The following is a 72,089-nucleotide window of genomic DNA, read 5'->3' on the forward strand; positions in this document are numbered from 1 at the left end:
ACCCCACTTCCGACCATGCCCTCCCCCCAAAAAAAAGTAAGAAAGAAAAAGAAAAATCTACTGGGATTTTTAAAAGTACTTTCTTCCTTAAAAATTACTATGGAGAGTACACCCGAAAAATCTAATTCACTTTTTATGTATATATATTTTAGAAACCGCTCTCCATGATTTCAAGCTGTACAGTTATAATTCAACATACAAATATGTTGATCATTTGTGCACGTAGTTCGTGACATTGTAAAATGGCCACACTATTCTTTTACCACAAGTTTCCATAAGGATAAATGTGCAGTCTCCATTTGGCTTTTATAAGTCTCCTGAATTTTATCCCAGCTCACCACTGCAAGTAGTGAGGAAGTGTGGTGTTTGAACATTGGCTTGAGCATTTGGCAAGTTTCCCGTTTCTGGCAAGGATTGGTCCTGTTAGCAATGCTTAAGAGAAGGTGAGAAGAGAGGGGAGTTTGCCAGCTTGGGTTCAGAGCTCAGTGCCTTGCTGTAGAGAGGAAGTGGGCCACTGAGGGAGGGACTTGGTATGGGAAGGGCAAGAAGTGTGTCATCTGGTTTCAGGAAGGGAGTCCAGACTCTGAATGAGCAGTTCAACAACTTACTCTAAAAACTGAGAACATTAAGTAAAGATTTCATACGGTTTGTACTCATGCAGCTGAAGGAGAAAACACACGCACACACACAAACCACAAACACCAAGTATTGTTAGTAAGCAAAAATTGATCTACTTTTTGATTAGTAGTTTATGCCTTTACAGCTCTGTTAAATCTACACAATTATAATAATACAGTTATAATAATTGTAAGTAAGTAGGTGAAGCAAAGATGGCCACAATTATTCAATTTCTAGAACTCTTATTTAGAAAGCACTGTAGCTGCAAGGGGTTCAAAGAGTAAGCCACTGAACCTGGCTCTGAAGTCTCATAACCTAAAAGAGGAATACAACAGCTACACAAATCCAAGCAGGTTTAGCATCAGTGTCATAAAGCTGGTACAGAGTATGACTGGAATTTGTGGGAAGGAGCAATCACACCTAGTTGAAGGGCTGGTGCGGAAGAAAGACCTCCCAAGAGAAGTAGCATTTTCGGCAAGGTTTGAAGCCTGGGCTCAGTTTCAGTGACCAGAAGTGGGGCAGCGATTGCGCAAGGGGAGTATGAAGAATGGCGCAATGACTTTGTTCGGAGAGACTAAGTATTTCTGAGGGTTACTCGTCCTCCAAACGAAGATCTCATCAAAGGGACCTTGCGTATAAAAGGCAATTCAGTCCATTCGAGATAAAAAAAAAATGTTGAACACAGATTTATATATAAGTGATTTGGGACGCCTGGGTGGCTCAGTCGGTTAAGCATCTGCCTTGGACTCAGGTCATGGTCCCAGGGTCCTGGGATAGACCAGGAGTTGGGCTACCTGCTTAGCGGGGAGCCTGCTTCTGCCTCTGGCCCTCTCTCCACTCATGCTGGCTCTCTCACTCTCAAATAAAATATCTTTTAAAAAATAAAGTCATTTAAAATGTGGCTACATCTTTATTAGGGCTAACTAAGAAAAGCCTGTGGTGGAAGACAGGAAAGTAGAGGAGAGTAAAAGAATATAGAGAGGGCACCTGGGTGGCTCAGTGGGTTAAGGCCTCTGCCTTTGGCTCAGGTCATGATCTCGGGGTCCTGGAATAGAGCTCTCTACTCGGCGGGGGTCTTGCTTCCCTTCCTCTCTCTCTCTGCCTGCCTCCCTGCCTACTTGTGATATCCCTATCAAGTAAGTAAATAAATTCTTAAGAAAAATAAAAAATAATAATAAAAAAAAGAAAATAGAGAAAGACAAGGAGGAAGAAAGATTTAATCACACACAGAAACGGGTTTTCAGGGAGCACCCTTGTACTCCTGTGTCTCAGGATGTCATCTCTGGCGATGTCTAAAGCTCATTCCATAACTGTGGATACAGGTAAAGTTATCAGTTCTTCATATTTGCCTCAAGCCCTAATGAAACAAAGCTGAAGGCTATTTTAGAATCTCAGTATGGTGGTATAATTATCAATCTGAAATTCTGCAGTAGAACAGTATATCATTTACTTTTTTTTTCCTGTTTTCTTATTACTCTTTTGTGGCTAATTATTACTATTAGTAGAAAACGTGTATGAACCCAGGAATAGAATAAATCATTCTGACTGGGAGAATTTCTTTCATATATATATATTACTAAGTAACTGTTACTTTGGTCTTGGTGCAGTTTTTTTCAATGAATATTACTTTTATTGTAAAATATAGTTTATTTGAAATAAATGATTCTCATAGTTACAGGGAAGTTTAATGGGAGAAAATAAAGCATGGGATGTTATAAGAATCTGAAACACGAGTAAAAAATGACTGAAAAAAACATTTTCCAAATAGGAAAATACTGTTATGTGTTTGATCCTTTCTCCCCCAGTGAGCAAGAGAAACAAAAATGAGACTCTGATTTCAAGTAGACAGGACAGCACTATCTGTCCCCATCTGACCTGAAACCAGGAGATTTCGCACAGCTGTTTTCCCTCAATAAAACCAGCTTATTGGCAGTATATAGGGAAACAATGAGGTGCCCTTACCCAAAAGCAAAAAAAAGGGGGAAAATAAAGTTGCCCTCTAGAAGTTGGACCAATAAACTCTACACACATTAACTAGCCATCTGTGGGTGTAAAATCAAGATATAGTCTTTAAAAGCTCCCAGAATTCAAATCAAGGTCACCTCAGATGAATCTCTAGGATGCAAAACTGGAATGTGGGGGCTGATAGGTAACCAAAGCTTCATGAAGTATATTCGTGGAATAGAACAGGGATGATCAAACAATCTCAGAAAAGAGAAATAGTGTACAGGACATTCTAGGAAGCAAGGCTTTCCATTCCAAAACCCAAACTTGCCAGTCACAGTGGGGCAGGAATTGTTTCCCAAGCTTCCCAAGGTCTGGGGGAATATCTGTCCCCCATGCTGGCTTCCTGTGCTCTGATTCCTTCCCTGACTGGTTTCATTTTCCATCTGAAAAATTAATGATACCTCAAAAAAAACTTAATGGTATGATCTTTCTACTTCCCCACACCCGTCAATTAAAAGACAAAAGAGAAAGGAAATGAAACGAAGATATTCTGGAAGATAGAACTGGTAGATCTCAAATCTTCTTTCTGTGAGTAAGCTGGGGTTCTTTAAGCCACCACTGACATGTAGCCCCAACAATCCCCATCAGCTGAGGCAAAGAGAAAAATTCCTCTCTTCCTCACAGCTATGTGGGAATTCTCCAGTGGGCTTGGTTAGCCAGCAAAGCTTTAGAAGCAGTTGTCTAGTTGCCAAATTAGCTTTAACTTCCCAGAATGAAAACCTGTTGATTGCACTAACTAGCTTTATGAAATACGGGTTTGCCTGTTCACAAACATGTATCAAGCACCAGGCTCTATCCTAGGCACCCTTTCACCCATTCCATTCTCACCACTATCCTACACAGGTATACTGTCTTCATTTTCTTTGAGCAAACAGGCTTCAGAGACTTGCTCCAAAGAGCTGAGTCTTGAATCCCAATCTGCTTCTACATTTGTTTTCCCTATACCTGCTTTAGTGGAAGTGAAGAGGATTCAGGCCAGTTCTCCTCGCATCAGCAGGAGGCAGGCTTCATAGCACTCGCCATTTCTTAGACACTAGTGATGTGAGAGATTCACAAGGAATGACTGTAGTGAATTCAGAAAGAAAGGCAGAGGCAGAAGGCTCCCCCATGGTCTCCAGAAGATCCGTAGGAGATGAGAATTGTATGCTCATTCTCCTTTTCTTGGATAGCCACCCTCTCCTCATTTCCCATATGCTCTGTATGGTACAAGTGGCTTGGATAGGACCAGCTGCCCTGGGCCCCTTGCTCCAGGGTGGTCAGAGTCCTCAAGGGACTCTGCTAGAGCATCAGCCCAGGTGCCCTCTTGTTTGGGGACTGCAATCTGGAAGGCCCTGTGAGCCATCTGTCCCATCATACACAGATAGCACCTGACTGAGGGCCTTGCACACAACAGGCATCCTTGACACCCTCCTTGGAGACACCAGATCCAACTGTGCCCAGAAGAGATCTACCACCCTCTCCCTGATTTCTCAGGTGGGTGAGTCACACATTCTTTCATTTTCCTTTACGAAGCGGCTTTTACTCGGTGAATGAATCACCGCTTGAGGTGAGGTCTTCGTCTTGTAGATTCAGAGAGTCCTCCTTACTAGAATGTTAGAGCCCCATTTATGAGAATACCTGCCCAAAGGAATGGGCACTTCCAATTAAATGATTACTTCACAATAAGAGGGAGAACTCTCTAAGTATCAAACATTTCCACTGACCTTACCAGCCTATTTTGTCCCTGTGGACACTGAAAACTAAACTCTCAGAACTTTGCCTGGTGAGCAGGGCCCAGTCCTCCTGTCTGCCATAGATCCCTTTAACCCTTGATTGGGCGTGTGCATGTAACAGTTTCCAGCCTGAGTCTAGAGCTATAAACAGGGCTGGGATTGTGGCTGCAGTCCCCCAAGCCTAACACAGAGCTGGCCCACAGTGACACAAATGTCAAAACCAATTTCTGTTTCAGTTAGCAAAATGAAGAATCCAGTCCCTACTACTGAGATACAAACCACAAAGCAACTTCTTGCTTAAGTGGAAACTTTCCCTGCAATGGCAAAACATGACTTTGACATTAGACAAATGAACTTCCAGTAGCTATATGAATTCCTGAGCCCACTGTCCACTGAGGGAGACTTATTATAGAACAGTTGGCTTCAGCACTTCCCTCTACAGTCCTCTGGGACACTAGGCAGTTGCCCCAGTCCCCAGGAGCTCTGTGGACCATTGCCTCCACTCCACCCTCCATGGGCGCTGAAACCCCGCACCAGCCATGGGGCACAGGACACAGGGACTTCATATAAATTCCCTTGTAACAAATAGGAGAAGAGGTGTATATGGATTAAGTAGCTTGCAAGTTCATATCATGATGCCTTCTAAATTGCCTAAAATAGCTCTTCCAAGGCTTGTTTTTCATTTTATTTTGAGAGCACCAACTTTTCGTTTAACTTGAGAAGTGTTTAGGAAGGAGTTTCACATTAGGAATTTTTTTAAGTGAGCTCTATGCCTAACATGGGATTTGAACTCAGGACCCTGAAGCAAGAGTCACGTGCTCTGCCAGTGGAGCCAGCCAGGCACCCCTTTAGGATTTTTATCTTGGATATTTCCCTTAAATCCTGAAACTTACACTCCCTATTTGAAATTACAATACTACTAACTGGGTTCAACATTTGCCTGGGATAGTGTTCATGTTACATAGCTTTGCAAACTTATTTGGTGGCATTCATTTGCATGCTTTAAAGTCTTGCCCAAAGATTTTTATTTCTTTTTTAAAGTATTTGAATTAATAAATGAATGAAGATAATAATAAAAATAATACTAATATCTGAACACACCTTATTTTCAGTTGACCCTCTCCACGACTATTGGTCTAGATGGCTCAGTGATGGGTCATCGGAGATGAGTCAAGTGGCGCACCCAGAGACACTGCTGGCCAGTGGCCAGGAGAATTCTGGTTTTCCCAATTTGGAGGCCAGCTTCTCTCTGCCTACCTGCCTGGTCTCTTCCCACACACGCTCTGATAGCCGCCACAGTTAGGTCCAGAAATATCACACTGCTGTATTCCATCAACACCAGAATTTCGTGAGACTGAAGTTCACTTGTGGTGATCCCCAGTTGTTGAGTTCCTATGTGTGGAAGCCAGCAGGCAAGGAGCTGTGGGGGGTGCCAAGACAAGCTGACAAAAATGGGAGCCTCTCTGCCTGGGCACCAACTCCAGTGTCCTTCGTCCACTGAGGCATAATTTCAAGTGGACACTCTTTGGGATACAGTCTGATAAGCACACAGTTGTGTTAACTATCACTGCAGCCGAGATACTGGTCTCATCACCTCAAAGAAATGCCCTCATGTTCTTCGACAGTCAACCAGTTAGGTTGGGGGTAGACCCCTCCAGTTCCACCTTTTCCAAAATATCATATAAATGGAGTTGTACAGAAGACAGCTGGCTGAGTCAGGCTTCTTTCACTTTGCACAATGCCTTTAGGATTCACCCACATTGTTCCACTGCCAGTCGTCTGTTCCTTTTCGTTGCTAAGTAGTCTTCCAGTATAGCTCTGTTAGTCATTCTGATCACTTGAAGACTTGTGGGTTGTTTCTAGACTTGGGGATTATGAACCAACTCTCTGAACATTTATGAACAGGTTTTTTTGTGAATAAATACATAGGAATGAGTATGTGGGATTCACGATGCTTTTTTATGCCCTCAAAGGTCTTCTGCCCTTTTAAGGACTGATTATATCATGTTTTTGTTTTTTCCTAGTAGGCAAATAATTAGTCAGCATAGAACTCACAGTAGATTACATGGTTTTCCAGCAAAGGGAGTTACACCTGGAAAGTCCCAGGACCGGGTGTGCTACTTCTAGCAGAGCTTTTCCTCCTTCCCTGCCTTCCCACATTGTCCCTCAGCCCACGACTGATGTCTGGTCTCCTCTACCCTGAAATCACTTTCCCCATTACAAGAACCAGCTCAAGTTCCATTCCCCAGGAATTCCATTGGCCACCTCACAGCACAGAACCTTCCCTCTTTCCATGCCACTTTGTATCTTGGATGACTGCCTGTGATGACTTTAGATTGGCCGCTGACTTCTACTATAAACAGTCTCTGAAATCTCCGTGGGGTTGATCTCCATTTTACAGATATGGAAACTGAGGCACAGGGAAACTATGTAACTAAGAATAAGGTAAAATTTCTGGTCACACACCACCATACAAGTGAAGGTCCCCATCAACACTTCATTGTCCCCTCTTCTTCAAAAGAGAAACTACTTGGCTGCATCACACAGCTGGGAATGAGAACTTGGCTTTATGTGTGTGGGGGGCCAGGCTGGGCTCCCAGTGCTATGCTGCACAACGCTATACTGCATGCAGCAGGTCTTAGAACGGAGGGGCCTGGCCCTGTGCACCCAGGCAGCACAGCCAGTAGGCTTTCTGGCTAACTCCTGACCTGTGCTCTCGGGCCTTCCAGGCCAGAGAGTGAACAAAGGCTAAGTGATGTTCTAGGGATGGGCAGGGGGTGCCCAGTGGTGATTGCTAGGTGTAGGAGGCAGCCTCCTGTCACCCCTGGCCTTCCCTTTCTCATGTGCCCATGGACCGGGCTTCCAGAGGAACAAAGGGGTAGCCTGGGAACCTCAGCATATTGGGAGGGTGGTGAAGGCTCCTGGGACAGGATACCCACTGGAAACAGGAAGGTTGACTCTCAACTCAGTGAGGCCTTGGGTGTGTCACTGAATTATTGCTATTTTACTTCTAATCCTTTTTAAAGATCCACAGTTCTCCCTAGACTAAGAATCAGTATTTTGCCACAAAATCACCTTAACTTCATGGAGGCCTGAGGCTATTGTCAGGCCAGTGAGAAGAGTGCACGGGTTTCCACTGTCCATGCAAGTCTTCTCAGCATTAAAGCAGGCTCTGAAGTCTGAGGAGCGCAGGCACTGACATACACCCTGATGAAAGCGGGCCACCAGCAAGGCGTTCTGTGCAAGACAGACCTACTCGGAATCAAACTATCCTCCCTTCCCCAGTGAAAGGAATAATGTTAATAATTGTAATTTATTGAGCATTTACTACATGCCAGGCATTACACAGAGATCCTCATGTAGCTTCTCAATTCTCATAAAAATCTCCATTTTATACATAAAAAAAAAAGACAATTTACAGAAGTTCAATAAGCCCATGGCCACCCAGCAGTAAACAATGCAATCAAGATTCAAACCAGGCCTTGGGCTCTATGCCCACAAATTTAGCCAAGCACTGTACCCTCTCAGCTAAGCCTACACACCACAGCATCAGAGGGCAAACCAGCAGCAGCAAAGGGTCTCCAGAAAATGCCCTAGCCTGTGTGAAGCAATATTATATGGAAAAACAGTACTGTAGACATCTAATGTCCCAGATTGACCCAGATCTGAGTTTTGACCAAGCCTGTGTCTTACTACTTGACCTTGGGGAATTCACCCAAACCTCTTACCTCTGTGTCAGATATGTCTATCTCATTTATTAGGTGAGAACAAAGGATGGCCTGAAGAAATAGCTGAATTCTAAACTGAGATCTTAATATATCTCAGAAAACCTTCTTTAAGATGAGAAATTTGTCAGTGAGCAGTAGAGTTTATTATTAGTGAAGATTCACTATGGAAATCTTTTAAGGGAAAACAAAAATTCCAGGAAGAAGAACAAGCAAAAAGTAAAAGATCATTTCTTTGCACCCAGCACATTGTTTTCCTAGCAGGCGTTCTTACCTGGGACTCTCCAGCCTCAGGAGACAAGACAGAGATGGTGGACAGGACCTGTCTCAAATGGCGCTGATGTTGCCAGTGCCACTAACAAAAAAAGTAGAGAGACAGGACATACACAAAACTTGCCTCTGTCTTGGGCTAGGAGGGCCTGGTGGGACATAGGCAAATTATGTGAATGGGTGATTCCCAAAGTCACCTGTGGGATGAAGAAAATCCACTCTTAGCCACTGAACTCTCACTGTCTCCCTTCTCTTCAAAACTTACTACATAATCAAGATTACTACATAATCAAGGTGATACTGTATTGGCATAATGATAGACACTTCATCAATGAGATAGAATTTCCCATAAAACTATGGACAATTTATTTTCAACAAGTGTGCCCATACAATTAAGTGGGGAAAGAAGCCTTTTCAACAGATGGTACTGGGACAACTGGATATTCACATGCAAAAGAATAGTATTTGACTCCTACCTCATGCCATCTGCAAAAAGCAACTCAAATATAGGCCAAAGATTTAAACATAACAGAGCCCAAACTATAAAACCCTTAAAAGGAAACATGGGTGTAGGGCGCCTGGGTGGCTCAGTGGGTTAAAGCCTCTGCCTTTGGCTCAGGTCATGATCCCAGGGTCCTGGGATGGAGCCGAACATCAGGTTCTCTGCTCAGCGGGGAGCCTGCTTCCCTTTCTCTCTCTCTCTCTGCCTGCCTCTCTGCCTACTTGTGATCTCTGTCTGTCAAATAAATAAATAAAATCTTTAAAAAAAAAAAAAAAGGAAACATAGGTGTAATGTTTATGACCTTTGATTAGGCAATGGTCTCTTAGGTAAGACAGCTAAAGCACAAACAACAAAAGAAAAATAAGGGACAACTGCCTGGCTCAGTGGTAGAGCATGTAACTCTTGATCTTGGGGTGGTGAGTTCAAGCCCCACGCTGGGTATAGAGCTTACTTAAAAAAAAAAAAAAAGTAAGTTGCAGTTCATCAAAATTTAAAATCGTTGTGCTCCAAAGAAAGTAAGAAAAGTGAAATGGCAACCCAGATTTCCAGTTTCTGGTCTGACACAAAAGGCACCTGGAACTCATCACTCTTGCACTAACAACAAGAAACTGAAAACTACGTTTCTTAGATCCAAGAGAGAACTGTGGTCACAGGGCAGGCTGCCACCGCATACACTGATGAGACCAACACGTGAGTACAGAGAATCGCCACATACCAAAGACGAAGCCCAAGCATGGAAGCTCTGCAGAAAGCAGCACCAGAGCAGAGAAACTGAAACTGTGATGGATGAATTGCTGGAGGCTTAGTGTGGGCAAATTTGAGACTAAAACACCAGGTGTCCATTCTTAGGGAAGACCTCAAACTTTTGTGAGTTTTACCTCCAAGAGCCCTACCAGGAAGATCAGAGGAAAATCCCACCATACTTCCAGAACTGGGAGGGGTGTTGGGGGAAGTCATTGAGATATGACCACCAATCAACCTAAAGTGGAACTGGGCACTTGAAGACTCCCCACCCCTCCCCTGTCCTTTGGAATATGTGTTCCACTTGCTTTCTGTGTTCCCAGAAGCTGCCCCAAGGAAGGATATAGCCCAGAGAAAGAAATGCACTGTTGAGACTATCTGGATGGTATGCACGACTGCACCCAGTTAAGGCATCTGTAAAAACTTTAAGATTCTGGTAGAGCAAGTGCAGAAATCTACTCATTTTGTGGCTGCCCAAGACAAGCCCTGTAAGTAGGTTTTCTTGCATATGAAACCTGCCACCTACCAATCTGCAGGGCTCTGCCTCTCACTTTGCTCTTTCTCTGCCCCCCATGTGTTGAGGGCTGGTTTCAGATTTCACCCAGAAAGCTCCCAAAGAAGTTGCAGATTAACAAAGGGAAATACGTTAGAACACCCACTTTTTAATAAGACCAGCTTTAAAAAAAAAAAAATCTATTTTACCAGAGCCTACATAGATGAGGTTTTACAGGAGCCTAGCCAACCTGAGGGAAGGGGAATACTCAACTGCAGCCCACTCTATGCTTCCTGTCCCACCTAAGGGGACAGTGGATCTGAGAAGCACTTGAAACAGTCACAGCACAGGCTCACTGAAAGACTGAGACCTAATCATGAGTTGAGAGAATGTTCCCCTTCCCACACATCTTACAAGGACATCAGTAGGGCTCCTGTGTGATAAAGGGAGGCAAAACCAAAAAAAAAAAAAAAAAAATCAGGGGAAGTTTAGCCTCTGACACAGCTACAACAAACATTGAACAAAGTCTAACTCTTAGGTAAACATAAAGCCTCACGCTAATGGCCTATTTTGCTCAGTTCCTTTTACCCACTACATCATGTCAGGCTTTCAACAGAAAATCACAAGGAAATCCAAAAAGACAAAAAACACTTTCAAGAGACAGAGCAAACATCAAAGCAGTCTCAGGTATGGCAGAGATGTGGGAATTATCAGACTATGAATTTTAAATAACTATGATTAATATGCTACGGGATGTAATGGCAAAAAGTAGACAACATGAAAGAATAGATGAGCAATGTAAGCAGAGAGATGGAGATTCTAAAAAAGAATTGGAAGCTGGGGCAACTGGGCGGCTCAGTCATTAAGCATCTGTCTTCAGCTCAGGTCATGATCCCAGGGTCCTGGGATCGAGCCCCACATCGGGCTCCCTGCTCAGCAGGAAGCCTGCTTCTTGCTCTCCCACTCCCCCTGCTTGTGTTCCCTCTCTCACTGTGTCTCTGTGAAATAAATAAGTAAAATATTTTTTTAAAGTAAAATTGGAAGTTAATGCTAGAAGTAAAAAACACTGTAAAGAATTGAAGAATGTCAGGCTTATCAACAGACTGATCACAGCGCAGGAAAGAATCAGTGAGTTTAAAGAAATGTCAATAGACACTTCTAAAACTGAAATACAAAGAGAAATACAGGTGATGAAAAGAACAGAATATCTAAGAACGGTGGAACAATTTTAAAAGGTGTAATATACACATAATGGAAATACAAGACAAAAATAAAGGAAAGAAGAAATATTTGAAGTAATAATGACTGAGAATTTTCCAAAATTAATGACAACTAACTAATTCCCATTAGTGACCAAACTACTGATCTGAAAACATTAAGCTCAGATAGAATCAAGGCTCAGAAAACATCACACAAAAATAAATACCAAAAAAAAAAAAAAATCTATACCTAGACATATCTTATTCAAACTGCTAAAAATCAAAGACAAAGAGAGAATCTTGAAGGAGATACAGGGAAAAAACACTTTACTTATATAAGAGAAAGATGAAGTATTATACTGGACTTCTCTTCAATCTTGGGATCGAGCCCCGCATCGGGCTCTCTGCTCAGCAGGGAGCCTGCTTCCTCCTCTCTCTCTGCCTGCCTCTCTGCCTACCTGTGATCTCTGTCTGTCAAATAAATAAATAAAATCTTTAAAAAAACACACACATTATTTTGTGGCTATTGACAAACTGATTCTAAAGTTTATATGGAGATGCAAAAGACCCAGAATAGCCAATAAAACAGAAAAGAACAAAGTTGGAGGACTGACACTACCCAACTTCAAGACCTACATAAAGCTACAATAATGAAGACAATGTGATATTGGTGAAAGAATAAACAAGTATTTTGATGAAACAGAATAGAGAGCCCAGAAATAGATCCTCACAATATCCACTGACCTTTGATAAAGGAGCAAAGGGAATATGATGGAGAAAGTCTTTCAACAAATGGTGCTAGAACATAAGAATAAGAAATTGTTAATAACAATTTTTTAAAAGGCCCCTCCATCTGGAAATTAAATAACCTTCTATCAAATTCCTTGAGCATGGTATCTGGGTGGCTCAGTAGGCTAAGCCTCTGCCTTCAGCTCAGGTCCTGATGGGATTGAGCCCTGTGTCGGGCCCCCTGCTCAGCAGAGAGTCTGCTTCTCCCTCTCCCTCTGCCAGCTGCTCTGCCTACTTGTGTTCTCTCTCTCTCTCTCTCTTTCTGTGAAATAAAATCTTAAAAAAAAAAAAACCTCCTTGAGCAAACAGGAAAATGCAAACCAAAATTATGAAATTTCTAAGAAAAAGTAATAATGAAAACTAATAGTATAATCCATCAAATTCACTTAAAGTAGTGATCAGAAGAAACTTGAACATTTTTATCAATAAAATGAAAGACCTTCAGTTCTCAGCTCAAAGAGAAATTAATACAGCAAAGAATCAAGAAACAATAGATTCAATTAGTAAATTGAAATCCAGGTTTCTTGGGGAAAAAATGAACAAAACAGACAAACTGCTACTTACATTTACTCAAGAAAAAAAGGGAGAAAGTATAAATATGCAAAATAGGAAATATTAAGTGGGGAAATAATCATTGAAACAGAAGATATTTTTAAAATCCTAAAGGATGTTTTCTCAGGCCTCTATGAAAATACTGAAAACCTATATGAAGTGGATAACTTCTTATGAAAATACAGTTTGTCAAAACTGATCCCATTAGAGATGTAGACAGTTTAAACAGACTAATTTCCTAGAAGTAGAAAAAATTATCAAGGAACTTCTACATTATAAAAGAACCAAGTCTTCAAGTTTTCACAGGATTATTCTACCAAATATTTAAAGACTAGAGAGTCACAGTGCTTTACACCTTTTTCCAGAACATTGAAAATGAAGGAAAATTTCTTAACTCTTTTTTTAAACTCTTTTTATAAAAGAGGAACACTACCAAAATCTGATTAAGACAGTAAAAAAAGGATTATAAATATCATTTATGAATATTCATGAAAACATTCTAAAGAAAATACTAGTGAATAGAATCCAACATGACATTATAAAAATGATACAACATAACCAAGTGGGATTTATTCCAGGAATACAAGGTTGATTAAATATTAATAAATGAATACAACATATTTATAGATTTAAGAAGAAGAATTAAATTTATTTCCACAAATGCTGAAAAAGCTTTTGACAAAATTTATCACCCAAAACTCATTAAAAACACCCAAGAAAATAGAAACTGGTGGATACTTTCTTAATATGTAAATAGACACGTGTGCATGGCAAACACACACACACAAACTTTTGTGCTACAACCAGCATCTCATTTAATGGGGAAACACTAGGAACTTTCCACTAAGATCAGGAACAAGGCAAGTTTGCCCACCATCTCCACTGCTATTCAACATTATACTGGCAACACTAGCCAGCAAAGACAAGAGACTCAATTACAGACATGAAATTTGTTAAAGAAAAGTAAAACTATCTCTACTTTGTAGATAATATGAATGTATCTAGAAACCCCTAGGGAATTAGCAATAAAACTACCACTTCAAAAATTAGCAGGCTAACAAATTAGCATATAGAAATCTTCAGCCAGTGGGGCACCTGGCTGGCTCATTCCTTAAGTGTCTGTCTTTGGCTTTGGTCACCATCTCAAGGTCCTGGGATCAAGCCCTACATCCAGCTCCCTGCTCAGTAGAGAGCTTGCTTCTCCCTCTCCCTCTGCCTGCGCTCCCCCTGCTTATGTGCTTGCTCTCTGTCTCTCTCTCTCTGTCAAATAAATAAATAAAAATCTTAAAAAAAAAAAAGAAATCAATAGCTTCCAACTTATACAAACAATAAGCAGTAAGAACATATAATACAGAAAATCCCACTTATATGACAAGAAAATAAATGACTTAGGAGTAAACATAATAAATATTTAAAAACTACATGAGGAAATTTTTAAAAATATAAAAGTAGACTTGAACAAATGGAGAAACATTTTTGTTCTTGAATATAATGACTCAGTATTATAAAAATGTCAGGTCTCCCTAAATTAGTTTATAAATTTAATACAAGCCCAAGAAAGACACTAACAAGTTTTTTTTAATGGAATATACAAGTTGATGCTGAATTTCATATGGAAAAATAAACGTGTAAATCAAGAATACCAAAGAAAACATTAAAAGAAAATGATATAAGGAGATTAGCCCTATAAATCATTAAAGCATGCTATAAAATTTCTATAATTAGTAAGTGTGGTGCTAACACAGCAATAGACAAGCAAGTCTATCATTGCTTGTCAAGTCTAGCATGGAAAAACCAGAAATAATTTCAAGTACATATTAAGCTTTAGTATATGTTATAGGTAGCAACTCAAATCATTAGGGCAGAAATTGACTTTTTAATAAATGATGTTGGAACAAATGGTTAGCCATTTGGGAAAAAGATAATATTGAGATTTACCCCAAACTATTCAGGAATAAACTCCACACCCTAATGTTTATAGCAGCAATGTCCACAATAGCCAAACTATGGAAAGAACCTAGATGTCCATCAACAGATGAATGGATAAAGAAGATGTGGTATATATATATATATAACGGAATACATTGCCCTCAAAAAAAAAATAACAACAACAATGAAATCTTGCCATTTGCAACAACATGAATGGAACTACAGGGTATTATGCTAAGCAAAACAAGTCAGAGAAAGACAATTATCATATGATGTCTCTGATATGAGGAATTTGAGAAGCAGGGCAGGAGGTCATGGAGGGTAGGGAGGGAAAAAATGAAACAAGATTGGATCGAGAGGGAGACAAACCATAAAAGACTCTTAATCTCAGGAAACAAACTGAGGGTTGCTGGGGGATGGATGGAGAGGGATGGGGTGGCTGGGTTATGGACATTGGGGAGGATATGTGCTATGGTGAGTGTTGTGAACTGTATAAAACTGATGATTCACAGACCTGTATCCCTGAAGTAAATAATACATTATATGTTAATTAAAAATAAATAAATAAAATTTAAAAAAGAATAAACTCCAATTTTAGTATATGTGCTGCCGAAGCGAGCACAATAAAGTTTTAAGAAAGAATAAACTCCAAATGATCAGGATCTAAATATAACCTGAATCCATATAAGTATTAGGAGAAAACTAGATGAATAGCCTGCATATAAAAAATCTTTCTAAATATGATTCGAAATCCAGATTCACTAAATGCACTAAACGATTGATATATTTGATTAAAGCAAAAACTGTGGTTTTGCATGGCAAATATCACCATAAACAAAGTCATAAGACCATCAACACCCTGGGAGAAAATATTTGCAACATATATTACAGAGCAAGGACCAATATGCCAATGTATAGTAACTTAAAATTGAGGGGAAAGAAGGAGGGGGAAAAAAATAAGGAAAAACTGGCAGAAGATGGGAACTGGTAATTTAAAATTTTTATGTGGGGACGCCTGGGTGGCTGTGTGGGTTGGGCCTCTGCCTTCGGCTCAGGTCATGATCTCAGGGTCCTGGGATCAAGCCCCGCATCAGGCTCTCTGCTCGGCGGGAAGCCTGCTTCCCGCTCTCTCTCTGCCTGCCTCTCTGCCTACTTGACATCTCTCTCTCTCTCTCTCTCTCTGTGTCAAATAAAACATAAATAAATAAAAAATAAATAAAATTTTTATTGGAAAATTTATACGTGAAAAGATTTTCAACCCTACTCATAAGAGAAAAGCAAATTAAAACTTCATTAAAATTCCATATCTCACCTACCACATTGGCAAAATTTTAAAATTATAATACATCCTGATGACAAGGCAGTGGATAAACAAGCATCTCATACTTGTTGGAGGAGGAGGAGGAGGAGGAGGGGGAGGGGGAGAAGGAGAAGGAGAAGAAGAAGAAGGAGAAGGAGAAGGAGAAGAAGAAGAAGGAGAAGAAGAAAAACAGAGGATGATTTCCATGAATTGATATGATTTTTCAGAATTTATTAAGTTAAAAAAAAAAAATCAGGGGTGCCTGGCTGACTCAGTCAATAGAGCATATGATTCTTTTTTTTTTTTTTTAGAGCATATGATTCTTGATCTCAGGGTTGTGACTTCAAGCCTCACATTGGGTGTAGAGTTACTTAAATAAAAATTTTAAAAAGCAAAATGCAAAGGATGATCTACAGTATACTACTACTGTGTAATAAAGAAGAAATAATAAGAAAGAAGGAAAAATAAGAAAATATACATGTATTTACTCATTTGAGAAGGAAGCACATGCAAGATAAACTAAGTTTAGATGGATGGCTAGTGGGCATGTCAGGAAATGGATGGAAAAGACAAAGGAAATTAAGGGGGCAGGGGAGTGAGAAAGACACTTCTCAGAATGTAATTTTTTACAAAGCCCAGGCTTTTGGAATTATGTTAGTGTTTCACATATCAAAAAAAGAAAATAAGTAAAATCTACAAAGAGGGGGAAAATTTAATACAAATTAAAACTTAACAGCACTAATAAAAAAAACTCCAAATGAGCCAAACTGCATATCCAATGAATAACATAACCACACGGAAGGGAGATTAGGGAAAGAACCCAAAATATGCTTGAACACAGTATTAAGATGTATACCCTCAGGTTAAAGCCTTCAAATATCCCTAAACAAACACTGAATAATAATAATAATAGGCTTCTCTTCTACAGAGGTAAAAATTAACATCTCTGAAACTAACTTATGTACATTCTAGGACTGAGAAAGTGGGAAAATAAATTATGTAAGATGGGAATCAGTTTTCTCACTGTTAGAGAAGGGAGTTGTAAATATGAAAGCTAAAATAAGCCCTGTGTGTTGAACTGGAATTATATAGGTATTAATGTGAATTCATAGGGAGATAAGTAGGTAGATGGAAGGAAGGAAGGAAAGAACGAAAGGAAGGAAGAAGGAGGGGAAGAGGGGAAGAGGAAAGAGGGAGGAAGGAAAGGGGAGAGATAGATATTAGACACCACTGAAACGGATATAGATGTATAAGGGTGTATATACACTCATATAATGCTATTTTATCATGAATCAGGTTCTCCATGATGAGTTTAGTTTTAACTAGGTTGTCTGTTCCATTACATTGGTGTATTTTTCCATTCCTGTGCCTACAGCATTCTTCTTGCAAATTATCTTTAATATTTTGTTTCTTTATTCTTTGACATTTCACAATTAGTTTGTAAACTTCCATGGAAGTCCTGGTTAAGAACAAGTTTTCAGTTTTGCTGTTTTTCTGCATTGTTTCTCATCTCATTGGTTTTCTGCCTTTTTTCTTTAAGATTTTATTTATATATTTGACTGAGAGAGACACAGCGAGAGAGGGAACACAAGGAGGGGGAGTAGGAGGGGGAGAAGCAGGCCTCCTGTTGAGCAGGGATCCCAATGTGGGATCTATCCCAGGACCCGGGGATCATGACCTGAGCCAAAGGCAGATGCCTAACGACCAAGCTGCCCAGGTACCCCTCTGCTTTGAAAAAAAAAAAAAAAAAAAAAATTCTTTTGCTTCCTTTGTGTTTTGTTTGCTCTTTCTTTTCCAGTTTCTTAAAATGGAAGCTGAGTTCATTGATTTAAGATCTTTCTTCATTTCTATTATAGTTCAATGATATACATTTCCCTCTAAGAACTGGATTGGCTGTATGTCCCAATTTTTGATATGCTGGGTTCAGTTATGTCATGGTCAGCCAGGTATAGCTACAAGAGAAGACATAGGAGAGGTTTATTATACTCACAGGTCATAGAAATGCAAGGCATGGTACACCATGCCACACAGGACCCCCTGGGGAAGCCTCAGGGTGATCACCAGACAGATAGCAGGAGTTGTGGGGTGGGGCTGGGGCTAGAATCTTTACTGGAGTTTCTGTGAAACAGGCAAGGCAAGGCAAGATAAACACTTCAGGGCTGGCTAATTTGAATAATTCAGCGGGCTCTAAATTAGAGAGATGGTCCCTAGTTTTCCACATCTGGCTCTGGTATGATTAATATTACCTCTTCAGGTGTCTGGGCCAGATAGAGGAGGGATGGTTCTGGATTTGTTAGTCAGCAGATCAAATACATGCTCCTGGCCGGACCCTTTGCTGTCCCAAGAACTTACTCACCCCAGGAGGACCAGTCACTTCCCAGCCAGAAAGGTTAAGATACCAAACATTGTAATATACAGAAATACAAAAATATAAACAACATGGTTTTCATTTTCACTCAGTTCAAAAATAATAAACTCCCTTTTGAGGTTTTTAATTTATAATCACACTATTGGTTTTCAAATATTTGGGGGGTTTCCCAGAGATCTTTTATTGATTTTTAATTTAACTCCAATGTGATCACAGAACATAGTATGACTTGAATCCTTTTGAGTTTATTGAGAACTGCTGTATGGCCCAGATGAAATCTGTCTTAGCAAATGATCTGTCTTAACTTGAGAAGAATATATATTCTGCTGTTAGTGGGTGGCATTCTGGAAGTGTTGATTAGGTCAAGTTGGTGAATAGTGTTGTCTTCTGTGTCTCAACTGATTTTTGGTCTACTTTACCAATTATTGAAAGAAAGGTATTAAAATCTCTGAATATAAATGTAAACTTGTCCTATTCCTTCTTGCAGGACTACCAACTTTTGTTCATGTATTTTTGAACTGTTATTGGGGACAAAAATATTTAGAGTTATTCCCTCTTTATGAATTGAATTATTTATCATTATAAAATGATGCTCTTTATCTGGGTAATAGTCTATGCTCTGAAGTCTACTTCACCCAGTATTAGTATAGCCACCCCAGCTTGCTTTTGCTTAGTGTTAAGGCAGTATATGTTTTTCCATCCTTTTACTTCAAACCTATTTGCATCCTAATATTTCATCTTGTAGGCAGTATAATTTGGTTCTCGTTCTCAGAATCGGACACTCTCTGCCTTTTAATTGAGGCTGTTCAGACCATTTCCTATTTATTCTTGATTTTTTTTGCATCTGCCTCTTATTTCCCTTGTTCACCTTTTTAGGGTTCACTATTTTTCATGAATCCATTGTAGCTCCTACGTTGGCTTATCAGCCATAATTCTTTGCTGTGCTATTTTAGTGGCTACTTCAGAGATTGCTTTAACTTATCACAGACTACTTCCAAGTAATATTGTGCTGCTTTATATGTAATACAAGAACTTTACAATAGTATACTTCCATTTCCATCCCCTTGGCTTTTGTGCTATTGTTATATATTTTACCTTTATAAACTCCACATTATTGTTGCTTTAAAGTTATTTTTTATTACAATGAAATATATGTAACATAAAACTTGCCATTTTAACCACTTTTTTTCTTTTTAAAGATTTTACTTATTTATTTGAGAGCGATAATGAGTGGTGGGGAGGGGCAGAGGAGAGGGAGAAGTAGACTTCCTGCTGAGCAGGGAGCCCAATGCCGGGCTCTATCTCAAGACCCTGAGATCAAGACCTGAGCTGAAGGTAGATGCTTAACCAACTGAGCCACCCAGGTGCCCCTTGAACCACTTTTAAGTGCACAGTTCAGTGGCATTAATTATAGTCACATTGTTGCACAACAATGACCACTATCTATCTCTCCAGAACTCTGCAATAAATTCTTTAGAGATGTAAAGAATAAGAAAATCTTTCATATTCACTAATGTTGTTTGCAGTGCTCTTCCTTCTTCTGCACAGACACAGATTTCAAACTAATATTATTTTCCTTTCTTTGGAAGAACTTCCTTAAACACAACTTGTAGTGCAGGTTTGCTAGTGATGAATTCTTTCTGCAGTCATCTTTATCTGTGTTCCCCGTAAATAATAACATATTCTCTTTCTGGCTTCTTTCGAAGATTTTTTTATTACTGGTTTTAAGTAATTTGATTTTGATGTATTCTGGGTGTTGTTTCCTTTTGTATCCTGGGTGCTTGGAGTTCATTTTGTTTCTTGTTACTGGGGGCTTACGTTTTGTATCAAGTTTAGAAAAACTTCAGTCATTATATATTCAAGAACCCTTTTTTCTGTCTTCTCTTCTCCCTCTGCCAGGATTCTGAATAGATGTACCTGAAGTCGCCCCATGGCTCATGGATGCTCTGCTCATTTGTTTCAGTCTTTTTCCTGTTTCATTTTGGGCACTTAAGTTGGTGTATTTTCAAGTTCACAAATCTTTCCTTCACAATATCTGATCTCCAATAACCACACTGTTTCAGCTATCAGTTGCTGTTGGGAGAGGCTGAGAACTTTTTAAACCATCAAGAAATGGCTCCTCTTTAACAGTTCTGTCCTCCGTTTGCATCTTACTACTTAAGGAACAAGAGCTAATGAGGTGGCACCTTGAACGCTGTTTGCAAATCTTGCAAGCCTAGATCACAAATTCATTAAAATGTTCTTCTTTCCACAGAACCACAGACAATAGCGCCAGTAAGTTTTTTGCCACTGTGTAAGAGATCCCCATTGTTTCCAATACCATGTCCCTTGCTTTTTTTTTTTTAATATTTTATTTATTTGTCAGAGAGAGTGAGCACATGCAGACAGAGTGGCAGGCAGAGGCAGAGGGAAAAGCAGGCTCCCCGCCGAGCAAGGAGCCCAATGTGGGACTCGATCCCAGGACGCTGGGATGGTGACCCGAGCCAAAGGCAGCCACTTAACCAACCGAACCACCCAGGTGTCCCTCTCACTTTCTTTTGAGCACTCACTGGTATAGTCCACATTTCTACTAATAGTCTGTTGAAGGCAATTTAGGTGTGCTCTAACATGTACCTTCGAAGCCCAGCAGCCTCTACCCACTTCCTAGTTTCAAAGCCACATCCACCGCTCCTGGGTATCTGCTACAGCAGCATCTCACCCTCTCTACCACCCTTGGTAATCCGTTCCATTGCCATGTTGCCCTGTTAACTACACGCAGCCAGGACCACTATCCATCCCCAGAACGTAGCAATTAATTCTGCTTTAAAAAAAAAAAAAAAGACATAAATAATAGGAAAGTTTTTAAATTTAAAATTCAGTGGCTTAAAATGACATTTACTATCTCATAGTTTCTGTGCCTCAGGAATCCAGGAGTCTAGGGCCTCACCTGGATTCTCTGCCTCAGGGTTTCTCACAGGCTGTAATCAGGGCTAGGTTAGGGGTACAACCATCTTAAGGCTCAACTGGGGATGATCCGTTTCCAAGCTTGCTCATGGGGCCGTTGGCAGGATTCAGTCCCTCCTGGGCTGTCAGGCTAGCCCCACCACCACGCCCACTCCGTTCCTTCTTGTGTGGGACTCTCCACAGAGCAGCGTGCTTGATCAAAGCAAGCAAAGGAGAAGTGTCAGAGAGATTACAGAAACAAGACAGAAGTCAAAGTCTTTTGTAACCCGATCTTGGAAGGGATAGCCATCTCTTCTGATAGATTTTATCCATTAGAAGCAAGTCTGTACTTCTAGCTCACCTTTAAGGGAGATTATACCAGAACCTGAATGCCAGAGGTGGGATAATTGGGAGCCATTTCAGAAGCTGCCCAAGATACCCATAAAGTAGATTTTTCATTTTAGACATTGTAGTTTTAATCTCTAGAAGTCTGACATGGGTTTTCTTATCTTCTGTGTCAACTTGTTGAATTTTTCTGGCTTTGTAAGCATCTGGAACACGGTTACAACTTTTAATAGCCTGTGTACTAATTGTATCAACTGGGTTATTTCTGGATCCATTTTATTTCCATATTATTCTCTTTATGGGTTGTGTTTTATTGGCTCTTTGTTTGCCTGGTAATTTTTTTTTTTTTTTTAAGAGAGAGCAAGCATACATGAGCAGGCAGAGGGGAGGAGAAAACGAGGGGCAGAGAGAAAGGGAAAGACTCATAAGTAGCCTCCACACCCAGCACGAAGCAGCACATTGCCTGATACAGTCTCCATCTCACCACCCTGAGATCATGACCTGAACTGAAATCAAGAGTTGGATGCTTCATCGATTGAGCCAACAGGCTCCCCAACTGCCTGGTGATTTCTGATTGGATGTCAGACATCAGGAATTTTACCTTATTGGTTGCAGGATATTTTCTTATTGCAGCAGTTAGCTTTGTTCTGGGACACAGTAAGTTACATGCAAACAGTTTGGTCCTTTTGGGTCTGGCTTTTAAACTTTGTTAAGACTGAGGCAGCCTTACTTTAGTTCTCACTTCACACACTGTTGACACAGAGCCTTGCTGCACGTTCTACTAGATGCCCTGTGAATGATGAGGTTTCTCACTCTGGCTGACAGGAACAGAACCAACCAGGGCCCGGGTAAGCTCCCCCAATCCTTTCATGTGGCTTTATTTTTTTTAAGATTTTATGTATTCATTTGACAGACAGAGAGATCACAAGTAGGCGGAGAGGCAGGCAGAGAGAGAAGAGGAAGCAGTCTCCCTGCTGAGCAGAGAGCATGATAAGAGGTTTGATCTCAGGACCCTGGGATCACAACCTGAGCCGAAGGCAGAGGCTTTAACCCACTGAGCCACCCAGGTGCCCCTCACGTGGCTTCTTCTATGCCCGTGCTGACCAGTGCTTGGTGCGAGATTCAGGGGACCATAAGGAAATCTCTGTAGTTCTTCATGCAACTCTCCTCTTTGGTACTTTATCCTGCTGATGCCCTTTGTCATGGGTGTGAGGGCTGGCTCAGGGCCAAGGCAGGAGGAAGGAATAGTGGGGTGGATGGTTACCAGTAGGGGTTTCACTCAATAAGCAGACGGGGTCATAGTGCTCCTTTTAAGTCCACAAACTTTACGTTTTTAAAAAGTGTTTAAAGATTTTTCTTTAACTTTTCTTAAGTCCATAAACTCTTTTAAGAATCCAATTCAACAGTCACTAGGCACCTACTATACACCAGCTCCTAAGGTACAGACAGAACTCAGACTAATAGATATAAATATAAAAAACGAAGAAAACCAACACCATAAAGAACATGGCACAGCAGAGGCAAAAAATGGGAACATGGAAGATCTGTGTCTGGCCTTGTCACAGGCAAACAAAGGGGGCATCCTCAAGTCTTGTCCAAGTCATATGTGGGAAGGTTGCTCTCTACAGTAAGCACTTTTCCAGAACACAAAAAATGGAGGATTTCTTTAACAGTCCCCATTTTCTAGATCACAGGGCTTGGGTAAAAGTCCACATTATCAGTAGACAGATTACAGAACAAGAAAACAGTGAGAACCAAGGGCAGAAATGTGAAGATACAAGAAGTATTTGGTATTGAGTATCTCAAGCAGAAAGGTGTAACAGGAGATAAGAATCTGGAAATAATACCGGTTGTGATCAAGTCTAAGACATTTGGGTGCCAGCCCATCAGGGTGAGTAATGAGCAGCCCTACAGGCCTTAGTGCATACATGCCTGAGCGCAGGCCTCAGATCCGGCTGCTCCGGGCCATTTCTGGGGTTTGCACAGAGCAGCTAGCTGCTGGCCAGACTATGAGTGTTTGGCCCCAAAAGTCCCCTCAGAGAAGTGGAATTCGGGTAAGGTGGCTCTTGCTCAAAGCACTCCTGATCAAATAGGTACTGTCTTCCCATGCCTGGTCTGCAGCTGCTTCACAGAACAGCCGTAGAGGTGTGTCTGATGACAGGAAACAGAATGCTGCTGCTGCTGCTGCTGCTGCTGCTGCTGCTGCTGCGGAGCCCCAGGGGGGTGGTGGGAGGGTAGGCAGGTACTCCAAATTTAGAGGCCTTATTTATTTAGCACAGGCTTTCAACACTCCCCAGGTGCAAGTACCATGGCCTATTAGAATAAGCCTCCTCCTCAAAATAACAAGTTATTCTTTGTGACCTATATATGCCTTGTGTGTCTCTCTTTTATGAAACATTCCTGCCTTTTCTTTCCCTCTTTTCTTTCATGCTCAGAACAAGAGAGAAAAAGACATGTCTCAGAATAAAGGAACTAGCTATTACAGACCCAAGAACATTACACTGCTATTTGAAAAGGAACCCAGCCTCCCAACAATATAAAAAATGAATCTGGGGAAGAAGTAAGAGCTCACTCTCTCGGTGAAGCCCAACTGTAGGGCCTGTGTGCACGGTGGCTTCCTAGGCGTGGATGGCCTTCAGGTGACCTAGAGGACCTGCACACAGGGGTGCCTAGCATGGAAGGCACAGAGGCTAAACGGTGAATAGGCAGCTCTAGCTCTTCCCTCTCTCTGAGCCTTGGCCCTGTCCATGCCTCAACACCAAGAAGCAAGTCTTCTTTATCTTGGGGTGTGTCTCCCCAGTAGAGCTCCTCAGAGATGGGCCCCATCTTACTCCTCAGTCCCTGCTACAAAAAGGGCCTGTGACAAGGCAGAACACCTGTAATCAAGAGTGGTCAAATTCTCCACTTCTGTTTATTCAGAATACTAAGATAAATACATCTTAAATATTACAAATATTTATGTACAGGAATGACCACTGCCCATGTTTGAAAAGGGGCCTGGGGGAAAAAAACCCAAAAAATAGAGTCTCCCAACTTTCTTTAAGCCCTGGATGACCCATGAAGACAGAACCAAGCTCTTGATCCACTCCTCAACACAGTTAACAAACATTGCCTCTAGATCAGTTTGGCCAATGCTAGAGCAAAGAATAAGGATGTGGAAAATCCCTATCTGATGTTGGTGCCGAGGACCCAGCCCTCACCCACGTGACCCTACGGATGTCATTTCCTGAAGCGCTTGAAAAGCGGGTGCACATGCTTCGTGGAAGCCTTGTTCCGAGCCGAATGGTACTCCATGTACACGGTGTCGTCAGCCCCAGACATGGAGCTCATGGTGCCAAAGCGCCGAGATACCTGCAGGGGAACCCAGCCCATGGTTAGTTTCCAAGGGAAAAGACACTCCTTTTATAACATTTATAATCCTAATAAGTTTTGTAATGTTTTTAAGTTTAATAAATACTAATTTTTTAAGAACATTTATTGACCCCTTATTGTGTCTCAGGCATTGTATACATATTCACATGTGTTAACTCATCCAATCCTCACAATTACTGTAATCCCCAGGAAACTGAGGCACAGAGAGATGAAGTAACTTGTCCAAGATCACACAGCTCTTTAAGAGATGAGACTTGAACCCAGGCAGCTGGCTTCAGATTCCCTATTCTTTTTTTTTTTTTTTTTTTATAATTCTTTACCATTTTGGCCACCTTGGAGTACTTTATTCAGCAATAATGTCAGTTTTGGTCTCTCAGGTGGTCATTTTGACTTTCTAGCTCCCGTATTTGGGAGCAACGCAGTTGTGTCTATGTGGGCCAATCTATAAAAAGAATTGGAGTGTCAAAAACAGTAGCAGCTTTCATTGAAGTTAAAAACCAGTATGAAAATCCAGACTCTTCCTTTGAAGCCTGCAAAATACGGCCAGTTCTTTTGCTTAACGGTGGACACTGAGCTACCTGATGATTTTTCAAACAGAGATACATTCCATGCGTGATTATCTGAGCCAGTGGCAGAAAGCAGAATATACACAATAACGCTTAATTCTGGAAAACATTAATGTGTGTGTCCTTGCTCTCTCCCTGCCCCTCCCCAGCTGGAATCCTAGCACTGGGGACTGACTCCAGCTTCTGGGTCTGCTGGCTTGTGAGCAGCCTGCTTTAGCTGAGAGGCTGAGGTGGCTTTCAGTAGTTTATCAGAGCAGATTATACTTTACCTGGAAGGTGGGGGGAATCCAAGCTGGGGACCCATACGGGTTGGAGATTCACATTTATTTAATCTGCCAGTCTAAGGTTCACCAAAGCCAGCCAGCCAGGCTAAGGAAGGGCCAACCTAAGAGAAATCCCAGTTTTCAGCCTCCCATTTTCTTTCATTTGCTATGTCATCATGGAGCCCTCTGATAGTGGGGGATGCTCCATAAGGCTTTTAGCGAGGTCGTTATTTTTACAGGCAAATGCTTGCCTTCACCTGGCTTTTGGAAAGGATAGCAGAAATGAAACAGATTCCCTATTCTTAACCATAATGCTACTCTGCCTCTCTTAATGCCAATTTATAAAAAGAATTTTTCAACGAGGGCAGCAGTCCCCCAACACCTTAAGGCTCTACCATTAGGCTCTGAATCAAGTGGAAATCCAGAAAGCCCTGGGCATGAATCTTGGCTCTATCTCTCGCTGGATGACTTTGGACAAATACTGAATGTCTGAGCCTCAATGAACTCATCTGTAAGATGGGGATAGCCTCACCCATCTTGATATAAGTGGTGTGAACAGATATCGCACAGGCAACAGTCTGACCCAGAGCCTCGAACACTACTTGTACCAGATTACAAGCCAAGTATGCTGACAGGCACCGAGCAATTCCTTCAACAGCCTGACATTAGGTGACTCACTGGTTGGTAGGAATGGCCTTAGCACACAGAGGCAAGAAATTTCCCTGAAGCATCCATCCATGGAAGGTGCCCAGAGGGGGATCCAGCCCCCACATTTGGGAGAATGGCCTCCGGCTGGAAGAAGAGCAGTATTTCCCCAGGGCACACTGATTTTCTTTCCTTGTCCCAACCATTGCTCACCTTTTGGCTCTAATATCAATTTAATTTGTTTCCAAAGAACTGACTAAACTGTAGTTTTCTCTTGGAAGGGCTAATCAGAACTCCCCATAATGGAACTTTCATTAATTATACCACATCATATTGGCCTGGCACATGGTAGGCATTCAGTAAGTATTTGCAGAATAAATGGATAATTCACTATCTTCAGAGAACTCTAAATGTTTCAAGATAAACAGTCAAACTACAATGTGAGCTCATTCTTAGACTCACCTTACAGGCTGGAAGGCTCAGCTCTATAACAGGGAGCTAGAGATGAAGTGACCTGCCCAAGGCCCCAGATGGCGGGCCCAGGCTGCAACACCTCCTCCCACAGACACCCTGGTGTAAGCCTGGGTCCACCTGTGATATTCTGGGTTGCAACCTCAAGGAACTAACAAAACTTAGACCAGACTGTGAGGGGAACGGAGCAGGAGGCCAGCTACAGCCACCGTGGACTTGGCCATGAGAAACAATATGTAAGGAAGGAAGGATTCACACCAAAAGGCTAATGGGGGCTGTTTCTGTTACTCTCTTCTCTGCAGCTTCCTGGGTTTTCCAAGTTTTTACAAAGGTCACACAGGTGCACCTGCACACACACACAACTAAGTACATGTGTGTACATAAGACTCCTATCCTTTGGGAGAACTGACACCTGCAACCTCACCCATTCACTCACCTGGCTAGATCTGGAGCCAAATTCTCCTGCCACCACCTCTTCCTCAGCATCCAGGTCAGTGGCCGCCAGGACTTTCTGTAAGAGCTGCTGCTGCTCTTCTCTCGTGGAAAATGCCAGCTCTTCATCCTCCATGCCGGCAAGCTTTGTGATCACCTGTAGAGCCGAAAGCCACAGGCCCCATGTCCCCTTTTGTTTTCCCTCTGTTAGGCCCAGCTGAGCAGGTGACTAACAATGGAGAGCTCCTCCCTGGCACTCCAGAGACCAGCTTCGGAGCCATCTGAGACAATGAGCTTAACTATTAACTGTAGGGCAGGAGAGGTGAAGGAAATTCCAGAGAAAACTACTCTTCAAACAGCAGATACATGATCACTTACAACAGATCAACAGGAGCCTCAGCAACTCTAAAATGTCCCTTCTGGCAGTTTTCCATCTTGCACCAGATAAAGGAAGGGAACAAAGACTGACAGGCACAGCCTGCTGCCCTTGGGCAGGGTCTTCTGCCTCCTGGGCTTGGCAGCCAGGGCTTCCAGTGGGAGGGAACACTTAGAAATGGGAGCCTGTTGAGGTGGATTTACAAGATTTTTTCTAAGAGAGCAAGAGAACAGCATGGTGGAGATTTGGTTTACCTTTCTTGGGGGTTACTTACTACACTGCCTACTCCCTGAAGAAAGCCTGGACTGATTGGTGTAGAGGAATTATTTTCCCCCCTTAAGTTCTTCTCATCATTTTAATTAAAAGAAAAGTCCCAGAAGTAGGGATGTGGCTGAGCCCTTCAAGTGGCTGCAGACCTGGAGTACAGATACCTGCCATGTCTGCCCTGGCCCAGTCACTCCTCTGGGAACTGCAGGGTCCTGATTCTAGGAACTCTAACCTGGCTGCTCTCGGTGGGCAGTGTTGAAGGCAAGGAAGGCAAGGGCAGCCCAAACCAACACAGACAATCACATGCCCAAGGTGCCTTTCTGTCCAGCTCACCTTTCAAACAACCCAGAACACTCCCTGATTTGGTGCTTGTGTCAACCTTGACTCTCAAGGGATAAGGAGATATGAATGCTGCCACCATCGCATACTTTTTACAGGTACATCAAAAGGCCATCATGCAAATCCTTTAAAATATGGCCAAATATCCTATACTTGAGCTCAGCAGGAGAGGTCTGAAAGGAGGAGCTAGACAGCCCTGACCTCTTATCTATGGCTAATAATGGGAACTTATCAACTTGTAAAAACACATAATCAAAAGCATCTGAAAAGGCAGCCTGTAGTCTTTTGTAAACCAAGAACCTGGGAACCTGCATATTCTAGGGGCGTTCTTTAGTTACCTGCCTCCAGCACCCCCATTCACTCCCACAAATAAAAATCTTTAGGGACACTAAGTCCTGACATAAACAGGAAGGAGAGCAAACATCTCAGCTGATGGAGGTCAGCCAAAGCTTCAGCATCTCCGAAGCTGTATAACCACCAGTTCGTCGCATGTGGACAGCTCCAGAGTGAGGCCCACTGAGGCCCAAGCTCACCAGCTGACTAAAGGAAGGGTTCTCCCAGGTACCTGGAGGGGAACCCCATCTCAGCCTTCCTCATACTACAAATCAGGTCTGTGAACAACAGGAAATCCTAAAGCTTTGGCTGACAACCACTGCCAGACAGGAAAGTAACCCCAAGGGGCTCATGGTGGCACAGTGAGGCCATAGCTCCGTGGCATCTCAAGTCCTGCGAGGCTAGCACTTTTTCCCACTGACAACTAACATTCTTTTTGCAAGACAACTATAAATGTTAACAAGTAGACAATCCAAGCCCCTTGCTTCAGAGGCGCTATTCTTTGACCATTCACTGTGGGAAGCTGGGTGCAGGAAGGGATCCTGAACAATATTTTCCCTCAAAGTCCCTGGCAATTCATGCCGAGATAAAGGGAACCTGAGGCAGGGCTTCCAATGCCCTAATGTTCTGTGTCTGTCTGAGCTTTGTCCCACACTGGTGCCAATAGCAGTTCCTACTTCTCCTGGAGGTGTGGGCACTAAAAAGAGCCTTAGTTCTATTCTGACCTGAGATCAAATGAATACATACCTTAAAGCTATAACCCTGATCTACCAAAAACCTCTGCCTCTTGGTTGAATAAGCCATTTCCTGTGTGTCCTGGGACACCAATGAGTAGAAGAAGGCATTGTACTCCTCGGCAACCATACCTTAAGAGAGGAAAGGAGAAAGGACAACGTTAGCTGTTACAGTGCCAGGAACCAAGCGTCCAGGGCTCAAAAGTAAGTACAGCCGACCTCTGAACAACATGAGAGTTGGGGCACCACATGTAACTTCTGACTCCCCCAAAACTTAACTACTCAGAGCCTACTGCTGACTGGCCTGCTTACCAATAACATAAACAGTTGATCGACTTCTATGTGTTACATACTATTTTTAGTATAAAATAAGCTAGAAAAAACATTATTAAGAAAATTGTAAAGAAGAGAAAATACACTTACTGCACTACAGTTATCAAAAAAGTCCCTCACAGTCCAAACCCATGTTATTCAAGGGCCAACTGTAATGTAGTGGGAAAGCTTTGCAGGCAGGGGGCAAACAGCCCTGACTTTGCTTGGGCACTTCATCAAAATTAAAAACATTTGTGCTTTAAATGACACCACCATGAAAGTAAAAAGACAACCCACAGAATGGGAGAAGATATTTACAAAGCATGTACCTGATAAGGGATTTATATTTGGACTATATATAAATCACATTACAAATCAACAATGAATAAACAAATGACCTAATTATAAAAAGAGCAAAGGATCTGAACAGACATTTCTCCAAAGAAAATCTACAAATGGCCAATAAGCCCATGAAAAGTACCCAACATCATCAGTCATCATTTGGGAAATGCAAATCAAAATCACAGTGAGGTACCCCCTAGCCCTCCTTAAGATGGCCAGAAACAAAAGAGATAATTATACCAATTGTCAAGGATGTAGAGAAACTGGATTCCTCATACACTGCTGGTAGAGGGTAAAATGGTACAGCCGTTTTGGAAGATAGTCTGGCAGATAATTAAAATGTTAAACAGAGAGCTACCACAGCTGACCCAACAATCTACTCCTGGATATATACCCAACAGAACTAAAAACCTATGTTCACACAAAATTTGCATACGAATTTCACAGCAGCAGTATTCCTAAGAACCGAAAAGTAGAAACAACACAAGTGTCCATCAAAAGAAGAACAAACAAACAAGATGTGTGGTATGTTTGCTCAATGGAGGATCATTCAGCAATAAAAAGAGGGAAGTACTGGGGCACCTGGGTGGCTCAGCCAGTTAAGCAGCTGCCTTCAGCTGAGGTCAATCCCGGGGTCCCAGAATTGGGTTCCCTGCTCAAAGGGGAGTCTGCATCTTCCTCTCCCTCTGACCCCTCTCCCCATTTGTGTGCGCTCTTATATAAATAAATAAAATCTTAAAAACTACATGCTACTATAGAGGACCCTTTTGAAAACATCACGGTAGTGAAAGAAGTCAGTCGCAGAGGACCCAGACTACATGATTCTGCATGTATGCAATGTCTAGAATGGGCATGTTTATCAAGGTAAAAACAGAGTCATTATTGCCTGCAGTTGGGGCTAGGAGACAAGGAGAAAGGAGTGACTGCCAGTGGGAAAGGGTTTCTTTTCTGGAGTGATGAGAATATTCTAAACACAGCTTATGGTGATGGTTACACACTTTGCAATTATATTAAAAACCACTGGGGGCACCTGGGTGGCTCAGTTGGTTAAGGGTTCAATTTGGCTCAGGTCATGATCTCAGTCAGGGTCTTGAGATGGAGCCCCAAGTCAGGCTCCGCACTGGGTGTAGAGCCTCCTTAAGATTCTCTCCCTCTCCCTCTGCCCCTCCCCACCCGACTGTGCACACTCATGCTCTCTTGAAAGAAAGAAAGAAAGAAAGAAAGAAAGAAAGAAAGAACGAACAAGAGAGAAAGGAAAGGGAAGGAAAGGGAAGGGAATGGAAAAGGAAAATGAAGGGAAAAACCACGGAATTGTACCCTTCCAATCGATCAACTGTATGGTATGTGAATTCTATCTCAATAAAGTTACTAAGAAAAAAAAATGGCTCAAAGAGAAAACCTAGGACAGAATTATCACAGAAACTAGGACAGAGAATACTGTACCCTATAAAAGCTGATGCCTCTGGACAATCTGCAGATTTTTGCTTCACAGTTCAATTGTCAGCACGTTCTGTATCTGTGTACTGCCTATGAATTCAACTCTTTCTTAGTCTTATAAGAGCTCAGAGATGCAAAGAAAGCAGCCAAATACCTTTTCTCAACTAGTATTAAAAAAAAAAAAAAATTCTACTCAAATTCAAAGTGGTTTTCAGGTTAGATTTGTTTCTTTTTTGGGTGGTGGTGAATAAGGCATAAATTAGGAATTATGTTCACATATGCTAGGCAGATTATATTCCTTTCAGCTTATAAAAGCTGTAATTTACCCAACAGCTTCCTATATTCTATTACATAAGGCTCACTCCTCACAAATGCCCTGTAAGACAGGATGTCACTCCCACTCTGGATGGAAAAGCAAGGCTCAGAGGGGCAAACTACCTGCCCAAGGTCACAAGGTTGGCCTGGTGCCCACATGCATGTTCTTTCTACTAACGTGCCCTGCCTCCATATTAAATACAGTTAGCCCTTCTTACACATATTCTAATATGGTACAATTCCAACATATACCCACTAACCTTGTTTCCACTAACACCCTAGCAGTCCAGCTGTCTCCTAGGAAAGGAAAGCAAGGCCTGAGGCCAAGGCCTGTGTCCCTGTCTTAGGGCCTGCCTGGTCCCAGGAGGAGAGCCGTGGCCATCTCTAAGCAGCATCGTCAGTGCCTGCCATGCCCACTGTTAGGGTCTGGGTCCTTCTGCCACAATAATCAGGCACAGACTCCAACCTCCGGAGTCCTCAAGGGCTGAACATGCACCAGCCCTGCTGCAAGCTGCCGCCCAGGGTGGGGCTCTTCCCAGGTGGTGTGTAAGGAAGCCATCCATGGCTGCCCAAGCCTTCCCCTTACTCCTGACTCAAGGTCCAGGGTACAGCTCCAGCTCCTAGATGGCACTGGTGGCCCAGCTCTGCTTTCTCCCTCTATGTCTACACCATTACACACTTTGCTCCTAGCTCCTCTTACTATCTACCAAAGCAAGCGCCCAGCTGAGAGGATATCCATGTGAACCAAGCAGCTGCCAGGGAAAATATCCACATAGTAACCCCAAGGCACGAGAAATAATAAGAACCAAGCAGATCTTGGTCCTTACTCTGGGATCCCTCCCTGCAGAATCTATTAGGCCCAGGGGCACAACCTTGCCACCATGAACACATAGGCAGCTTAGCTCTACCCTCTTCCTAACCAAAGTGGTTCAAAAGGAAAGACTTCCTGGAGCAGAAGAGGTAGGACCACCTTTACCTTTTTTGGCTCGGAGCACTCGCCCCAACCTCTGGGCCTCCTGTCGCCGGGAGCCACCATGAGATGAGATCTGAATGAGAACATTTGCTTCTGGCAGATCAAACGATGTGTCACCCACCTACAGAAATGAAACAGCTGTAAGTCTGGGAAGGTTTTTTATTTGGGACAAAGAGAAAAAAAAATCAATTGGCCCTGAATTTAAATAAACTTTCCAGTAATTAAGAAAGATAATCACCATCCTCTTCTCTGAGTACCAGAGTCCTGCAGATGCAGGCGGGCCTCTAGGACCTAGTGTGAATTCTCCTGCGAGCTTTCCTAAAGAAGCTGTCAAGACCCACAGACCCCACCAGCTCTCTCAGCAACATTGCCAGTATGGGCTGCTGGGGCCCAGAGATAAGAAGGCCCTATCAACATTATCTATAAATGACCCCTCTCCTTTTTTGCTACAGAAATATGTCTGCACAAAACCATCCACACTCTCCGGGGCACCTCGGTGGCTCAGTGGGTTAAAGCCTCTGCCTTCGACTCAGGTCATGATCTCAGGGTCCCGGGATTGAGCCCCGCATCGGGCATTCTGCTCAGCGGGGAGCCTGCTTCCCCCTCTCTGCCTGCCTCTCTGACTACTTGTGTCTCTGTCTGTCAAATAAATAAATAAAATCTTTAGGGGGAAAAAAAAAAACCATCCACGCTCTTAGCTGGAGGTCAATGAAACCACTGGCACGTGCAGGACACATGTCCTGGTAGGGGTCACCGTCCACACAGGGATGGGTCTGGCTCCAGGTAAAGGCCTCCACTTGAGGGTTCCTACCACCAAGATTCCCAAGGACACATCACAGTTTGGCATTACGGACCCAGCCATGATCACCTTATTAGTAAATCTCATTTATTTTGAGCTTTGGGTCTGTTCTAATCTGAATGACCGCTCTCCACTATTGGGCCACAGCTTCTAAGAGAATCACCAAGCCGGGCCTTCATGAGTTTCTATCGTGCTTATATTCATCACCCACCATCAGGACACATGAGGAACCAGGAGAAAGGCTCCCTACAGGCCACAGCAATCTCTAACTCCACAAAGAGAACCTCATCTGAATGCCTACTTTGGCCAGAATAGGTAATGAAAGTTTCCCCCTTAGATAAATAAAATATAATTTTAAATCCCCATATCCCCAAAAGAAGCAGGAAAAATCTCAGTCAAGCAAAGACTTTATAGATTATCCACAGTACATTGAGGCCTGCATCTGCTCCTTCTGCTACCCATCAGGAAGCATTCCTCTGTCCCCAGACACAGAAACATGGGAATGAAAACGGACATGTGATGTCCCTTCAGTAAACATGAATTCACTGTCTAGAAATACCCAGTATCCCCCTAGCCTGGGGGACACCCTGCATGCCACACAGACCTTGGATATGAAGATGGTGTTGATTTTGGGATTGTGCTTGAAATTCTGGAGTATCTGCATCCTCTCTCCTTGGGATGTAGGACCATAGATATAGGGTCTAGAGAAGAATAAAGCTGTATTAGGAAGGCCACAGAATCACCCCCTCAATTATCCTGAAAGCACATCACGGGGAAAGGAAGCCTCTGCAAGGTCTCTCTCCTCCAAGAATATCAGGAGGAGGCCCATAAAAATGAGTGGCCACAGACCCTCAGCCAACATTCTGGTCATCATTTTCTTCAGAATTCCCTCCCTTACTTTTTCCTTTTTTCTTTGTTTATGCTTTCTCCTGAGTCAGCATCCCTTGATCTAAGTTTCATGTCTACACAAGTAGTGCTAACACAGAATCCAGGTGGGACCGTGGCCAGTGAAGACACTGCTGGTGATTCCTGAGAAGCTCCTTCTAGATGCAGGGCCATGGCTGGGATGCTGGACGAGTCAGCTTGGCCTTCCTGGCCCCTGGCCCATATAGTCTGACCTCGGCTCTACCAGAGTGCTCACTCAGCCTGCCATTCCAGATGCCAACTTCTGCCCACCTTTGGAGCCCAGCTCAAAGATAGTGTCCCACCAAAGCATTGCAAATCTAGCCCCTGATCCCTGGGCTGAGGGTGACGGGCTCCCTTTCTATATGTTCTGATCTCTTGAGTCTGACCACTAAGTCTGACTGTCTTACCTGGTTCCTGGGACTGGGGCCACAGACCAGACCTTTAGATCCTAAGAAGTTCCTGAGAGCTTCAAGAGAGGAAGAGGAAACAAACAAACAACAAAACCCGAGAATTCTGCACTCTGGCTTGAGAAAAATAAGCTGCCTAGCAGCAACTCCAACTTTTCAATTCTTACTTGTTCAGCCTAATGGCATATTCCTTCAGGGCAAAAACATTGTCAGCAAAGACAATAATCTTGTCATTCCTCCTTTCATGAAACTTGATCAGAAACTGGCAAGCTCTGAATTTGTTGGGGTTCATGGTATACAGCAAGATTCGTTTCTTGGTTTTGATTGCCACATACTCCCGGTAAAATTCAGGAGACATTGGGCACCAAACCTGTGACACAGTAAGAACCAAGGGTCAGTTTCCACTTTGAAACATCACATGACTAGAAACTTTTGAAGACCATTCATTTAGCAGAACTAGCTTTAAAATAAATTAAAAAAGGATACCTGGGTGGCTCTAGTTGGTTAAGCATTAGACTACTGATTTTGCCTCAGGCTGTGAGATCAAGCCTCACATCAGGCTCTAAGCTGGGCTTGGAGCCTGCTTAAGATTCCCTTTCCCTCCCTTTCCCTCTGCCCCTCCCCAATCCCTTCCTTCCTTCCTTCCTCCCTCCCTCTCTCCCTCCCATCCATCCATCCATCTATATATATGTAAACACACACACACAAATCAAATCCAACCAACCATCCACCCATCTATATATATGTAAACACACACACACAAATCAAATCCAACTATCCATCCATCCATCTATATATATGTAAACACACACACACACACATCAAATACCTAATGGTGAACCAGGACACTCTCATATTTATCTCTTAACACATAGATTTTTAAATGCATTGATATCTAGGGAATTACTTTTACAACAGCTCCAAGTAAGGGAAATCAGGTTCTTAACCAGGGGTCCAAGTAATCCCTCCTGTGTAGACCACCCCTTCACACACAAGTCTATGCACAGCACTGCTATGGAGAAACGCACTCATACTTCCTAACTCTGTCTATTGAGTCAACCTAGCAGGACTCCATTCCACGTGACATGAGCTGAAGGCAGACGCTTAACCAATTGAGCCACCCAAGCATCCCTAAAGACTTATTTTTAAGGCAAAGCTAAACAAAATAGATGAGAGAAATTTACACAGGAAATAAAATAATAAAGGGAAGCAAAAGAGTGACAAACCCAAGTTCCACAAGCAGGGGGAGGAGAGAAGCAACTGGAGAGGAACGGGGGACTCACACATTATCAGCAATGCTCTGCGTCGTAAAATGGGTGCCGATTATGAAGATGAAACTACTGGGTAGGGAAGTTTTCAGCGGAGCAAGTCCACCTGCACAGGTTCTTCACACTTACCTCCCCCCAAGGGGACCCCTTCTGCCCTTTCAGGACAGAGGCCACCCTACCCTAGCCAGTGAGTGACAGTCACTTCAGGGTGCTGTTGTTCCCTGTGAGAAGACTTACATTTACTTCAGGCATTTTACCTATGCAGGTATTCACTGCAGAATAAGATTGGGACAGTGGATTTCCCAGTGTGTTCAGAAATAAATGATCTAGGCCACAGGTGCCTTCTAGGGGCATCAAAACCAAGAGGCTTAGACACTAGGGTGGGTCTGGACAGTTGCCCATACAGGACCACCAAGAATCCCTCAAGGGTGAGGGTGGGTGGGAACAGCCTGAGGTGCTCACTCCCAGAGAAGACCATGGACTCCGGAGTCAAACCAGTCTGAATTACCACCCCGACTTGAGCACTTACTGACTGTGTGCCCCTGGAATGTGATTCTGCTTCCCGAGTCTGCAGAGTGGGAAGAACACTGCCCACCACACAGGGGGCCTAAGGCAAGAGGATGAGGTGGCAGCACTTTTCCACAAGTCCTGACCTGTGTAACTGCCCATGGGGAGCGGACCTGATCCCTTTCCCCTGAACCCTGGGGGAGTCCCTCCCTTGGAGACAGTCCTGGGAAGGAGCCAGCTACCTCAGCGCACTGGACTTTGGCGATGTAGCCGTTGTTCTGCAGCTCCATCCAGTTGGCTTCATAGAGTTTGGGCCCAATCAGAAAATTTAAATCGACGATTTTGTCATCTTCCCGGACAAGGGTTGCGGTCAAACCCAGCTTGCAATGGGCCTGCACGATGGTAAGCACCCGTCGGAACATCTTGGCTAGGAAGACAATCGGTGCATTCACACTGTCACTTTTTTAAATGCTCAAGGACCACACCCAGCCTTGCAACTTCACACTGGCTTGGGACACTATGGGGGCTAACCCCCAGGTTTCTGAATCACAGGAATCTGGCTCTAGACAAGAGTGACTAGTCAAGAACGCTTAATTATCACTTTCAGACCTGTTCAAAAGAGGGAAGAAAAAGAGAACATAAGGGAGAAATGGCTTTAGGGAAGCTCCAAGTTAGGGAACCCCAGGATCCCTCCTTGAAGCAGCTAAGCTACCAGCAGGAGCACAAATGGCAATCTGAAACATGACCTACAACACTTAAAACACCACTGAGCTCTAAAGGATGCAAGGAATTTGCTCATCCTAAAACTTGTACCCAGATTACAGGAAGATGGCTGGGAAAATAGGGGATCAGAGGAATGATAGAAGCTGGATCTGCTTGGCTTCCCACCATCTTCCCAGAGACCAAGGAGAAAACAGGGAGACATGAAACCCCAGGCACCCTGACCTGCCTTGGAAACCCCCTTCGTACTTTTCCAATTAGATTCATCTGGTCAACCAGCAATCCCGTCTTTCTCTCTTTGGAATGTTATAATTCTTCACACAAAAGTGGGTATGAGACATTAATTTCAAAAAACCCGACTGTGGGTTTCCATGAGCTCATCTTTTAAAAATCCTTATAAATGGGGCAGTCATTACTAGCTAGATATTTCCTCTTATTTAAGGCAAGAATCAGAAAAACTAGAGCCAGTGATTCAAAATCATTACCAATATAGCACAATAAGTTCGTATTTGGGAAATGAGTTTGTCACCCAAGGAAACCATTCTGCCTCTTCCTCTAGTGTGGTTACAAAGGAAGGAAAGCCTGCTTGACTATTTACCCATTGTTCCCACCCTTTTTGTGTGTTTTGTCTGTGACCTCTACTCCAAACTCCCCCAAATCCTTCCACATTATACAGTCTAGGAGGGAATTGTTTATTCATGCTGAATAAAATAGAAAAAAAAAGATTGACGACTATCAAAAATAAATAAATTAATTAATAAATTAATTGAAATCCTAATACTCTGAAAGAAGGTTAAAATACCTGAGTCATGCTTATCTTCTAATGCAATTAAAGGTAAGGTTAGTGATACCACAGAAACAGATGTTAACTATTTGAGGAAAGAGGGTTCAGACTGCACCAGAACACAAGCCAAAAATGTCATAACAGCAAAACAGCAGACAACTGCCTAACCCCTAAGTACCAGGTCTTCCAAGCCTAACATGGTTTGCACATACACTTGGAAGACGAAGACCAGAAGCGCAGTTATGTCTGAGGACTGTGGTGGTCCAGAAAAGGGTAGCCTAGGACCCCAGACCAGGTTTCTCATGTCAGAAGGGCATGGCAGCCAAGGCAATGGAGACACCGACCTAATGCTAGATCCAGGGAGGCAGCACCGGACAGCCCAGAGATTCTATCAGACCAAGGGAAGCACGAGTCTTGACCCTGCCTGGACACTCTGCAGCCGGAAAGAAGGCTTTCCTGAGGAATCTGCCCTGGAAATAGGTCATGTCCCACTACCACATTCTATAACAGCCATATGGCTATCAGGAAGAACTCACATATGATGTAGTGCATGGCTTGACAAATCTTTACACAGGTATGTGCCTGTGAAATCACCCAGATCAAGATAAGTGATCTTAGCACCCAGAAGTCTCTCCTCTGACCCCTCCTATCAATACCAGCACTCTCCCTCAATGCAATCACGATCCAACTTCAGTCACACAAACTTTGTATAAACAGAATCACAATATGCACTTTGTGGGTAGGACTTATTTCACTGTATGTTATGTCACAGTTGTTATTTGACATTATTTGTGTATATTTTTGTCCCTCCCACTTCAACTCCAGTCCAAGCACAGTGCCTGACACTTAGTGGGTTCTTAATAATTCCTTGCTAAAATAATGAAATTGGCAAGGTGTCTTGCATGCAGTGAGCACTTAATATACATAAATCCCGCAGTTGTAAATTTCATATTAATACAGTGACCCAAGAGGACTCTTTTTGGAAGATGTATAAAACAACACAGCAAACTACCTTTTTTTTTTTTTTTAAGATTTTATTTATTTATTTGTCAGAGTGAGCAAGCACAGGCAGAGTGGCAGGCAGAGGCAGAGGGAGAAGCAGGCTCCCTGCTAAGCAAAGAGCCTGATGCGGGACTCGATCCCAGGACGCTGGGATCATGACCTGAGCCGAAGGCAGCTGCTTAACCAACTGAGCCACCCAGGCGTCCCAGCAAACTACCTTTTGAGATAGATCTCAAAGATTTATCTTTTTACCTAATCCAATGTGATAGATGTTTAACAATCACAAAACTTACTGTGATTTACTAGAATTCCCTTATTTGACCTTGGCTCTCTGGCCCAGCGAGTGTGGCCAAGCCAAGGGGCTCACAAGACTGAAGTCAGAATTCTTTACGGCTATTGGTTTTACTCTCCCACCCAGCCAGAGACAAACTGACCCAGTGAACCAGGGAAGAAAGAGACACACATAGACACCCACAGCAAGAGCGAAATTTTGTGGGGGTACACTTCTGTATCCTCATCACCAGACAATCAATCCAGGCCTGATAGCAGCCCTCTGGGACCTGAGACACAGGCTGAAGAGGAACATAAACATAAACTAAATACACACTCAAGCAGAAAGCTTCAAGTTTTCCCAAGCTTCAAACACAGCCTCCAGCTAAACCACTACATGGCAATTTCAAATTCATCTGTAGGATGGGATTCTCTAGGTCCCCAACTTCCAATCCAATCAGACCCAATGTCCCCTGTTCCCAAACTTTTTTTAGTTTTTCAATTAGCACACAGTAAAACTGGTAAGTGGGTGGGTGGGATTGGTTCTATAATTTTATCACATGTATGGATTTGTGTGACCACCACTATAATCAGGATATGGACAACACATTACCCCAACATTCCCCTGTGCTCTCCCTTTACTGTCACACCCTCCTCAACCCCTGGCACCCACTGATCTGCTCTCCATCACTATCCTTTAGGCTTTCTAAAGGCACCATACACTATATAACCTCCTGAGATGGGTTGATTTCACTCAGCACGTACCTCTGGAGATTTATCTAAGCTGTTGCACGCAGCAACCATGTGTCCTGTTTCATGGCTGACGTAGCGTTCCAAGGGAGGGATGGACCCGTTTGTCTGTCTGGTCACCCACTGCTGGGCATTCTCCAAAACTCCAGGTTTTGGAGACTCTGACTAGAGCCGCTATAAACATTCAGGAGCAGGTTTTTGTGTGAACCTGAGCTTTCACTCTCTAGGATGTATGCCCAGGGGTGGGCCTGCTGAGTCATATGCCAATTTTCTAAGAAACTGCCCAACTTTTCCACAGTGACTACATTCTGAGATTCCTCTGGTGATACATGCCAGCTGCTCTGGCCTCTCATAGGTATTCATTATTGTCAGTATTTTTTCATTGTAGCCACTGTGATGTGTGTGAAGTGGCATCTCATCTCATGGTATTAATCTGCATTTCCCTCAGGGCTAATGATGTGGAACATCTCTTCCAATGCCTCTTGGCATCTGCACAATCTGTCTGGTGAAATGTCTATTCTTTTCTCTTGTCCATTTTCTAACATCTTTGCCGCTGTCAGAATGTCTAACTGGCAATCAAATGAATATGTCTAAAGCCTAACTCCCACTCAGCACTCTTCAAACCTGTTCCTTCTATGGCTTTCAACATCTCAATTAATGGCCACTCCTTCCTTCCAATTACTCAAGCCCAAAACCTTACTGTTGTCCTTGATTTCTCTTTCTCTCAGATCCCACATCCAGCCTGTCAGCTTCACCCTCACAACACATCCAGAAGTAGATTACCTTTATTCTTACTCTTGTTGGGACCCATCTAGCTGCTTCCACTAGACCGTGCCTCTTTAAGTCTATTCTCAGTAGAGCAACCAGGACAGTATTTTTATAGCCATAAATGAGATCATGTCATCCTCTGCTCAAATCCCTCAAATGGCTTCCCACCATAGTACAAGCCAAAGACCCTACAGTGACCTATGTGGTCCTATGGCATTTGGCCCACACTCCATCCTGTCTGCCCTCTTCCACCCCTGTTCCTTCAACCTGAAAGACCTCTGATCCCTACCTGGCTTGCCGTGAACACCTCTAGTTATATTCAGACATCCAGGAGCACCAGAGAGGCTCTCACTGCACTGAAAAGAATGGATGCTAGGGCCGCTTTGGCCATATTTTGAATATTCTATGTGAAAATGCCTCTGATTTCATTTATTCAGAGAAATCTCTAATTTATACCTCTTAACTTATCAGGGCTCCCCCTTCAATTGTTTCATCAAAAATGATTTGTCTTGATTACTACTCAGCAATAAAAGGGAAGACACTATCAATACATGTAATAGGGATAAATCATCATGCAAAGTAAAACCAGGTACACATAAGAAAATACATACTATATTTCCAGAAAAGGGCAAACCCACAGAGACAGGAAGCACCTCAATGGTCCCTGGGGCTGGGGGTGAAAGCACTGACTAAATGAGTATGAGAGAGAGGTTCTAAATCTGGATCATGGTGACAGCTGCCCAAGTCCACAAATTAACTAAGAATCGAATTGTATGCTTATAAAGGGTGGATTTTATCAGTGGATCAGTATCAATATAGCTATTCTTTAAAAAAAGAAAAAAAAAGACTACCTGCAACACTTGGAGAAGTAAACTTCTATAATATATTAAGAATCAATACTTCAGGCTTCAAATAAAACGAACACCACTACAGCGAGGACTTCAGTGCTCCTGGTACAGTTTTCATGGCACTACAAACCGGTGGGTTAAGGGTAAACTGAGCTGCAACAGTAAGATGGAGGAAAGAGGGAAATACCATTTTCTGAATGATTACTCTGGGCCCATGATTGAGGAAACCGTGAAGGGATACAACCATCCACCTCCCACCCTCACGCTCACCCCCATAAGCTTATGATTTATTTTAAAACTCGAAGCAGCAAGGCTTTCTAGCAAGACAGATACACTACACAGCAGTCCTTCCCTCAACCCAACAAGTGGAAATCAATTTCTGTCCCTGCAATGAGCAGGCAGCTCAGCTCTCAGCCTGCTTACCTGGTATGGTATGGACTTCATCCAGGATCATGAGGCCCCATTCCTGAGTTTTGAGCCATTCCATGACTCGCTCAGCCTCCCAGGACCTTTTGGTGGTGTGGCCCAGCATGGAGTAGGTGCTAATGGCAATGGAGCAGCCTATGGGCTTGTCCTTGGCGTCGGACGTGAAGCGGCAGATCTGGCTGTCGTCAATGGTGGACCACATCTTGAATTGGGCTTTCCACTGCTCCACAGACACAGCAGAGTTGCCCAGCACCAGACAGCGCTTTCTCACAGTGCATGCAGCTGTCACGCCAACCAGGGACTTCCCAGCACCTACGAGAAACCAAAGGCCAGGTTGCAATGGATACAGACAGACAGAATAACCCATCAACACATGAATCTGGGCGAATTACCTGTAATAATCCTCACAGCTGATATTCTGGGGCACTTACTGCTCCAGAGCCTGTTTTCTTTCTTATAGAAAGAAGATATGCCCAGCTCATGCTGAACATGAGAATTAAAAGAGACAAGCCCTAGGCCCTACTCTAACATTTTCCATGAATTCAGTTCAAATGTTGAAATCTCAAAACAAACCAGAGGTGAGTGACACTCTTATTGTTGCCATTTTGAACGTGAGAAGAGGAAAGCTGAGGATAATGTGCCCAAGCCATGGGGAGGTGGCGCTGCTGGGGCACACGGACTGCACATTTGAGCGCTCAGTAAAAGGCAGCTGCGACCACAGGGCATGCTGGGCTGAGAGCTCAGGAATACAGGAAAGGCAGACTTATTGGCACAGACAGAAATGAAATTCCAGGGCTTCCAAGTTTACTATCACCCACCATTTGAAGATCAAGATAAAAATCAAGCTCTTCCTTTAAACAGAAATTCTTTTCTTACCAGGCATGTGCATCAAAATCTCCCAGGCTGATTAAAAAAAAAAAAAGAAGAAGAACCTAAAGGCACCAGCCTCCTCCCTGGAAATTCTAACCTCCTTAAGTCTGAAGAAGGGCCCCCAGGTGAATCTGTTGTGACCTCTGGCCAAGAACACTGGTCAGGACCTGACATGACTTAGGACAAATGATATCAGACAGGTAACAAGGGGGCTATACTGCCCCTTCTTAGACATGTCCACTGTAATAAGCCATCCAGGAACAAGCAAGCCAAGTTTCTGTGCTAGGAGGTCTCTATATACACACGACTCACAAGACTGATTGCAAGGAACAAGACCCTAACCCCAGTGTTTAAAATAGCACCTTCCCCACATCACTAACTGCTGATCCTTCCCTCTTCTCCAGTGCCCAAGGTCTGACACATGGCTTAATTGATTGGTTTATCCTCCATCTCTCTCTACCACCAAAACAAGCTCCGTGAGATCAGAAGTGCTATTCTATCCACCAATATATCTTCACTGCTGAGGTCAGCACTCTGCACACCGCAGGCACGGAAACTTTTGTTAAGTAATGAATCAGGGAGCCATCTGACCTTCACTGCTCCCTGTCCAGGTGTGATTTAGAGAAAGGCACACACAGGAGAGTGAAGGGAAGCTGGCAGACCAAGACAGAAGAGCCTGACCACCTTCTTCACACAGGTGTCACTCACCACAAGGAAGCACGATGACCCCAGAACGGGCACGTCCATTCCCGAACATCTTCCGCAGGCTCTTCTCCTGATAAGGTCTAAGGACAGCTGTGGGTTTCAGGTCAATGTTGATATCAGGGTTAACAGAATCATTCCGGAAGTCATATTCTGCCAACAGAGGGTACTCCAGATGGATGCAACGTTTCTGGAGTTCCTCAATCATCTCCTGGGGAGTGAGCATGAAAGAGGTTTTATAATCTTAAGTCCAAACCAAGCTGATAAACTGTACATAATCCAAGGGGCCATTTCCTACATCTCTCTAGGACTTGTGAAGACTGCCACACCAGCCTGAGGAACAGGACACTCAGGACTAACTCTATTAAGAGGCTACATCCCACAGATGTCAAAAAGGAGAAAGCAATACAGGAACAGATGGGGACCCGGTCTCCCACACACTGCAGAGACCATGCAGGGCTGGGGCAGCTTAGGCAGGGATACAGTCACTAACCTGCTTAACTTCAAAAGACACTGTCTGGGTCTCTTCTTCTTCTTCCTCATCCTTGTCCATTTGTTCATAAAAGTCAAACAGGTCCGTGGGGATGTCAGATTTACTCTGTGGATCTGTCACCCGGGAAGTGGAAGGCCCACCACTGCCTTCAGCAGTCTTGGCAATCTGTAAGAGCAAGGCAGGTCCATGGCCATATCACCCTGAACCCAAGGCAGAATCCAGACCTCTGTATGACAACAAGCCCTCCTGCTACCAGGCAAGAGCCAAAGTTGCAAGGGGAACCGTAGCTATAAGAAGACTGTAGGGTCCCAAGGTTGCAAACGCTAAACTAACCATCCCTGAGAGAGCTGACATCCCAAATGCTCCCACCCCAGAGGGTGACCCAGGAGGCCACATACGGCAGACTTGCTGGTGAAGGTCTCTGTGATGAGCTCTGTAGCCTCCCCCTCGGAGTTCCGTAGACGGCATTCCCGGATCACTGGATCCTGGAGAAGATGCTGGATGACATCAGGGTGGGAACTTTCAACAAAATACCTGCAAGAGGCGATGAAGGAGGTGACTAGTGACCAGTACACCATTTCCAGAACGTTCTGTTGCTTATTTGATCAGATGGTCTGGAAATAGTGGCTTTGTGCCTCTCTCTGCTCTTACTCTCCCACAGCCTTGGCCAAATCTGAGCTATGAGCTACTGGCCAAGATATAGCAAATAAGAAGCAAAACCCTGCTTTAAAGTCAAATAAGGAGGGGTCTGAGTCCCAGCTCCACTGCCAGGGGGAAAACAGTAGCCAGTGAGTGAATTTCCAGTTTTGGTCACTTCACTTTGCTTATTCCGTTTATCCCCTTACTCAGGAGAGTAGGTGAAGACAGATGGTTCACAGACATGTGCTCCTTGCCCCCTTCTATGAGCAGAGTGAATGTGCCACGGGTGGGCCTCTCACAGAATCCCTTACCTGTTGTGCTTCAGGACCAGCTTGACTTTTCCATAGCTGACAGTACACAACTGCAAGGAGTGACATCAAACAGGCACAATTAGCAACACGAAGCTCACTCAGGACACATTCACTAATGGGCATGTCTTACTACTTTACCAAGTGAAAAGTTCATTTTACTTTAGGAAAGCCCAATGTGCAATCCTAAAGAGGTTAGTTCTACCTAAACTGAGCTTTTTCTTATTAACCTCTACTTTTGAGAGTAAAACCTTGCTCTTGTCTGGCTCTTTCTGATACACATCCCTTGATTTATAAAATGCTATACAAAATCTTTCTTTTATTTTCTTTTCCCCTTTCTTCTCCATTCCCACAGGCCCCACCCTAACCCAACGGTTCATCCAGCCACACCAGCATTATTATAGCAGCCAGAACAAAGCTGGCAGAGTGAGGGTTCAGTAATGGCTGCATAAATTAAATGCAAAGCCTCCCAACCTCCTCACCAATGTTCCTATTTCCCCAACTAGAATGTAAGCTTTTTGATGGAAGAGAATATAGCTAAAATCTTCCAGGTTCCCAATAATCTTGAGAATGGAACGCAGGAGAGGTTGTGTGGTAGCCATGGAAATTTGACACTCGGGCTGTGGCCTGCTCCTGCTGCTGCCCTTCTGGATCTACCACTGTGTTGTACCAACACCTACATTCCTGCAGGCAGCTCCCAACCAAGACTGAGCAGAGACAGTGCGCTGATACAGGGTTCATTCCAGGAAGGTGCAAGCCCTTCTCCCTACACACCTTTCCACATCAGAAGAGAGAACTCTTACCAGAGCCCCTGTCAGCTTCTCTGAGATTGGATGCTTTACTGTACTGGATGCCTGTGGCACTCACCTGCCACTCCAGATTTGGGGGTCTAAATCCAACTCCCTTTAGAACAGCCAAGGACAACAAACATCACTGTCCATCTCTACTGAAAGGCATTCATCTCTTAGATAGATATAAACCCAAGCATGTTCAACTGCTCTTCATATGGAACCCCAGCCACTTCAACACTTGAAGTTCTTTTTGACATTCCCAAACAGAAATTGTTGACTACTGGTCCCATGCAGTATTCAGCCCTAGAGACTTTACCAATTATACTAGTCTACTCAGCTGCATTACAGAACACCACAGACTGGATGATTTACCAACAGAAACATTTCCAGAAGTCGACAATCAAGTTGCCAGTGATTAGTTTTTAGTTAAGGCTCTCTTCCTGGCTATCTTTTCACCATGTGCTTGTATGACCTCTTCCTTGTGCACACACAAAGAGAAAGAGAGCACATGAGCTTTCTGGTTGACTCTTCTTAAAAGGATGCTAATCCTATTGGATCAGGGCCCCACTTCTGTGACCTCATGCAACCTTTAATTACTTCCTTATTCCAAATACAATCACATTAGGGATTACAGCTTCAGCATATGAGTTTTGAAGGAGTTTTGAAGTTTTCAGCCGAAAACACCATTCACTTTAGGCTGCATTCCCAAATAACCCTGGCCAAAAGGGCTGAATTAGTATCCCCAGTGTATTAGTACCCATTGTATCAGAAAAGTTCATGGAGAGTGTGGCCTCAGCATGATCACCACACTGGATCCAGAAGAGTAGAAGCTGGGGTAATCAGTTATGCGTGCTCCCCACATGAGATCTGAATGGCATTTTCATGACTGCCACAGGCTCACAATGTGTAGCATCTGTCTCCACTATTATTGCATTAACAAGGAAGGCAAAAGAGCCAGCCTTAGCCTCCACTTGCCTTAATAAATTGAATAATTCCATCAGGGACTCCCGTCTTGCTGAGCTTCCTGAGGTACTCGGTGATGTCACTAGTTTGTAACCCAACACTGACAGCTGCATACAGGGAGTAGGCAGTTAGTTTGTACTCATGCACGTGGGTTGGTCGGCACACTGGCTCTGCAATGGCCACCAGGAAGTCTTGAGCATATTTGTAAACTGGAGAGAAGGCTTCTAAGAAGATGTGGCCATCAGGAGCCTAAGAAACACCAAATGGACACAACAGACAAAGAAATTAATGAGCTGCAGAGAGTATCAGACTCCTTCCCAGATCATTATCCAGAAAAGAGAAGCTGCCCACAAAGTGATCTTTAACACCTGGGATGTTTTTGTAAAGACCTACTTTAATCAGATACAAGGAATGAAGAGACTAGAACAGGTTTCCAAAGTCAGTAGCTGCTTCCCAGTGTTCTTCACAGGGAAAGCCCACCTCATTGGCTATCCTCAAGGTACCTTTTGGCCAGGTTCTAAATGAATGTAGAGTATTAATTACTTCAAGTTAAGCAAAAGAGCTGCCTAGCATGTATATAACTTCCATTAATTTTTTTAAATGGGGAACTAACATATTACACAGTACATGGCATTTATTTGGTAATAAAAAAGTATTTCGAAGCGAGCGGTAGAAATAGAGGGAAGGTGAGTAAGAGGAGGGCTGGAGATGAAGGGAGCCCAAGTCTGGTCTAGCCAGCACATGTGTGCCACACCTGTGCATTCCTATATGCTCGAACATTATCTATGAAAGCTCTCTCCCCGCCAGCTCTGGAGAGTAGTACCCTGCCTTTCTATTTTGGGTTTACAAACTCTTGGTCCTGCCCTAGGTGAGGGTATGCCTACCACCCAGAGAGGCCTCGAGGTGTGGTCGTCCTTCAGCGGCATCTGCAGTCTGTAGTCCTTGGCTCCATATTCATCCACTTTGGTGCCAGACTCATCCACCTGCTTCCCGGCCGCCGAGGGGACCGCTTCCTGAGAGTCGTTCCCAGGGACGTCGTCTTCATCTTCTTCCTCATCCTCGTAGTGCCGCTTCTTGGATTTCTTCTTATCTGCAGGTACGGACACAGAAGTGAGCCGAGCAGGAGGAAGCGAGGGCTCTCTCCACACTGCCTAGCGGCATTTCGAGGAAGCCTGGCAGCTGCCGTATTTCACAAATGCCACACACTCCTACCCAAGAGCCACCTGTGTGCCGCTGGCGTCCTCTCCCTCAAATGCCTCCCACCCGGCCCACGACACAGGGCGCCCAAAGGTCAAGGATCTCCCCTGCCCCAGCGGCCTGTCGCGACAGCATGTACAGTCCGCGAGACACTGTGGGGTCGGCAGCCACTGCGAAGCCCAGAGCAGCTACGACACAGGACAATATGGACAGCGAACGCAAGCAGGCCCCAGGGCGCCCGCGCCACGTCTCACCGCGATCCCCCCGGTCTCTTTTGCCCATGGCAGCGAAAGCACCCAACAGCCGGGCCCCCAGGTCCCTGCGGCGGATGCTCTCAGGGGGACTTCCCCTTCACACCGGAAGCTCCTTCGGCAAACGCACAGGAAGTCCCGCCTCTGAGCCGCGGTTCGCGGGGTAGTCGGGAAAACTTCACCACTGCGTTTTCTTCGTCCTGTTCTTCTGCCGCGCGCCCTTTCCCCTTTAAATTCCTTCCTGTAGTTAGTCAGTGAAATATTTATTGAGCATGTTTATGAGCGTCCAGGCACTGTTTTTAGCCGCCGGGGTAGGAGAGTGAACAAAGTAAGGCCCTGGCGTCTGGAACGTAAATTCTGAAAGAGACGTGGGCGCAAAGAGTTAATGGCGTTAAGAGCTCCGAGAAGAAATAAAACAGGGCTCAGAGTAACCTCAGAAGGCCTGCTTCTCTCTGGGGTAACTTCGTGATGGACATTGGGGAGGATATGTGTTGTAATGAGCACTGGGAATTATATAAGACCGATGAAACATTATATGTTAATTGAATTTAAATTTTTAAAAATAAAAAAAATTAGGAGAGTTCACAGGAAGAAAAAAGAATGCGTCTCTCAGCTGGTGTTATTGGAGCAAGAGTTCTGAAAAAGTGAGGCAGTGTCCTATGTAAATCCCAAAGGAGAAGCAGTGTGAGCCTAGGACTCGACCACACAGATTTGGTCTCCAACAGGAAGCTGAGAGGGGAGCCATGTGGCTGCAAGAAGTGGGGGGAGAAGACCCAGTACCTACTACTATACATGTAGATTAGTGGTTCTCAAAGTGGGGTCCCCTGCCTGCATCAACATCAGACGGAAACGTTCAAACTGATTAGAGAGGCACAAATGCAAGTATCAGGCCCCACCGCAGACCTACTGAATCAAAACTCTAGGGACACAACAGTCTTGTCCTCCGCAAGATGCTGATGGTCGGGTTTGAGAACCACTGATGTAGAGCCTTGTAAGCTATTGCAAAAACTTTTAATTTTATTATGAAATAGAAAACTGCTGGAGATATTTGAGCAGAGAAATAATCTGATTCAATATTAAAAAGTCACTCTACACTAGCTGCTGTGTTAAAGATAGCCTTTACAAGGTCAAGGGCAGCCATTGCAGCACTACAGTTGAGAAATGCTGGCTTTATCAGCGTGGTGGGGTAAAGGTGATGAACAGTGGTTCCAGTCTGAATGTATTTTGAAGGTAGAGTGGGAGTTGCTGACTAAGCGGTTATGGAAAGAGAGAGAGGAATAACTCCCAAGATTTTTGGCTTCTGCAACTGTATAAATGATGTACCTTAAAGAAGGTACAGGTTTCAAGGGTGGCTTGTATACACACTGAATGTGAGTGGCTATCTTAGTCCACTTGGGTGCCATAATAACATGCCACAGACTGACTTAACCAACAGAAATTTATCTTCCTACAGCTCTGGAGGTTGGAAGTTGAAGATCAAGTCCTGTTCACTTCCCGACTTACAGATTATCATCTTCTTGCTTTCTTGCTGTGTCCTCATTGTGGGGTTAAGAGAAGGGCAAGAACTGTGTCTCTTCCTCTTCACCTAAGGACACCAGCACTTCCAGATTAGGGTCCCATCCTTATGACTCCGTTTAAATTTTATCACTTCCTTACAGGTTCTGTCTCCAAATACAGTTCACAATTTCAGTTAGGGCTTCAAACATAAGGGTTTTGGGGAAAACATAGCAGTGTGCTAATAGACAAATAAAATGTCAAGAAGGCAGTTGGATGTAAGTCTGAATTACAGGGACCTAGAAATGTAAGTTTGGTAATTGTCAACCTATGTATGGTACTGACGCTATAGAATTGTTGGGAGGGTACTTAGGGAATGAATGTAGGTAAAGATAAGTTTGGGATACATTTTACAGTGAGGAGGCTCAAAGGTGGAGAATTGGGGCAACACCAGTCAAGGAGCAGTCAGAGAGGTAGGAAAATAAGGAGACTTAGAAGTACTGCTTTCATATGATGGCATTTCAAGGTAGAGGAAGTGATCCCCTGTGTTAAACACTGCTGATCAGTTGAGCAGCTGAAACTCAGCCACAGAATTTGCAACGCAGAGATCAGTTCTCAGCTAAATGGCTTTCAGTAAATTGAAGGTTTTTTTGGTCTCTGTTCTAAATGAATTTCACGCAAGAAGTGGAGGAACCATAGCTTTAAAACTCGATTTTCCACTTTTCTATCTTCCATCGGATTAAATACTACATGCTATGTAAAAGTCTTGGAAAACAGAAAAGCATTGTGAAGGCTATTTAAATCATACATATACCACCCTTAGGTATTTACATTTTGGTCTATTTTCTTCCAGGCTTTTTCTTCTGTATGTAGCTGTTTTTACACCAAGAAGATGTTACTTGGACATATGATTTTATAATCCCCCTAACTTAAGCTTTTTTCACCCTTTGTTAGAATGAGTAATGACTTTAATTTTTCATGGTATCACAGTATCATGATTTATTTAGCCAAACACAAATTTGGGGGGCACTGGCATAGTTACAATTTGTCCTATTATAGAAGTAGTTCTGTGATGACTAGCATTGTGTATAAATCTTTAAATGTATCTTGGATTATTTTCCCAAGTCAAGTTCTGAGAAATAGAAATACTGGGTTAAACATATGGCCTTTTTAAAAGTTCTTACTGCCAAACCTGCTTAATTTTAGTGAAGGAGGTGATGAAGAAAAATGACTAATATAATGTTTTCATAATTAAGAAAATATTTTGTGAACTAATATTTGATAAGAATACTCAATGGGGAGAGTATAATCTCTTCAATAAATGGTGTTAGAGAAACTGGATAATCACATGCAGAAGAATGAAATTGGACCCCTTACACTACTCACAAAAATCATCTGTAAGTGGATTAAAGACTTAAATGTAAGATCTGAGACCATATACAACTCCTAAAAGAAAACATAGTGGAAAAACTCCTTGGCATTGCTCTTGGCAACAATTTTCGGATGTGATACCAAAAGCACATGCAACAAAGGCAAAAATAAATAAATGGGACTACTATAAACTAAAAAGTTTCTGCATAGCAAAACAAACAATCACAAAATGAAAAGGCAATCTATGAAATGGGAGGAAATATTTCAAACTATATATCTGATAAATGGTTAATATCCCAAAATAGATTTTAAAAATTTGATAGCATTAACTCAACTCTATAGCATAAAAATAAAAAATCCAATTAAAAAATGGGCAGAAGACCTGAATATTTTTCCAAAGAAGACATACAAATGGTCAACTAACACATAAAAAGATGCTCAAAATCACTAAGCATCAAGGAAATGCAAATTAAAACCCTGATGAGCTATCACCCCACACCTGTTATAATAGGTATAAGATATACCAGATTTTGGCATGGATGTGGAGAAAAGGGAACCTTGATGCACTGTTGATGAGAACATGAATTGATGGAGACATTGTGGAAAACAGTATGGAGGTTCCTCAAAAAATTAAAAATAGAACTACCATATGACCCAGCTATCTCACTTCTGGGTATCATTCTAAGGAAATGAAAACAGGATCTCAAAGAAATATCTGCATTCCCATGTTTATTGCAGCATTATTCACTATAGCCAAGATATGAAAACAACCTAAGTGTTTGTCAATGTATGAATAGATAAAGAAGATGTGGTGCATATATATACACAATGAAATAGCCATGAGAAAGAGTACAATCCCGACAATTGCAACAAAATGGATGGACTGAGGACATTGTGCTAAGGGAAGTCAGATGAAGAAAGACAAATATTATATCACAAGTGAAATCTAAAAAATACCTGGACTCATAGAAATAGGGTAGTGGTGTTACCAGGGCCTGAGGGGGGTGGAGGAAATAGGGAGTTGCTGGCCAAGGAATAATATTTCCAGTTAGAAAATAAATAAGTTCTAGGGAGCTAATCTATAGGATACTGATTATAGGTGATAATACTGTATTATAGGCTTGAAAGTTGCTAAAAGAGTCGATCTTACTGTTTTCACCAAAATAAAGAAATGGAAGTCATATGATATAATGGATAATGCTATGGTGGTAATCATATTGCAATATATGTGTATCAGGTCAACAGATTGTGTATCTCAAGCTCACACAATGTTATATGTTAATTATATCTCAATAAAGCTGGCAGGGAGATATAGTGTTATAGGCAAAAACACCCACATTTATCATAAAAGTTTAAATATTACATATAAGCAAAAATAATAACCACTCATAACTCCACCACTTGAGTGACATATATATCCTCCCGATATTTTTTCTATTTTTAAGCAAAAAGTGGGATTATACTATACATCTCATGTAACTTGCTTTCTTTTAGTCAGTAATACATGGTGAAGAGTTCCATTGTATGGACATATTAGTTTATTTGCTCAATCCCTGTGATGATTCATTTTGGTATCAACCTGGCTAGATTACGGTGTCCAGTTTTTTTTGTCAAACAGCAGCTTAGATGTTCCTATTTAGTTTTTAGATATAATTAACATTTACAAGCAGTAGACTTTAAGTAAAGCAAAATATCTTCAATAACGTGGGTGGGCTGTATACATTCAGCTGAAGACCCCAAGAGCAAAGACGGGTTTCCCAAGGGAAAAGGAATTCTGCAACACAGAAGTTTTGCCTCTCTGGAGAACTCTAATACTGATTTTGGTAAAGGGAAGTGGGGTGCTGCCCATACCTAAATATGGGACCTAGAGGGTGTTATGCTAAGTAAAATAAGTCAGACAGAAAAAGACAAACCCCTTATGATTTTACTTATATGCAGAATCTAAAAAACAAAACAAATGAACCAACAAAAACAGAAACAAACCCACAAATACAGAAAACTAGTGATTGGCAGAGCAGAGGGTGGGGGGGCACATAGGTGAAGGGGATTAAGATGTACAAATTTCCAGCTACAAAATAAGTCCCAAGAATGCAAAGTCAATAGGGAATATAGTCAATAACATTGTAATAATTCTGTATGTTGACAGATGGTAACTACACTTATCATGGTAAACATTTCATAATGTATAGAATTGTTGAATCACTATGTTGCACACATGAAGCATATTATTTTCTGTCAGCTACATTTCAATTTTAAATATTTTTAAATAAAAATGTGGGAGTGGGGCCAACTGGGTGGCTCAGTGAGTTGAGCCTCTGCCATCAGCTCAGGTCATGATCTCAGGGTCCTGGGATCGAGTCCTGAGTCGGGCTCTCTGCTCAGCGGGGAGCCTGCTTCCTCCTCTCTCTACCTACTTGTGATCTCTCTGTGTCAAATAAATAAAAATCTTTTTAAAAATGTGGGAGTGGCTTTAGAATTAGGTAATGGGTAGAGGATGGGGGAATTTTGAGATGCAGGATAAGAAAAAGCCTAGATTGCCTGTTGATAGAAACACAAACATTCAATAGGATTCTGGTGGGGTTCAGAGGGAAATGAGGAAGATGAATTGGAAACTACTAGAAAAGGTGATCCTTGTTATAAAGTGGCAGAGAACTTGGCTGCATTGTCTTCTTTTGGTTAGAAGGTAGAACTTGAAAGCAATGAAGTTGGATATCTAGCAAAGGTTGAAGGTGTGACCTGATAATAGTAAAATGCGAGAGGAAAAAGATAAATAGAAGAAGGAATTATGAAGCAAAAAGGAACTAGAATTTGAAGATTTGGAAAAGTCTCAGCCTATCAGTATCACAAATAATGAGAAAGTATGCTCTGGAGAAAACAACAAAGGCTGTGGCTGGACAACCGTTTGCTGAAGATATTAGGCTTGTGATCCATGGACCCAGCAAATTATCTCAGCAGAAATGCTGATGGTTTGCAAGGGGACAGAAATGGAAATGAAAGGCAGGCTGTGACTTTTGTGATTCTGTAGGCAAGAAAAGAACTGATAAAACTATTTGGCTGGGGACATGTTGTCCTTCAAGAAGAGGGAAGAATGATTTGAGGGCAGCTCTGAGACCCTCCAAAGGGGACAAGCCCTGGACACAAGTGGCTAAGTCTTTGGGCCACTTCTTGGTTGTGAGGGGTCATGTCACCATGCCAGCAGGCTCCTCAGAACACAGCATGGAGATTGTGAAGATTATTCTCAAGTCTTAAAATCTAGTGGAACTTGCCCTGCTATGTTTCATACTTGCTTGGGACCCATGCCCCCTTTTTCCTTCTGACCTTTCCCGTCTGGAATGGAAATGTTCATCCTCTGCCTATCTCACCATGTGTTCTGGAAGCAGATCACTAGTCTGGTTTCAGAGGTTCCCAGAGGGAAAGGAATCTTGCTGCAGCATGAAACTTACCCTGGGTCTTCCCCGTAACAAATACGGATGACTTAAATGAGTTGGTGAGGTGTAGATGAAATACTGGCTTTAAAGGTGATGCTAGAATGATGGAAGACTTTTGATGTTGGGATTAGCTGGATCTATTTTCCATGTGGGAAGGATATAAATTTTCAGGGGCCACAGGGTGAGACTGTAATGGGTTTCCCCCCAAAAAGGTATTTTGAGGTCCTAATCTCCAGTACCTCAGAATGTGACCTTGATGGAAATAGGGTCTTTACAGAGGTCTTTACAAGTTAAAATAAGGGCATTAGGGTGGGCCCTAAATCCATTATGACTGGTGTCCTTATAAAAAAGGGAAACACACACAGAGGGACCACCACATGGAGATACTACTGCCATAAGCCAAGGAATGCTTGGAGCTACCAGAAGCTAGAAGAGGCAACGTAGGATTCCCTTAAGGTTTCAAAAGGAACCTAGTCCTACTAACACCCTGATGCCAGACTTCTAGCCTCCAGAGCAGAGACAGTAAATTTGTTATAAGCTGCCCACTTTGTAATACTTTGTTATAATAGCATTTATTGTTGGGACATACAGAGCCTCAATTTTGGGCTTTTATAGATAAACCTTAGCACATCTGCAATCATTTCCACAGGATTAATTCTTAGAGGATATACAAGATGCTGAGGTTTTTTACTTGCACCACTAAATGTCATCTATATGAAGGTATTAATTTAAATGATCTATAATACGGTGGGAGCATCCATTGCTTATACTCTTATAGTAGGCTTTGTTTCTGTTTTTAATCACTGTTCATTTCTGATCTGGATAACTGAAGTGTCCATTAAAAGATATGCCAGAGCATGTTGGGTAGGATTATTACAGACATACCCTAGGAAGATTCGGTTGCAATGTTTCCCAGGTCAGTCTGTGCTTGGTCTCCTAGAAAGTGATCAACTCAGGCAAAGGAGGGAACAGGAGAACACACTGTGTCCAAGAACAGATTGTAACAAATCAATCACAGTGGAAATAAATATCAGCTTTATTAACACTCAAAGTGCCATTCATTTATATTCATTCCAAAGTCCAGAAGGTTACTCAGAGTAAGCCTTTGCACCACAATCTTTCAAAAAAGATGAACTAACATGTAAGAAAAAGCAATTTTCATTGTGCTAATTATTGCAGGCCTTCATGCACGATAAATCTAAACAAAGATGTGAGCCAACAATATACAAATTTCCATATAAACAAAGTCATTGATCACTAACAAAATATAAACATGGTTTCTTTCACATTAGATTTTTTTAAAAAAAAGCTATTTACCAGCAAGAAAAAATAAGTACAAAAAATTGTAAAACTCAGAAATTTTATACATTTTTACAAGCACAATTTTGAATGAACAACACAAAGTCAAAATGTGCATGAAATGTGGCACATACCACACTGCATCTGGCTTCTGGTAGGTTTTTCTAATCATACCGGCTCCTTGTAACGTAATACACTTAGTGACATTCAACTTCAACAGTGGACTTTATTCCTAATACAAATAATTTTTACGTGGTACCGCATATTAAAAACAAGGTTTTCCTTTAGTACAATAACATTGTCAGATTGGAAATTTAATTTCCAATTCTTTCTCTGCCAGTTACTTAAAATACACAGTACAGTCTAAAGACACAACAATGTATGTTCAAATATTCCTAAACCAATTTATAGTCAATTACAGAGGATCACAATATGTCAATGTACTGTTTTATAATGCGGTCTGACTTTGCCCGGTAAGAGAAAAACTAAAAGTTGAAATCTTTTGGGTCGGATATAGGAAATATTCAAAAACATCAGGACAGGCCAACAGCAATGGAGATATAAAAAATCTTGACATCTCAAGACAATTTAGTTTCTCACATTTTTTCATAGCTTTGAGAATTCAAAGGCCATTTTAATGGGCAGTGTGTTTCTGCTACTGCTTTAAAACCCATTTTTCCTCTTAATTTGCATTTCACAGAATTCTCAAAAGAGAATTCAATGCCCTTCCTTGCAAGAATATTTTAGTTGATATCTAAGTAAATTTGCATCCAATTCTGGAGATACAAATACATTTCAAATGGTTAAAAACAAAATTAAAAAAATATTTTTGATCAGCCAGCTGAAAATATATTCATATAGTAAATAATCTCTCAGAAAGCTTTTATATATATTTAATTATTCTAACTAAACAGTACCCTTATAAAACAAGTTCATAAAAATGTAGAAATGAAATGAAAATAAGAAATTATTGGGCTATATACATGTGCCTACAGACAAAGACATCACACACACATCCCCTGATACCCAGAGTTACAAGCATACTTTCAACTTAGTCATGGATTTTAGAATACATATAAAATCAGAAAGTGATGCTGAACTCCTGAGTTCTTCAACAAAGATAGAACCATAGATAAGTATACTTTGTAAAAGCAAGAAGGTCCATTTAAGTCAGTAATAGCAATGCAGTTACTGATGGCTACATCTTGAAAGAAGTTAAAACATAAAGACACAGACAGTAGTTCAATGCACGCATTCATGATACTCATACACCCATCAACGATTATTGGTCAGAGTAGTAAATCAGTGTACAAATTAAACATTTCCAAAAATGTGCAAAAGTCAACTTTGATATGAAAAAAACACCTTTGTACATAATTATAAACTGCCCAGCATTCAACTGAGATTAAAAACGTTTACAGAGAGAAACTAATAGATTAAATATAGACAATTTAATGGCTACATTAAAAAATGTACATTAGGTCAAAGGGTAAATTTACAAATTGATAATCATAGTTTGCAACAATTAAAAGTTTATTTTCAAATTTATCCAAGTTTACTTTTATTTACAATGATATTTGAATAAAAAGAACCATGTGAAATGTAAGAGATGTCAGACATTAAAAGTATTTTTGGTATTAAGTCTTACAATATTTCAGAATGCAGGGTAGCAAATTTTAAAACCAATAGCAATAGAAAAAATGTAAACTTTTTACTTACTAATTAAGATTGTATTACAAACAATCGTTTGTTTTTAAAGAAGTATTCTTATCCATAGACACTGTACTTGCACTTGAACAGGGTGTACTGCAAGGGTTTGGCCTACTTTCCTTTGCCCATAAACCTTCCCAACTCAAATGTTTCCACTAGTCGTTCTTCTTATTCCAGGTGGAAAAAGTCTTTGGAAAAATAAGAATATGTCAAATCCATTTTGGAGCCCAAGTAGCTAACAGAGTTTAAAATGTGACTTATCTCTCCCCTCCAAGTAATGCTTACGCTAAAATCACCACTAGTTATATGTTGGGTTTAATTATAAAAATATGTAAATAAATGAACACAAAAGTGCTTTTCAGTATAGTCACAAACTTTACCGTTCTCAACTGGCATGAGGGGACTCAGAAATCCTTATCTGGGGACAAATTCTGCATGTATACTAGAGAGCAGGCTCTTCCTTATGTCCCAAAATGTCTATGGCACAGAGCAGACATCAGACCAAAACCTACTTTTCTTCACAGCTTTCCTAAAATGCCTCTCAAGTCAAACACAAGTTCATAAATGTTAAGACACTAGGAAGAAACTATGCCACCAACCTGAGGCATCATATGTCAACGTATATGTATATGCATCTATGGTCAAATGACAGTAAAATTGGCACATGTACAAGCTCAAATTTGTAATGTTTATTTAGTTCTGTAATAGCTGAAATAAGTTCTGTATGTCTAAATGCAAACACTGAGCACCTGTCTTTTTACTTGAAGGATAGGTTGAGATACAAATTCTACAAGTACCTGCTTTAACATGTTTTTACTGTTAGCTTACAGGTGGGCAGAAGTAATAGTGATAATCATTTTGGCTATGTATGCAGGGAATATAAAAGCTTTGGTTTAAAGTGATTCTGATAATACAGATTGTAAATACAAACAAGGAGTCATCAGGCATAGGGAAGAAAAGTACTCACTGACTCCATGCCTTTGCTGTTATTAACAAAAATATCATATTACAATTAAAATGCATAATTATGAAAAATATGACGAATTACATGAGGCTGTATACAGACAACAAATAAAAATTCATTCTCTTTAACTATGACTCCTCCCTCAACTTTCTGAAACTGAACCACGTCTGCTCTCACTATCACCGAGAAGATTCTCTAGACTCCCCTAAAAGCTCATCATCATCTACGGCTCTGAAAGGTGAGTATGGAGAGATGGCTGGCCCTGATACTTCCCATACCTATTATGGCATCCTGTCCAGACTGTGGCAGAAGTCAAAGCAAAGCTAAAGACAACTATGAAGTAGGAACAGTGGCTTCACAGCACGCCTTCCCTAGCCAACCAAAAAGAGGTATAAGACAATTTCCTTTTTAACACTTGGTAAGCTAAGGAAGCTTGTTTTCATGTCTGGAAGAATTTCTATTTCAAAGAGCTCATGAAGAACTACGCAAAATCAATTATTTTCTATTTCAGAATTATATATAAGCTCACTATTATACACACATACAAATTCAATTTTAATCTACTTTTACCAACCAAGAGCTTGGCAATTTACAATAAATACCTTTATTAAACAATCACTTGTACTAGCTACTTGTGGAAAATGTGCTGGCGTTCCTATCTGAAGACGATTACACTCATCCATCATCAGTAGGTCATACACATTTCAGTTGTTCTTCAACTGAACACTAACAGAGACTAATCTAATTGAACACTCATACTTTTCCTTCCTTCCCACCCCTGCCCCAACTCTCTCTCTCCCTCTCACACCCACACACGTGTGTGCGCACGCACGCACACACACACACACACACACTCTCACTTTCTCTTTTCACAGAAAAGTAAGCTAGAGATTTAGTCAAAATGTTAGTTAAAAGTAAGGATCAGAACTGCTATCCCTGGATTCCTTGCACATTGCCCTAAGTTTCATTGCCTTAACATTTGTAAACCATTTAAATGACCTCTTTAGGGCAAAATTAACCATTCTAGCTCTGCTATGAAAATCATAACTGAACCATGATATACAAAGAATTTGGACAGTGCCAATGTGATTGAAAGTCAAGTCACCAAACTGGAAAACAATTCTCTACGTCTCTTAGAATTAGAATACCTCTTTCTATCCTTATTGTAGGCATTCATGTCTAGTGGAGACTGCAGTGTGTCTATCACAGACTAATGCTAATGTTTCTCTTTGAACATATATATGTAAAATATGGAGAATATATATATGTAAAATAAAAAGAGGTAGAAAAGGGTAGGAGGAGGAAGCAGGCATTAAGAAAGGTTTATGGGCCAACACACAGTCCTAAGGCCAAATGAACTCTTGAAGCCTACTGATTTTGGAAAAACCTTCCTGTGGTGGGTAACTTGAATTATTATTGATATAAAATAAAATTAAGGCATACAGAGAAAAAGGCACTACTAAAAATGAACAATTAAATTGCTTTTCATTAACACTTAATCAATCTTAAAATTCAAATAAATATGAGCATTACATTTGTAAAAAGGCCAAACTTAATATAACAATAAGGGCTCAAGAAACTGTCCTGACCCTAGCATATTTAACACTGTTGACAGAATACAACTTCTATCAAATGTTTTGGACATTTAATAATTTAGACTTTAAAAACTGTTTTCCCTTTAAAAGAAAAAGCAGGAAAAAACCTATGTTTTGGGATATATGCCCCTCACCACTAGAATTGAGTAGGGGATGGACTTTTTTATATAAGAGGGAGTCCTGAGACAGAGGCCACCTGACCTATGTGGTCCCTCCAATTTGGGGATACTTTTTCCCTGTTAATGGCATTTTAGTTTACAACAGCCAATGATTGCCCAAAATTGCTTTCCTCTCATTTCATAAAAAACAGTGATGTTTAAAAACATCACTGCTGAACTTTCAGAGTTAGGGTGTACCATAAAATAAGTGTATTTGTTTGCCTAATTTCCTCCTAGACTGTGACCTACTTAAAAAAGAAAGTTAATCTAGTACCTGACATAATAAGCCACAATTATTGAATAAGCAAGTAAAAAAGATTCACTCTCTTTAAAAGAAATTGATAGATTTCTATACTCAACTGACACCAGGTATTCTGTATCAAGTTACTGGTCTCTAGACCTCAAAACCACTGGCACAGAGCTCTGCTGTGGTTCAAAGAGTCTGCATCTGACAAGTATCTCAGCTTTTGCACCCAAGCTTGGTTGTCCCTATAAACTATCCAGATTTTATTTTTCTTAGTGACTTCACATATCTTACAACACCATCTCAGAAGTACTACAGACCAGACCTAATATATATAAGAGCTCTAGTAGCAGAAAACTCTTGTAAAAAAAAAAAAATCCACCTTTTTACTGTACTTTCTATTGGGAATAAGATAAAGGCTCTCTCAACTGAAAGCCCATTCAACTTACTTGGAAATAAGTTTTAACTTTTCTTTTACATTTCAGACTGTGCATTAACACTTCAAGCTCTTATATAAATTATGTAAGGTTGACTGCCTTTGACAACTTTCTAAGGCAATCATCTTTAACCATTTTCAAGTTAGAAACATGTTTGTAAGAGAAAAATTGAAAAATTTTCAAGATAGTCATACTGAAAACTTCAAAGTCTGTATACTTTTAAGTACATTTTAAAGAATTACCAACCATCAAAATTTCCATTAGTCATTATGTTATTTTTCAACCCTTTTATTCAATACAGTTTGTTTGCAATGTAAAAGATCTTATATTTGGTCCAAGCCTAACTCATGCCATTTTGAATCTCTCAAGGCCTAAGGAGAAAGATATTTCCTGAAAAGCACATATAAGACTGCTAGTGAATCTTCTCCAGCACCAAAGTCTGCCACTATCAAAGCAGAATGCATTTTAAAGGCACAAAGTCAGCAGTCTGGCCATTTTCCAGCCTCAGCAAAGAAACATTACAGTATAGAAGAATCAGTTGTGCATTTAAAAAACAAAATATATTTAGAGTCATATTTAAAAGTTCAAATTTCATTTGTTGATCCATACCATTATTAGAAAGAAAAAAACTGGAGTGTCATATTTAACTGCCCCTAATGGGTTTCCTTTCAAAATTTTTTCTAAAATTTACTTTTAGTCTTTCATACTTCATCCCACCTCAAGCTTTTTTGTTCTAGTAGTTTATATATATATTAACTTTTATTGTCATTTTTGGTACCTTTATAACTTGTTTGAAATAAATTCACATCACATTTTATATAATAATTCTGTAAACTATTAGTCTATTTTTAAGTCTTTACATAAAGAACAATACTTTTCCATATTTTTCTTATAAAACAAAGGTCTTCTGCAGCAGTGTTAAAGTAGTAGTTTCTTTTCAGGTGATTTTATCTTCCATAGCATTTAGAGAAGAAAAAAAACAAACGATTTTGCCTTGGGTTTCACAGCCCCCCAAGATTTCTCTCTAAAGAGCATTTCTCTCATATTCTGCACTGCTAGTTACCCTGGCAAACCAAAAATGAGCTACAAGGAAATCAAAACCACACAAGACGAAGGAATGAAGGAAAAGCCCACTGGTCCAGATACCACGATCTTGCTCAAGCAGAAGAGATGCCTTCACTCATAAAAGCTAAAGAAATTATAATAGATCCACATCCTTGGGGACTACGTTTATAGCACAAGATTTGGCAGCTGATTTTCAAGGGGGAAGAGGCCACTAATTCATATTCTTCCTTACAAGCTGCTTCCTTTAATTATACATGTATGGAAGAAGCCTTGACAACTGTATTTGTGCTTTGACTTTTTCTCAGACTAGCTAGAAGAATTTCAAATATTCCTAGAGAAAATGCCAGATAGGACCTTGATCCAGGAAACCAAGATCCACCCAACTTCAGAAACAAAGTATTTTAAAACAACCCCTAGAAGAGCATATCTTTTAGCAGAAAATAAAATACTAGAGCCCCTTATGAGTCCCACGAAAGGCTTCACATTTAGGGCCTCCAGAAAGACTACTATTTCCTAACCTTTAAAAATAAAGTACTAAGCACTTGCTTTAATATGATGAAACAAATTGCAAGTAGCTAAATTACTGCTATTACTCATATTTTTCAGTAGCACAAGTCCATTAGAGATAGTGGGAGTTTCCCAGATGCTTCTTTCCACTGGATGTCCTTGCTCTTGGTAGATACTAGTAATACCTGGCAGTTTTAAACATTCTTATAAAGTAGTTAATACTTTGTTTTGATATGCTTTTCTTTTCCCACAATTACAAACTGACTTTTGAGGAAAGAATATATACAGATGGCTGGGTTTAATAGGTTCCATGTTTAAATTCATTTTGTTTCTACAATGGAAGTTACTGATCTGGGTGTAATACACAGCTGGTAAAGGAAAGGACTGCTATTTGATGTTTGCTGAGATTGTTCACCCTTGACGTGAAGTAGTGGTATCAGCTCTTGTAAAACCCTTTTTCTGCATTGCATCACTTTCTCTCTGAAGTATACTTTTTGCAAGGAACCTACTCTGTAAATGGCTATTTTCAGTTTATAACTGGGGCTGGTCTTTACATCAGGTTCTCAACTTCAGCACTTTTTGACATTTTGGTCAGGATAATTCTTTGTTAGCAGATAGGGATGCTGTATTTGTATAGTGTAGTTTTTTTGGCAGCATCCCTGGCCTCAGACTACCCAGTGCCACTATGATCCTCCTAGTTGTGATTGTGACATGAAAAACTCTCCAGGCATTGCCGAATGCAAGGCAAAATTATTCCCACCCGACATTTGAGAACCACTGTTTTACACGGTAGCTTATTTTGTGAGGTGCTTTAGTATTCTGTGATCCCAAGAACAAGGATTTTTATCTCATGAGACTAGCTTTAACATGTGGATGCCCCAAGTTAAATTCTTAGTTCCCAAAGAATGTTATCTATGGGGAATCTGGAGCTAGAAATAGGAAGATACATGATTTGGTTATTTCTCTTTTCCCTTAATCTTGGGCCTTTTTCCCTCCACTAAAGAGCATAGTTTAAAATACACTAACATTTAGTTCTTCTTTTCATTATTTCTATTAACTGATAAATGTGGATTCTTCTGCCCACAAACTGAATCACACCAATCTCTTTTTGCCTTTTAATTTGGATTTGCTCACTGACTTCTCATATCTGCTTTACTCTAAAATAGTACCTTTCTCTTTTTTTTTTTTTTTAAGCTGAAAGCTATCCCTCAAGGTATACAGATTCCAGTAACATGGATCTATTATAGTGTATTTGCTTATTATACTGGTTAGGATTAACAAACATACCTCTTAGAGATTCATATTTTCTATCAAGACTCCTACTGAGCAAAAAGCCTGGTAGACAGAGGTTAGGATCTAAAGAATACAGATATAAGAAGGAACCTATATTCTTTAAGTTGAGTACCTACCCTAAACTCAAGTTTAGGGCTCAACCCCATAAATGAGGATCTATTTTAAATACTAATCACTAAAAACTACAAATCATACATCATTTTCTTCTCCTTGTTTTCCATGTCTCCCCATCACCACCAATCTGTCAGTGACATGGGGAAAGACTCTATAATCCTTAGGTATTCTAAATGATTTGTTTGTACTAAAAAGAGCAACTATGTACTAAAGTGCTTTATCTCTCTGAACCACATCAGTACATTATAAAAAAATTAAAAAAAAAAAGGAGTTTCAAGTTCTTGTAAGGGAAAAAAAAGATTAAATATAAAAAATTTAGGTTACTATTATTATTAAACAATTTAAACCAAGAATCAAGAGAAATACTTTCCCTCTTGTCTTTTTTCTCCCCATCTCTCTTTTTTATAAAAAAGAAAAGTGCAGTCAGAGAGAAGGTGAATGAATTGATGGGAGCTGGGTAGAGGCACAGGAGAGGTTACTGGCTGCTAGTGATAATGCACGAACATGTGCCTTAACAGTTCATCAGCTGAAGGTCTTAGTTTGGCCTCTATAAAGATCCGCTTGAGGAAATCTCGAGTATAGTCTGAGACATGAGGTGGCAGCTTTGGGTTTGTTGGCTGAGTGGCAATTTTAAAGATGGCAGCCATAGCTTCAAATTCTGCCCAAGGAGGCTTTTCAGTTAGCATTTCCACCACAGTACAGCCCACACTCCTAGGGGGGGAAAAATTACACAAATAGTATCATCATGAAGGAAAGTCACTTAACTACAACATGAGAAACACAACTAACATCCACTTACATTTAAATATAACTTCATTTCAAGTTTAAAGTTTCATTAAAAGGTTGTAATTATATAAAACTATAAACATAAAATCAATGGGAGACTAACTCAAATGGTTAGGCAAAGAACATTATTCATTTTATAATTTTGCCTTATATAATTTTCTAAATTGACATTAAACATAATTTTTTGTGTTTATCTTACAAAGAACACAAACACTAGAAATTCTTTTAGCCATTCGGTGCCTAAAATGAATATCTATTAAACACAATTCTGAGTGGGAAGTAGGAAACAGTCATTTTATGTTTTAACTTAAAGTTATTAATTAAAGATTAACTGAATTACATGATACTAACAAAAAAGATTAGTAACTCTTAAAGTTCCTCAGGGATATAAAACAAAGATAGTTTTCTAATGCTGAAATCTGCTTTAGATGAAACCCTTCCCGAAGAAAGGAAGACAGGCTCAAGAACTCCATTTACTTAGCTAATTATTAAGCCATAAACAGAAAAAATTAAAACAAAAGTATTCCTGGCGTCCTATTTCAAAAGTACCAAAGATCATTTAAATCTTGCTCAGTAACTTCCATTTTGGGTGGAATTATGTAAGAAGGCAGGTGTTTTTGTTTTTTGTTTTTTTAATTAACATATAATGTGTTATTTGTTTCAGGGGTACAGGTCTGTGATTGATCCGTCTTACCCAATTCACAGCACTCACCATAGCACATAGGCAAACCTAACATCAAAACCTACCAGATGTCTGCTTTTCTGCCATAGCCTTCTCCACTAATTACTTCGGGGCTCATCCAGTATGGTGTGCCTGTGACAGACTTCATCCCTGTCCCTGAAAGACAGATGGTTTGAAGCCGTTTGCTGGCCCCAAAATCTCCTAGTTTGACGTTGCCTGTTGAATCTCGCAGAATATTTGCACCTAAAAATATGAAAACATCCTCAATTCATTACTTTTTTTGGCTGTTTGCAATTAAAAAAAAAAAGGCAAATAATTACTTAGTAGACTCATCAGTCTATCTCCAAAATTAGGCTGCTTTTTGTCTTCCCAACAGTACCTGGTATAATGCCAGTCACACAACCAGGGCTCATTAAGAATTTACTGCACAAACACTAAATTTTTAGAGTCAGCTGTGTATGCTTTAGCACCCAAGAAGGCTTATCAGTGATAAGGGCTGGGGCCAGTAGGAGGTAAGGATGACAAAGAAGAAAAAGGAGAAAAGGGCTAAGAATGTGAAGCTCAGAGGAGGATACAGAAAGCAACAGAGGCTCTCAGCCCCAGTTTCTCTGTGACAAAGCCCATTCTGCAGCTCATTTCCCTGAGAAGCTAGCTTCTCAGGAACTTCCTCTGGGACCTTCATAATCAACAACTTCTAGCACCTTCCCCTCTACTGTAATTTTTTTATATCTTTTTTTTAATAAACATATAATGTATTATTAGCCCCAGGGGCCCTCTACTGTAATTTAATGTTAGTTATCCAGTTTTTCTTAGTATTGGATTTTGTTTTATACTAATTTTGTTTCTCAATGTCTCTATATTTAATCTCTCTTCTAAGTAAGCTTTGAGCTTTCTGTTTTAAAATTTTGTTTAGTTTTACAATAAACTTTTAAATTTTATTTACTATAAATGGACCTTGATCACAGGGTGTGAGGTAGAGTTTGCTGAACTCCCCAAGGTGAGTTACCCTTCCCCTCTTCCCATACAGCACTCTTTGGAAGAAGTTCACTACGCACAGCCCACAATCAAGGTGTGAGGATTTATGCTCCAGGCTGAGTAGCTGCATAAATTATTTGTAATTATTCTGTATGGTATATTTGTCTCCTTTCTTGCATTTATTCATTCAACCTTTCATTTATATCAGTATGACCACATGGATATTTATTTTATACTCTGAGTCATAATCAAATATGACTTTATTTTTTGGCTCAAGTTGTTCCAGCTTTGGCCATTGGGAGCTCTTTGAATTGGCTTCTGTGTCCCTCTGCCATACCCTGAATCACTGCATTCTTATTTGGTTTGGGTTTTTTGTTGTTTTTAAGCATTTTCTTACTTTCTGGCGCTTAAAGATGCTCTGGCTTCAACCTGTATATTTCTTCCACCAGTCCTAGAATCTGTCATTCCTCCAAGAAGCCCTGGATCCCTTTAGTGGCAAATGGTATCAGAAATCAAGATCTGGATGCTGGATTCATTTACTTTTTATTCTTATTTCTCCCCTTTATCATTTTTTGAACTCAGTCTTCTAGGATTATAAAGTTGGTTTCCATCTTACATAAATTATTTTTATTCTTATTTTAAGTCTTACATAAGCTTAACCATATTTTTTTTTAAAAACTCCTTATTTGTCCCTTTATCCTTTTTTTTTTAATGGCCTCTAAAAAGCAGAGTGAATAGTAGAGAAAAATCTGCATTACAAAACAGAGAGAATACAGACTGTTCATCCCCACCATGGACTTCTGTACTTGTCTTTCTGTTCTCCCAGCAAATTCCCCAGCCTAGTTAACAGGCTAGTTAACATGGCTAGTTAACATGGCTCCCCAAAGCCTCTCTCCCAGAGAGACTGGATCCATTCTCTGCATGCCATAAGCCTAAGCATGCCATGGTACCAGACCCTCAAAAAAAGTACTGCCTATTTAATATCTCCTATCATCCAAAACTTACAGAAAAGAGTCTGTCAAAAAAATCCACTGCCTATAAAATATTTAGCCAAAGAAAGAACAACAAACAAACCAGTTTTTTCAGTCTGTGAGCTGGGAAGGAGCAGTCCTGAGCCTACTCATATGAAGGGCTGAAGAGAAAATGTGTAGCCAAGCTCCCAAAATAACTTTCTAATCTTTTAAAGCTCATTTTAACTACATTAAAAGTAAGCTTTTAAGGAGACTTTTCAAAGATACAAAAGCAGACAAGATAGTATATGTACCCATAATGCAGCCCCAACAACCATCAGGGCAATGTTCCCCCACCACACATACTGCTAGCCACTCCCTCCTCCCTCTCATTATCAGAAGCAAATTCAACACATTATGATCAACAAATAGTTTACTGTAGGTCTTTAAAATATAAACTTATCACACCTAAAAGAATGGACAATAACTTCTTAATATTATTAAGCATATACTATTTTTAACATTTAAAAAAAAATCAGAATCCAAATAAAGTCCATACACTGAGACTCACTGAATTACCTTTTAAGTCTTTCCTAATCTAACGTTCCTTCTAATGTCTTTTTTTCTTTATAATTTATGATGAATCTAAGTTGTTTCCTACAGCTTTCTTATGGTCTAGATCTTGCTGACTTCATCCTAAGGAGTCATTTAACATGTTCCTCTGTCCTATATATGTTCTAAAACTCAGTAGCTGAATCTACACGCTTGATCAGATTCAGGTCTAATTTCTTTGGCAAAAATGTTTACGTAGATGATGTTATTATTCTACAAATAAGAAGTACATAATGCTGGACTATCTCAGTTTTAGTGATGTCAACAATTGTTCATATTTAGTACTTGTATCTAGTAATTCCTTAGTGGTTGCAAAATGGCACTACTCTATTATTCCTTTTTCATTTGTTAGCCAATATACTTCTATAAAGGTAAGTCTCCTTTCATCTAGGATTTAGTCCTCCGTAGTACAGTAACACAAAAGCAGAGTAAAGGAACCTTATTATGAAATAACAAATTGGTTCCCTAGCAACAATAATCAATAGTTTTTATCTTAAGTTTCATTATGAATTCATGGGTTTATTTATTTTAAAGATTTTATGCATTTATTTATTTGACAGAGAGACACCGCAAGAGAGGAAACACACGCAGGGGGAGTGGGAGAGGGAGAAGCAAGCTTCCTGCCCAGCAGGGAGCCTGATGGAGCACTTGATTCCAAGACCCTGGGATCATGACCAATGCACCCCAAACTCATGGGTTTAAACTTTAAAAGCAACCAACTATCTTTCCTTTCCCTCACCATATAAAAATTGTGCAATGAGGGGCACCTGGGTGGCTCAATGGGTTAAAGCCTTTTCAGCTCAGGTCATGATCCCAGGGTCCTCGGATGGAGCCCCGCCATCAGGCTCACTGCTCAGCAGAGAGCCTGTTTCCCCTTCTCTCTCTCTGCCTGCCTCTCTGCCTACTTGTGATTTCTGTCAAATAAATTTTTTTTAAAAATCTAAAAAAAAAAAAAAATTGTGCAATGAGAAAAATAAATCAAAAGTAAAAATAAATAAAAATTGCACATTATGGGGCACCTGGGTGGCTCAGTGGGTTAAAGCCTCTGCCTTCGGCTCAGGTAATGACCCCAGGATTCTGGGATGGAGCCCTGCATCACATCGGGTTCTCTGCTCAGCAGGGAGCCTGCTTCCTTCTCTCTCTGCCTGCCTCTCTGCCTACTTGTGATCTGTCTGTCAAATAAATTAAAGAAAAAAATTACTTTAAAAAAGTTGCACATTATAAAAATTTGGGAAATACAGAAAAAGTAAAAAGCACACAAATGAAAACAACCATCACTCATCCTGCAATTTGGAAATAATCACTTAATTATATGGAAATTCTTCTCCTAGGTCATACTTTAATTTTGCAAGCTTGAGATCATATTGCGTATCCAGTTTTATATCTTGTTTTTCTCTTATAAATCTGCTTGCTTCCAGCCTCATTTACCAGAATAGTTTATCACTCTTTCTGGCAAGGTTAGATGAGGATCCCCTGAGGGGTTGCTGTCCTCAGTTCCCGTACCTTTTCTCATTATGAAAGCAAGAGAAACTGGCTTGAATAGAGCTTATTTCTAATAGAATAATTCACAATCAAACAATTTCCCTTTGTGGTTCTTTAAGCTATCACTTGACTAGTAAGGTCTAAGCTAGGCAGAACTTGAGGTGAAAGGTTCCTATTTCTTTTAGAACACAAGCCATGTCCTCATTCTCTCAGACTCACTAGCAAGCTCCATCCCATACAAGCAATTTGGCTCAGGCATTCTGCAGCAGATTTTACTTTGTCACCAGAAACTGGGTAGAAATGTCTCTTTGGCCTGAATATGACCATATTTATGATGTGACACTACTAACAGCCTACTGCTGACTGGAAACCTTACTGATAACATACCTTTAACATGTATTTTGTATATTGTATTATCTATTATATTCTCATAATAAAATAAGTTAGAGAAAAGTAAATGTTAAAGTCATAAGGAAAATACATTTATGGTACTGCAGTTTATATATGAAAAAAAAAATCCAAAATTGGAGGACCCACATAGTTCAAACCTGTGTTGTTCAAGGGTCAACTGCATGTGTGTGCATATTTATTCTTAATGACTGATTAAATAAAGTGATCTTTATTTTTTTTTAAGATTTTATTTATTTATCTGACAGACAGAAATCCCAAGTAGGCAGAGAAACAGGTAGAGAGAGAGGAGGAAGCAGGCTCCCTGCTGAGCAGAGAACCCGATTTGGGGCTGGATCCCAGGACCCTGGGATCATGACTTGAGCCAAAGGCAGAGGCTTTAACCCACTGAGCCACCCAGGTGCCCCATAAAATGATCTTTAAATGTGAGTCACACCCCAGTATTTACAGAATCAGACCTCTGGGTATGCTCTGCGGTACAAAGTTTTAAGCACTCTCAAATTTGAAACACCTCCACCAATTGCTTTTTTCTCACATCATGCACTTCCTTACATACCTGCTCCCTGCAAACAGTTGAGTTTTTAGAGTCTTAAAAAGTGAGTTTAACTGAGCTCGAGTTCATCAAATCTCAAGTCTTGGCCTCTCTCCTTCCCTCTTCTTATTCTCTTCCTAGGTAATGACGTCCATTCCCATGGCTTTAAAAATGATCTCAACATAAAGTATGTCATAAGCATAGCTAACTTTTGAGGGTTTTCTAAATATAATGTTTTAAGCATATTATATACATCAAATCATTTAATCCATACAAAATCCCTGAGTTAGACACTATTATTATCCTCCTTAAAAACAAGGAACTGAGGCATAGAGAGATTATGTGTCTTGTCCAAGGTTATACAATGATGGATAAAGTCCAAATCTGCATCAGGCCAGCTGATGTCAGAGCCCCTACTCTTAACCACTATATTCTAATGCCTATGTCCTATGTATGAAAACATATTCTCATTTTCATGATCATCTGAACTTTACTGATGCTGTGGACCCCCCCACAGATGATCTACTCACTTGTGGAGATGTGAACATCAGGATAAGTTGGAATATTGACTGTGTCAGTGAGAAAGCAGAATTGTTTACTAAGATGTTTTAAAGGCAGACGTAGTAATTTAAATGCTAAATTTCTCACTCATATCACTTGTTTCATTCAGAGTCACACACACAAAAAAAAACTGTGTAAGTAAAATAAAGAATACCTCATTACTTACCTTTGATATCTCTATGAACAATCATATTACTGTGCAAATAATGTACGCCTTCCAGAATCTGACGGGTATATTTCCTAGTCACATTCTCAGTAAGAGCTCCATATGCTTTTAATTGGTCCTTAATTGAACCCTAAGATAAAAGAAAACAAAAGAAAACTATAGTATGGTTTGAAATAAAAACTACTATTAAATCTTTATTTTTTAAAGGATCTGCAGTTGTGAGTGGGAGGCTTTAGCTGGAGAGTATAGGAATTCTCAGTAAGGACATTATATGCCACCTAATTCAACATAAACTCTACTATATTCCCAGACTAGAACTGTGGAAGAATATGGTCATAGTTGAAAGAAGCCTTTTAAACTATTTTTTTGACTGATGACCTTGTTTCCATGATTATGTTGGTTCTATCTCTTGTTCCTTGCAATCATGTTTTTTAAAATCTTGTTTTTGCCCTGAATGTATTTTTGTTTTTCCTGCTTGCTCTTCTCCATATTCCCTACTTGAATCTTATTTATTTTATTTGATATCTGCTACATTACTTCTTAGGAGAAAGAATGGATATGATTAAATAGTCAACACACATATGAGATTTTTTTTTTTTTTTTTAAATATTTTATTTATTTATTTGAGAGAGACACAGTGAGAGAGAGCATGAGCGAGGAGAAGGTCAGAGAGAGAAGCAGACTCCCCGTGGAGCTGGGAGCCCGATGCGGGACTCGATCCCGGGACTCCGGGGTCATGACCTGAGCCGAAGGCAGTCGTCCAACCAACTGAGCCACCCAGGCGTCCCACATATGAGATTTTTAAAGTTTTTCTTTTATACTCAACATTCTAGTTTAAAACATGTGAAAATGTATTAAAGAAGAATTTCAAATTTTCTTACATGTTTTTTAAGGCAGGATGAGGTACCATCTCTGAGAATACTGAATCACTCTGAGGT

The 72,089-nt window shown here is 41.1% G+C and overlaps 2 protein-coding genes across 4 annotated transcripts in view; both read right to left on the reverse strand.

The window, feature by feature from the left end:
• Positions 1-24,349: 24,349 nt before the first annotated feature.
• Positions 24,350-48,367, reverse strand: ERCC3 (ERCC excision repair 3, TFIIH core complex helicase subunit). 3 transcript variants are annotated; one of them, XM_032843138.1, is made up of 15 exons: positions 48,322-48,367; positions 47,755-47,960; positions 46,883-47,119; positions 45,120-45,169; positions 44,568-44,703; positions 44,170-44,334; positions 43,683-43,887; positions 42,102-42,416; positions 36,779-36,963; positions 34,929-35,131; positions 34,053-34,149; positions 32,653-32,770; positions 29,284-29,402; positions 27,226-27,378; positions 24,350-24,823 (listed from the first exon to the last, which is right to left on the reverse strand). In XM_032843138.1, the coding sequence occupies exons 1-15, from the start codon at positions 48,347-48,349 to the stop codon at positions 24,692-24,694; spliced, it is 2,349 nt and encodes a 782-aa protein (XP_032699029.1). In that variant the 5' UTR covers positions 48,350-48,367; the 3' UTR covers positions 24,350-24,691. The 3 variants fall into 3 exon arrangements, with proteins under 3 accessions (XP_032699029.1, XP_032699031.1, XP_032699030.1); XM_032843139.1 differs by lacking the exon at positions 24,350-24,823 and having other exon boundaries at positions 27,271-27,378; positions 29,284-29,405; positions 32,655-32,770; XM_032843140.1 differs by lacking the exons at positions 24,350-24,823; positions 29,284-29,402 and having other exon boundaries at positions 27,235-27,378.
• Positions 48,368-63,766: 15,399 nt separating this feature from the next.
• Positions 63,767-72,089, reverse strand: part of MAP3K2 (mitogen-activated protein kinase kinase kinase 2) — an 84,255-nt gene continuing 75,932 nt past the window's right edge. The window contains exons 15-17 of the mRNA XM_032843141.1: positions 71,152-71,281; positions 65,531-65,708; positions 63,767-64,708 (exon numbers count right to left, since the gene is read on the reverse strand). Of these exons, the coding sequence (XP_032699032.1) occupies positions 64,483-64,708; positions 65,531-65,708; positions 71,152-71,281 (534 nt within the window). The 3' untranslated portion in view covers positions 63,767-64,482. The remainder of the gene's footprint in view (positions 64,709-65,530; positions 65,709-71,151; positions 71,282-72,089) is intronic.

The sequence above is a fragment of the Lontra canadensis genome, unplaced genomic scaffold (assembly GCF_010015895.1).
Source record: "Lontra canadensis isolate GAN:19392208 unplaced genomic scaffold, GSC_riverotter_1.0 scaffold136, whole genome shotgun sequence".
Taxonomy (NCBI): Eukaryota; Metazoa; Chordata; class Mammalia; order Carnivora; family Mustelidae; genus Lontra; species Lontra canadensis.

Excerpts from the sequence above, each read along its gene's own strand:
- ERCC3 (XM_032843138.1), bottom strand. The coding sequence starts at position 48,349 with ATGGGCAAAAGAGACCGGGGGGATCGCG. Across the intron at positions 42,417-43,682 it reads GGTCATCGTGCTTCCTTGTG|GTGCTGGGAAGTCCCTGGTT; the intron begins GTGAGTGACACC and ends GGTTTCTCGTAG. Across the intron at positions 34,150-34,928 it reads TATGCCATTAGGCTGAACAA|ACCCTATATCTATGGTCCTA; the intron begins GTAAGAATTGAA and ends ATTCTTCTCTAG.